The following is a 72,089-nucleotide window of genomic DNA, read 5'->3' on the forward strand; positions in this document are numbered from 1 at the left end:
ACAAATGTAACTCCCACTATTTTTTCGAATCCCTCACACTCCCCTGGTAGGGAAACGGAAATCCCACACGACTAGGGTTTCTAGTGGGTACTGCGGTCCCACCGATTTACATGCCACCTCACCTAACAGTTATTGGTGACACATAGATTGATGAATGTACAACTCTTGTACAATGCTTCTCAAGCATGTTGCAGTGTAACTTGGTCTCTAAGCCATGAAAACCTCACCTAACAGTTATTGGTCCCATTTCTTTGTTAAGTCAGACCCACCGTATAACCGTAGGAATAAAGTCGTCATTGAGTCCTCACCTAACAGTTATTGGTGCCCAACCCCACCTTTACCCTACAACATCTCATGTCTATAGAGAGGTCCAGCCCCCCGATGCAACTTGCCCACTGTGTCCAACCGAGACAAATCAACATCAGAAAGACCTTAGCAGCTCTACTACAGTGGAAGACCTATTGACTTAATATTGGTTAATCAGGTCTTAGTGTTTGCAACTTGAGCTCTTCATAAGAGGTAATCGAACAATTGGTCAGGTAAGCAGGTGGGAGGCTCCCCTTACTCAGAGAGTAAGGTCCTAATTAAGTAACCACCTTTCATGCTTTCCTAGACACCAATTAGATCAATTAATCTAATATGACTTGCTCATGTCGGTTCACTCTCGACTTGATTGAGGAGGTTTTAATTTAGGTCTCAATTGGGTTTGCTACATCACATGTAAACCAATCTACCCGACTCTCATTCACATCACATGCAAACGGCACATTGCAGGCAGTTATAATCGCAGCAATAATTAAAGCTAAACTTTAAATAGGTGATGATCATGGATTCTAGTTAGGTCGTATTACAAGCACATGCACGTCAATCGATCAACTGGTCTTCAACTCTTGAATTGGTTCCAAGCCTCCTTGATTCGATCCATGACCAACTCTTGATCCAATCGCCATCAACCGCTTAGACCCCTGCTCATCTCATGCATCATCTTCGACTTGATCGTTGACGTACATCACATCACAGAAATACAACCAGATATAAAATAAAAACAAAAATAAATTACATCTTCCTTTTAGGAGGCACGCAAGCCTCTCAAAACATTAAATAAGATGCATGCAAGCATCTGAAAAATTACATGACATTACAGATCACATCGCAGGTCATTACATTCGATACCAAAAGGGTTTGAATCCTATGATCATCACCATATGCAACAATTATAATTTTCAGATCTGAGAATTAATTGATTATGTTATGACATAGGTTGCTGATCATACTAATCATGATTCTAAACTTTATAATCTCATTAACAATGCAATTAGAATCATCATCTTATCACATAAAAATCAGCATGCAAAAATTCAGCAACCCTAAAAAATCTACATGCAGAAATTTTCAGCATGCATGATCATTCAATTTTCAGATCTAATAAGCCTTTAGATAATTAATTCTTACCTTAATCTACGAAGCCTAAGCTCTGATACCACTGTTAGAACCCGCCCATGCCGCTGATATTTCAAAACAAAATCAGATGGCAGCAGAAGGGGCATGTGCGGGATCGACGTTCATCGCATGAACGTCGTTTGATAACCGTTCGTAGATGGATAAGTCTTAAAAACTTTTAATAACTTTAGGAAGATCAGATCTTCACCTTGTGCGGGTAGATGATCACCGCAAACTGAAGTTCGTAGTTTAGGATGAAGGTTTGCTTGAAGCCGTTCAAGTGCCCGGCCTCTACAGGTATCCACACGAAGCAGAAACCGATCAAAGCTTCCTTGTCTCCCCGGGGTGCTAGCTCCCTTGCAGAGACAACTTTGGATGGCTGATTTCCTCTCTTTCAATCAACCTTTGATTGTGTTTGAGAGGAGGAAGAAGAAGGAGGGATCTTGAAGAAGAACCAAAGCCCTCACTGCAGCCTTTCTTTTCCCTGCGTTGGATGAAGGAAGGGAAAGGGAGGAGGCAGCCAAGGTTTCTTCTTACTTTCTTCTTGCTTGCGGCTGAACCAAGGGAAGAAGGAGGGGAGGGTGTACGGCAGCAAGGAGAGGAGTTTCTCATATGAAATTAGGTCAGCCCCAAAAGCCCCCTTTAAATAACAAGTGGAGCTCCTAACTTTTAGGAGCTCCCTTGAATTAATTCCAAGAGGGGCGCCGGCCCCTCTTGTTGCCGCACCCATGAAGCCAAGGAGGAGGGGCTTGAGCCCCTCCTTCTTGTGTTGCCCTAATCCTCATCTAATGAGGATTGGGTGGTCTTAATTTGGTTTAGCCCTAATCCAATTAGGGTTTAACCAAGGGTGAACCAATTTGGATCCAATCTAGGTAAGTCCTAATCCAATTAGAACTTAAATCAATTTTGACTCAATTGATCTCTTCAATCCTAATCCAATTAGGAGTCTTATTGATTCATTAGATTAATAATTAATTGTCACTTAAGAAACCCTAATCCAAATTAGGACATATTTAATTTTAGTCCTAATCCAATTAGGACTCTTATTTGAATTCGAAGTTCTAATCCAATTAGGTCTTCTAGGAATCCTATTCCAAGTAGGAATCCAATTTTAATTCAAAACTCCTAATCTAATTAGGATTGTAGGAATCCTATTTCAAGTAGGAATCCCAGTCTTACTCCAACTAGGATTCCCAGTCCTAATCCAATTAGGACTCTAGGAATCCTATTTCAAAGTAGGATTTGTGTTTAAGTCCAATTAATTAATTTTCTTTGTTCCTTCTTCAACTTATCATCAATCGAATTGATTACTCGTGATTCATAATCACTTTTCAACCATCGGATCGGTCAATACTTCTAGTGTGTGTGACCCCATAGGTTCTATTCTGACTGGTAGTAAGATATATTGCGATCTCTATCACAATATCATTGAAAACTTCTTTCAATAGGTTGGAACGATTCCAACTCAACTCATTAGGGTTTATCGATCATCAAGATAATCCCTATGAGTCCCACCATCCACCAGTGACACCTAGCAGCATGTAGTGGCTACCCAGCAGAATAGAATGGTGAACCTCTAGGTGCAGTTATCATGTGATACAGTCCTACTATCGTGGATCCCTACAGGACGGAGGTCATGGACAACTCGTCAAACCCCATCGTCTGTCATATGTGAAGATTTATTCGACTTAAGTTCGAGAGTGGAAAACTCTTTCTCCACTGTGCATACTGCCCCGGCCGAGATCTTACGAACTCAGTCTTATAAATCACATAGGATCTCTCCTTATCTATCAAGGTCGATAGATTCCTTATAGGTGCATACCCTACTCCTACAGTGAACTTACTGCAGCCAATCTACACTACATGGACCCATATGGCTAGAGACCATGTATGTGTGCAGTCAAACTACAATAACCTCACTGTGAGTAGCCGAAGCACCGCAGGTCAAAGGACTAGTCACACTACTGCAACATCAAGCAAGTCACTAACGAGTGGATAGACATCCAAGTGACTTCTTGTATTGGTCACGCTCAGTACCCTTGTTCTTAACAAGCACCTGCACTATTACTTCAGTGTCGCCACACTGTGGACTCGAGTCTTGTCCATCCATAAGGAAAGTAATCTGTGCACTGATCTCATCGGATCGATCACCGTCCTCGTGATGATCCATCGATCAGGAGCGTTCAGAAATTAATCACTAATGATACATGGCTCAAATTCTCAACTCTTGAGAATATGCATCATCATCTTTATTAATTCCTTGGACGATTCATAGACACAATAATAATATGAATGAAAAAGATGCCTTTCATTTATTCAATAGTAATAAAGTCAAGTACAAATTATGTCCTAGAATTAATAATGTGTCAGCCAAAATTGGCTTCTAGGGCATACATCTAACAATACCCTACTCCTATAGTGAACCTATTGCAGCCAATCTGCACCATAAGGACCCATATAGCTAGAGACCATGTATACGTGCAGTCAAACTACAACAACCTCACTGTGAATAGCCGAAGCACTGCAGGTCAAAGGACCAGTCACACTATTGCAACATCAAGTAAGTCACTGACGAATGGATAGACATTCAAGTGACTTTTTGCTTTGGTCATACTCAGTACCCTTGTTCTTTAACAAGCACCTACACTATCACTTCAGTGTCTCTACACTGTGGACTCGAGACTCGTCCATCCATAAGGAAAGTGATCTGTGCACTGATATCATCGGATCAGTCACCATCCTCGTGATGATCCATCAATCAGGAGCATTTAGAAATTAATCACCAATGATACATGGCTCAAATTCTCAACTCTTGAGAATATACATCATCTTATTAATTTCTTGGACGATTATAGACACATACATAATATGAATAAAAAATATGCCCATTTATTATTTAATAATAATAAAGTCAAGTATAAAACTATGTTCTAGAATTAATAATATGTCAGCCAGATTGGCTTCTAGGGCATACATCTAACAATCTCCCACTTGCACTAAAGTCAATCAGTCATGTATCTAAGTTCCATCTTCTCAAGGTAGGCTTCAGTCTTCTGCTGACTTAGCTGCTTAGTGAACGGGTCTGTCACATTGTCCACAGAGTCTACTCTTTGCACCTCGACATATTTCTTCTCGAGGTAGTCGCGTATGAGGTGAAAGCACCGCTCTATGTGCTTGAACTTCTGATGAGACTTTAGCTCCTTAGCAAGAGCTATGGCGCCATTATTATCGCAGTAGAGTGTTATGGCATCCGATGACATTATAGTTAACTCTGCAATGAATTTCTTGAACCAGAAGGCTTTCTTTGCAGCTTTAGAGGCGGCGATATACTCAGCTTTTATAGTAAAATCATCAATGATCAGTTGTTTGGAATTCTTCCAATTTATCGAACCACCATTGCACAAGAACACATGTTGACCCAAAGATTGATTTTGATGATCACAAAATCTTAAAGTATAATTACTAATGTTTGTGTTGCAAGAAGAAAGATAATTTGTTTTGCAAGGAATATAGCAAGTTGGAAGAATACAAAAAGGCCTCAAAAGTTTTCAAGAAAAGTTGGAAGAAAGCCACACTTCATTGGCCCAAGGGTCAAGTTCAAAGAATTCAAGTTGGAGGGACAATTCTAAAGAAAAGTTCGAAAGAACAATCCTCGAGTTGACTCCTGGAAGCTTAGAGTCGACTCCTGGCATTTTGGAGTGCCATGGCACAGAAAGCAGTTTTCAGCGCTACAGTGCTCGAGCCGACTCCTATTATTCACGAGCCGACTCTAGCTACAGTGTCGAGTCGACTCCTACTTCATTTGAGCCGATTCTTTCTCAGTCAGGACAGAAAGCAGTTTTCAGCGCTACAGTGCTCGAGTCGACTCCAGCTACAGTATCAAGCTGACTCCTATTCATGAGCTGACTCCAGCTTTAGCCGAGTCGACTCAAGATCTGCGCGAGTCGACTCGAGCACTGCTGGGAGGCATAACGGCTAGTTTTTCACGCTCCAACGGCTAGTTTTTCACGCTCCAACGACTCTATTTCATCTCCAACGGCTCTAAAATAGTTCTCAAGGACTTCTAAGCTATAAATATAAGGGAACTAAGTAGATTAAATGATAGCTCCACTACCCAAATATCCAAATCATAAAAAAGCCCCAAAAACTAGAGTATAGGAGTGAGCAACCAAGTAAAAGCCTTAAAAGTCTTATTGCAAGCATTCAACATCAAGTCCACAGCTCTAGAAGTTGGTGAAGGATCCACGATTGCAATCAATCGATCAACATCTTCTATTGCTCTCCACATTCGGTTATTCTTTTATTTGTATAGCAATAGTTTTTGTGCTTTAATTCTTTCAATTCTTGCACTTGTAAAGGTTCTTCCAAACCTAAATTTGAAATTGTTGAATTAGGAGGATTCAACAAGGAAAAAGGTTTTGGTTGGTATGCCTTTGGGAAAAACTAACTGAGTTGTTTGTGAGCCCGGAAAACAAACGTTGGAAAGGTTTTGGTTGGTGAGCCTTGAGAAAAACCAACTGGGTTGTTTGTGAGCCCGGAAAACAAACATTGTAAAGGTTTTGGTTGGTGAGCCTTTGGGAAAACCAACTGGGTTGATTGTGAATCCGGAAAATAATCGGGATAGGTTTTGGGTTGGTGAGCCTGGAAAAGCCAACTTGGGTTCGTTGTGATCCCAGAAAAATAACAAGTTAGGTTGTGAGCTTGTAAAACAATTGGGCTATAGTCTTAAGATTATAGTGGAATTTCCAAGAAAGGTTGGGGAGTGGATGTAGGTGCAGTTAGCACCGAACTACTATACTTTTGCTGTGTTTGTGATGCTTCTTTGTTGTTTAATTTTCTGACATACTTACTTATATAAATATCTAATTGAATTGCTTGCTTAACTCTTATCCACGCATCCTTTAGTTGTAAGTATATTCAAATTGCTTAATCAAATCTCATTTAATCAAACTGCATTAAGATTCATTGTATTGAATTGCAAGCTTGGAAAAACTTAGACTAATCGTTTATTGAGTCCGCTGCTTAATAGTTTTAATTTTGATCAGATTAGAATCAAACTGTTGCTAAGTTTAAATTCCACTGTGCATCCATACAACTTAGCTTAATTAACTGAAAAGTTTAGAAGTAGTTGAAAAACTTAAAAGACCCAATTCATCCCCCCCTCTTGGGTTGTATCTACTGGGCAACAAGTGGTATCAGAGCAGGTGCTCTCTTATTATTTGTAGTCTTAACCGACCAGAGCCTAAGATTATGGCAGCCCCGCATAATATATTATTCATTGAGGGACTTTCCACAAACAAACCCCCACTGTTTGATGGAACTAATTATATTCAATGGAAAGTCAGAATGAAAATCTTTATTCAACCACAAAACTATGACCTTTGGATCATCACAGAAAATGACCCTCACACACTCTCTCAAACTGTTGATAATGAAAAAGACTTAGCACAATTAAATGCTACTGCTATGAACATACTATATTGTGCTACTCATGGAATTGTATTTGTTACGGGGGAACTTAGCCACCATGCCCCACGTGACCGGCACGCGCGCCCAGGAAGACTACGGCTGCCCCTTGATCCAGCAATCCGACCTCGGGTCGGATATCTTCGGCTCCGCAGCCCGACCCCGAGTCGGCTGCCCCTTGGTCCAGCAATCCGACCCCGGGTCGGATATCTTCGGCTCCGCAGCCCGACCCCGGGTCGGCTGCCCCTTGATCCAGCAATCCGACCTCGGGTCGGATATCTTCGGCTCCGCAGCCCGACCCCGAGTCGGGTGCCCCTTGATCCAGCAATCCGACCTCGGGTCGGATATCTTCGGCTCCGCAGCCCGACCCCGAGTCGGGTGCCCCTTGATCCAGCAATCCGACCCCAAGTCGGCAATCTCTTGACAACAACAGACTGTTCCCCTGAGGCACGCCGCGGCCCCCTGCTCCACTACTCCCTGCAACGGCCGTATCCGGCGCTGCCCCACGATCCCCTGTAACAGCCGTACAAAGCGGAGCTCCACTACGCCCTGCCATGGCCGTACCCGGCGCTGCCCCACGACGCCCTGTAACGACCATGTCAGTGGCAACCCCATCGTGCCACACGATGACCAATCCCCAAAAAAACCCCCCAGCCTGATATATATGCGGCTGGGGGGGAAGGGGGGGTAAGCAAGATTTTCCAGAGTATTATCTTACCTGCTACCTCTTCTTCTCCTTCGATCTCCCCTAACTTGATCGTCGGAGGGCCCCCACTACCCCGGTGGTGGTGCGAGGCTTGCTTGCAGGTCTCCCGGCGGAAGGCGGAGCGCAACCGAAGTAATTCCAAGGGAACCCCATTCACACCGCTGTGCCAATCGTTCTCGGTTTGGACCCCCAGCAACAGTTGGCGCTAGAAGGAGGGCCCGGATCTCAGAGCGATCGTAATGGCACGGCGAGGTGGTCGTGGAGCTTCCAATGCTCCCGGTCGCGGGGCCTCTCGCGCCTCTGGCCGGGAGGCCGCTGCATCTCCAACACACTCTCAGCAACACTCCACCGCCCCACCGCCTATTCAGACGGTCGAAGCCGCCCAGTTCGACCAGCTAACCCAGCAGGTTCGCACCCTCGCGGAGGCGGTGCAGAATCTGCAGGGTGCGATGTCCCGGGCGCCGCAGCGGGCTCAGGAGCCGCCGCTGCCTGAGCGTTCGCCTGTCCTCCTCAACCCGCGCTCCTTCCTCTCCCATGGGGAGGAGCGCCGGCGCGAGGAGGATTCTCGAGCACGCTCCATTCTGCCGGGACCTTCCCACCGGAGCTGCGCGGGGTACGAGAGGCAGGCCCGGGCGCGTTCCCAGACCCCCCAGTCCTCGAGGAACCCGCGCTCCAGTCGGTCCCCCTCTCGCCGCTCCTTGTCTCCCACCCACCGGTCGCGCTCCCTGGACCGGCGGGTGGACGATCTCCACCGACAACTCCAGGTCCTGAAGGGCCATTCCAAAGATCCCTTCGCCGACTTAGAGATCTCCTCCCAGCCGGCGCTTGCCTCGAGGATCCTGCGGACCCCGAATCCGCCGGGGTTCAAAATGCCGGTGATCGAGCCCTATGACGGGGCGGCGGACCTGCGGGATCACGTCGAGAGTTTCAGGACCCTTATGCTCCTCCACGGAGCATCAGATCCCCTTCTCTGCAAGGCTTTCCCGGCAACCCTCCGTGGCCCGGCGAGGGCGTGGTTCGCCGGGCTGGAGGCTGACTCAATCCGGTCCTTCGACCAGTTCACCCGCCTCTTCATCACTCATTTCGCCGTCAGTAGCCGGCGGCGACTGGTCTCCGACTCCCTCTTTGATGTCCGGCAAAACGAGGGAGAAAGCCTGCGGGATTATCTTACCCGCTTCAACAGGGCTACGCTGGAGGTCCGGAACCTGAGTCAGGAGGTAGCTCTTTCAGCCCTGAAGCGTGGCTTCCGGAAGGGCAGACTCACCTTCTCCCTAGACAAACGCCTGCCGCGGACCATCCCAGAGCTGTTGTCCCGGGCGAACCAGTATGCGGACGCCGAGGAGGCGGCCGCCCACCGGAGCAAGGAGGCCGTCGAGATCCCTCCAAAGCTTGGGAAGAAAAGGCGGAAAGAGGCACGCCAGAGGAGGAGCCCGACGCCCCAGCGTCGGCGCAGAAGCCCGTCGCCGGCGAAGAACCACGGCGCCCCACGCCCTCGTTCTCCGCCCCGACGTTTCAATCGGTACACCCCTCTCCTGACTCCCCGGGCCCAGATCCTTATGGAGATCAAGGGGCGGGAGGACCTCCCGGCCCCGAGACAGATGCGGAGGATACCTGGGAAGAGGCCCTCCCGGGCGTACTGTGAGTACCACCGAGACCACGGCCACGACACAGAGGACTGCTTCCAGCTTCGGGACGAGATCGAGGTTCTCATCCGTCGGGGGCGTCTCGGTCGATATGTGAGCGACCGACGTCCCCCCGCAGACCCGCGTCCGGCCGACCCGGCTCCTCCGGAGCCTCGGGAGCAGAATCGACCCGTTGCGGGGGTGATCCACAGTATCACTGGGGGCTGCCCCCGGCCCGTGAGGAACGCAGGGGGCTCGACGGAGGCGTCAGGGGCGGCCGTCGCAAAGAGGCAGAGGGTCGGCAATGTAATCACCTTTTGTGATGAGGATGTAAAGGGGGTTCAGACCCCCCACGATGACGCCATGGTGATCTCCCTCACTATGGCAAACTATGATGTAAGGCGTGTTCTTGTGGATAGTGGAAGCTCAGCTGATATCTTGTTTTTACGAGGCCTTCCAAAAGATGGGCTTGTCCAGACAATTGTTGCACAAAATATCCACCCCCTCATAGGATTCACCGGTGACGCTGTCCCGGCGGAAGGTGTCGTTGAGCTGCCTGTGACTGCGGGCGTCGCACCCGCAGAAGCCACGGTGCGACTCGGGTTCTTGGTCGTCCGTGTTCCCTCGGCCTACAACGCTATCCTCGGACGACCCGGACTGAACGCCCTTCGCGCGGTGGTCTCTACGTACCACTTGCTCATGCGGTTCCCCACGGTGGTCGGGATCGGGGAGGTCCGAGGCGACCAACCGACCGCACGGCAATGTTTCCTAGCGACCCTCAAAGGGAAGAAGCCCGCAGAAGCCCTAAGCGTCGAGTCCCTTGATGCCAGAGACGAGGTGGCCTTGCGGCAGGGGGAGCCAGCCGAGGGTGTGGTCGAAGTTCCCCTCGAGGAAGGCCGCCGGGACCGGGTGGTCCGGGTCGGCGCCAATCTCGACCCGGGAGCTCGGGCCCGGTTGGTGGAATTCCTCCGAGCCAATGCCGATGTATTTGCCTGGTCGGCGGCCGATGTACCTGGGATCGACCCGGAGGTCATTTCTCACGCCCTCAACGTCGACCCGACCCACCGGCCAGTGAAGCAGAAGAAGAGACACTGTGCCCCGGATCGGAATCCGGGTGGTCGACCAGGAGGTAGACAAACTCTTGGAGGCAGGATTCATAAGGGAGGTGAGTTACCCCGAGTGGCTGGCAAATGTTGTACTTGTCCGGAAGGCGAGCGGAAAGTGGAGGATGTGCGTCGACTATACCGACCTGAACAAGGCGTGCCCTAAGGATAGCTTCCCGCTTCCGCGGATAGACCAACTGGTCGACGCGACTTCCGGATATCAGCTGCTGTCTTTCATGGACGCCTTCTCCGGTTACAACCAGATAATGATGGCCCCACAGGACGAGGAGAAAACTGCCTTTATAACGGACCGGGGGCTGTACTGCTACAAGGTAATGCCCTTCGGTCTGAAGAACGCTGGCGCCACTTACCAGCGCCTTGTCAACAAAATCTTCAAAGAGCAAATCGGCCGGAACATGGAGGTGTACGTGGACGATATGCTGGTGAAGAGCCGCCAGGCAGACCAGCACATCGTGGATCTGGAGGAGACTTTCACCACCTTGCGGAAGTTTCGCATGAAGCTGAAACCCAGCGAAGTGCGCCTTTGGCGCTTCGGCCGGGAGGTTCCTCGGTTTCATTGTCAACCAGCGGGGTATCGAAGCCAACCCGGACAAAATCAAGGCTATCCAAGGTATGTCCCCTCCGACCAAAGTGAAGGAGGTTCAGGAGCTCGCTGGAAGGGTCGCCGCGCTCGGACGATTTGTGGCAAAATCGGCCGAACGCTGCCAACCATTCTTCAAGGTGTTAAAACGCCCGAAAGACTTCCTCTGGACGGCCGAATGTCAAGCAGCGTTCGACCAGCTCAAGGAATACCTGGCGTCTCCTCCCCTGCTATCCAAGCCGCAGGAAGGGGAGATGCTCTACCTCTATCTGGCGGTCTCCCCAACCGCGGTCAGTGCGGTGCTGGTTCGGGAAGAGGCAAAGCTCCAGAAGCCTGTGTACTACATCAGCCGGGTCCTACGGGACGCCGAGACGCGGTATACGAAGGCTGAAAAGATCGCCTTCGCGCTGCTGACCGCGACCAGGAGGCTCCGCCCTATTTCCAGGCCCATTCTGTCACCCTCTTAACTGATCAACCGTTACGACAGATCCTCAGCAACCCCGAGAATGCGGGACGGCTGGTGAAGTGGGCAGTAGAACTCGGTGAGTTCGACATCCGCTACCAGCCTCGACCCGCCATCAAGGCCCAGGTGCTCGCGGACTTCCTCGCTGAGTGCACGGTGCAGGAGGCGGAACCTAGACCGCCGGAAACGCCCAGCCTCGACCTCCCGACCTGGACGCTTCACATCGATGGGTCGTCGAACCCCGAGGGTGGAGGGGCCGGGCTGGTCCTTACCAGTCCTGATGGAGTGATAGCCGAGTATGCCTTGAGGTTTGGATTTCCAGTTACCAACAACGAGGCGGAATACGAGGCCCTAGTCGCGGGACTCAAACTCACCGGGGAGCTCGGCATCCGGCGTTTGAAGGTCTTCACCGACTCCCAGCTGGTGGTCGGGCAGGTCCGTGGGGAGTTCGAGGCCCGGAGCCCGACCATGCAGAACTACGTCCGGAAGGTGCAAGCACTCATTCCCGACCTCGGCAGTGTCGACATCCAGCAGGTCCCCAGAAGCGAAAATGCCAGGGCCGACAGGTTGTCCCGCTTGGTGGGCGCAGAGGCGCACAACTTGTCGAGGGCAATCTACCTGGAGACCCTGGATGCCCCGAGCATCGGCGAGGCTGGAGCGGTGATGGCGATTGATCCGGAGCCGTCTTGGATGGACCCGCTCGTCGCCTACCTCGCCGAAGGGATCCTCCCTGAAGACGAAGATCAAGCTCGGCGACTTGTCAAGAAGTCCGCCCACTACGTACTCTATGAAGGGAGGCTGTATCGGACCTCGTTTACCGCCCCCCTCTTAAGGTGCCTCCGCCCCTCGGAGGCGGCCTACGTCCTCGGCGAAGTCCACGAGGGCGTCTGCGGATCCCACTCGGGGGCTAGGTCCTTGGCGCACAAGATCATGAGGCAAGGCTATTATTGGCCTACCTTGTTGGAGGACTCAAAGGATTATGTACGGAAATGCGACGCCTGCCAGCGCCACGCCAACGTCCAGAGAGTCCCTTCTGTCCCCTTGGCACCAATCACCGCACCCTGGCCCTTCGCACAGTGGGGAATGGATATCCTCGGACCATTCCCCGTCGCTTCAGCCCAGCGGAAATTCTTGATTGTTGCAATCGACTACTTCACCAAGTGGGTGGAGGCAGAGCCGCTGGCCACTATCACGGAGGCGCAAGTCCGGAAGTTCGTGAAGAAAAACATCATTGTCCGATTTGGGGTACCCCGGGTCCTCATCTCGGATAATGGTCGACAGTTCGACAACAAGCATTTCCGTGACTTCTGCGAGGAGTTCGGGATCGAGCATCGGTTCACATCTGTGTCGCATCCCCAAACCAACGGTGAGGCCGAGGTGACAAACCGGACAATCCTCCAAGGAATTAAGGCGCGAATCGGTCGGACGGGGCAAGCTTGGGTCGAAGAACTCGAGAACGTCCTTTGGGCGTATCGGACCACGCATCGGACCCCTACCGGGGAGACGCCTTTCAGCCTAACCTATGGCACGGAAGCGGTTGTCCCCGTGGAGCTCGGACTCCCCTCGCCCCGGGTGGCTGCGCACCGACCCGAGGCCAATTCGGAGCAACTCCGAGGGAACCTGGACCTCTTGGAAGAAGCGAGGGAAATGGCGCAGGTCCGGATGGCGATGTATCAGCGGAGGGTGGCCCGATATTATAACTCCAAGGTCCGACCAAAACTTTTCAGAATCGGAGATCTGGTGCTAAGGCGAGCCAAAGCATCTCAACCCGCGGAAGGTGGGAAGCTGGCGCCAAATTGGGAAGGCCCGTATAGGGTTCGCTGGGTAAACCGACCTGGCTCCTACCAGTTGGAGGCCCTAGATGGTCGAGAAATTCCAAGGAGCTGGAATTCCGCTAACCTGCGGGTATATTGCCAGTAGAAAGACAAAGCCAGAAAGACAGTTCAAAAATGTATAGTCCTTTTCATCTCAATAATTCCTGGTTACAATGGCGTGTTCGTGTGATTACAAAGAATTCCGGAGGGGAATTGGGGAGTAAAGAAAGTAAGGAAGAGGTGGGGACTCCGTGGAGCTGAAGATCCGGGATCCCGAACCCTCCATCCGAAGCAGCTGCAATCCCACCGGACGTGGGTGCTTCCCCCGGAGGCGCCATCGACGCCTCACGCAAAAGACGAAGAGCCGGCGCGGACGAAGAAGTTCGCACTGCTTCTAGAGGAACGCCACATCCAAGGGATATTCCGGTCCTCCCAGGAGAAGGGGAGGAAAGGAATACAAGGGAGAAGAGCGCGAGGAGGCGCGATCCCGGATGAAGCGTCTAGCGCAGAGCTCAATCGGGAGGTGGGACTGAAAAGAGGGGGGATGTGATCCCGGATGAAACGCCTAGAGCGGAGTTCCACCGGAGAGAATCTCCCTGTTGATCCCAGATGAAACGACTAGTTGGCGGAAGTTGCGAGGGGCGCGCCCTCCCGTTTCCTCCGGCGGGGGTTTCCCAGCCACGCGCCGGAGAGGAGGTCCACGATCCATGGCAACCTGAACAGCTCCGGCTTGGCAGGCTCCACCGCACCTGCGCTTATATTTATAGCCAAACTGTGGCCCCCTGGTCGTTCCGATGCGGGTGGCTCCAATAAATGCGGGCACATCGAATCAGGAGCCGTTCCGGCTCTCGAGGTTTATCCCCCCACGATCTCTAAGCGTCGTTCTCCTTAATTGCATTCTTCGTGCAGGACACTCCGGGCGGCGTGTATCCCGCGGCCCACATATCTCCGCACGCGTCCAGGCCGCATCCGCCTCGAAGAACGCGCGTATCGCGGCCGCTTAACTGGCACTCCTCGCAAGCCAGCAACTGGCCGGTCCGATTTTCCAGGTAACGCCTCAATTAGCATTTAATGGCCTTCTGGTGTTCCCCAGGCGACGCCTTCGAGAGGAGGAGAAACACGATCGCAGCTGGCCCACGGAGAAACCCCGTCGAGCGGCAAGTGATAGGGGCGCGACCAACGAGCGGAATTCCCCGAGGCTTGGCCCTCGGATGCCAGGCTAACCCGATGATCATCCGGGAGCAGACTAGCCCTGAAGCCCCCGACCGGTCGCCCTCGGCTTGCGCCAGCCTTGGCGACCAACGAGCGGAATTCCCCGAGGCTTCGGTCCTCGGATGCCAGGCTAACCGCTGATCATCCCGGAGCAGACTAGCCTGAAGCCCCGACCGGCGTCGCCTCGGCTTGCGCCAGCCTTGGCCGAACCAACGAGCGGAATTCCCCGAGGCTCGGTCCTCGATGCCAGGCTAACCCGATGATCATCCCGGGAGAGACTAGCCTGAAGCCGCCGACCGGTCGCCTCGCTTGCGCCAGCCTTGGCCGACCAACGAGCGGAATTCCCCGAGGCTCGGCCCTCGGATGCCAGGCTAACCCGATGATCATCCCGGAAGCAGACTAGCCTGAAGCCCCGCCGGTCGCCTCGGCTTGCGCAGCCTTGGCCGACCAACGAGCGGAATTCTCCGAGGCTCGGTCCTCGGATGCCAGGCTAACGCCGATGATCATTCCCCGGAGCAGACTAGCCTGAAGCCCCGACCGGTCGCCTCGGCTTTGCGCCAGCCTTGGGCCGACCAACGAGCGGAATTCCCCGAGGCTCGGCCCTCGGATGCCAGGCTAACCCGATGATCATACCGGGAGCAGACTAGCCCTGAAAGCCCCGACCGGTCGCCTCGGCTTGCGCCAGCCTTGGCCGACCAACGAGCGGAATTCCCCGAGGCTCGGCCCTCGGATGCCAGGCTAACCCGATGATCATCCGGGAGCAACTAGCCTGAAGCCCCGACCGGTCGCCTCGGCTTGCGCCAGCCTTGGCCGACCAACGAGCGGAATTCTCCGAGGCTCGGCCCTCGGATGCCAGGCTAACCCGATGATCATCCCGGGAGCAACTAGCCTGAAGCCCCGACCGGTCGCCTCGGCTTGCGCCCAGCCTTGGCCGACCAACGAGCGGAATTCCCGGAGGCTCGGTCCTCGCGATGCCAGGCTAACCCGATGATCATCCGGGAGCAGACTAGCCTGAAGCCCCGACCGGTCGCCTCGGCTTGCGCCAGCCTTGGCCGACCAACGAGCGGAATTTCCTGAGGCCTAACCCTCGGACGCCTGGCCTAGTGCCGGAAGAATTTTCTGAGGCCTAACCCTCGGATGCCTGGCCTAGCGCCGGAAGAATTTCCTGAGGCCTAACCCTCGGATGCCTGGCCTAGCGCCGGAAGAATTTCCTGAGGCCTAACCCTCGGATGCCCGGCCTAGCGCCGGAAGAATTTCCTGAGGTCTAACCCTCGGATGCCCGGCCTAGCGCCGGAAGAATTTCCTGAGGCCTAACCCTCGGATGCCCGGCCTAGCGCCGGAAGAATTTCCTGAGGCCTAACCCTCGGATGCCTGGCCTAGCGCCGGAAGAATTTTCTGAGGCCTAACCCTCGGATGCCTGGCCTAGCGCCGGAAGAACTTCAAGAGTCAGGAGTCGGCGAGGCGCTACCAGGAGTTAAAAAGAGGAAGGACGAAAGTGAAATGAGAAAACACTTTGTTTGCATTAACTTTCGTTGCATCAGGGTCGAGACCCATACAACGTGGCAAAACGCCAACATACAAGAAAAGAACAAAGAAAAGTACAGAGAGTCAGCTTGGAGGAACCCCTGGGTCGGGAACGGCGAGCGCGTCCGCGAAGGGTAGGGAGACGGTTGGAGAATCGGCAGGCAATGGCATCGGAGGGGAGTCGAGGAGGGAGACCCCACTCAGGTCAATTTCGGGGTATTTAGCGGACACCCTTGCCAGGCCTTCATCGAAGCCTAAGGCAAAGGAGTCGGACCCCGCGTCCGACATGTCACGGATGAACTCGGCGGACTGACGATAGGCCTGTACCGCCTGACGCCCGATTTCGCGCTCTTCTCGGCCAGCGCCCGCTCCGCTCGCTCCGTAATCTGAGCTTTCGCTTCCATGACCTTCGCCACAATCCGGTCGTCCACCTCGGAGGAGACCCTCAGCAGATCGGCCCGAGCCTCCATGTGCTTCGCCTCGGCAGCGACGCGAGCAGCCTCAGCCTCCTCCAGGCACGAATGAAGCTCCTGGTTGCTCGCACGAGTCCCTCAAAGGCCGACTCCAATTCGGCCAGCTTGGCTTCAAGAGATCGGGTTCGGTTGCGGGCGTTGTCGGCCGACTGCTGGGCCTTCTCCCACCTCTCCCGGAAGTCGCAGCCTTCCGGGACTGCTTTTTGGCCCGCTCCTCCACCTTCCTGATCTCGCTTTCGAGACCCGAGGCAACCTTGAGTTGCTTCTGAGCCTCCAACCAGTTGCCTCTCGAGGGCGGCGAAGCCGAGTGCCCGCTCTTCGGCCACCTGGAGCCTCGTCTCGAGGTCCCTGGTCGTCCTCCCGCCGCAGCCCGGCCTCCCTCCTCTACAGCTTTCAATCGGCTCTCGGCCCTCGCCAGAAGCCTCGCCTGTTCCTCGTGGCTCTCCTCCAGGCGGATCATGTATTGGGCGAGCTAAGAGGTAGGAAAAATGAGAGCGTCAGACGGGGATCAATAGAGCCTAATAAATGACGAAAGCGACCAAAAGAACACTCACCGACATGAGACAGACGCAGCTGGCAGCTCAACTTCAGGGATACCCATCTGCGGACCTGCCTACGGTCCCCCCTCCAGCAGCACCGTCTCGACGAGGTTTCGGGCGCCGGCGAAAGTGAAGGCCGACCCCGACTTCGCCCCGGAGCCGGATGGTGGTTCTGCAGCCTTACCCTTACCCATCGCTTGGGGGAGAGTCATGCCGACCGTGCTCGGGGCGGGGGCCGCGCCAGAAATCGACAGGGTCCCGCTCGGCGGGGCCTCGGCGCGCCCCTCCTTCCCGTATCATCCGAAGCCGACCGAGTCGAAGGCCGGGCTGGGGACCGACCGCGTCCGACCCGGCCGTCTCGGGCCGCGCCCGATGACACCTCCAGAAAAACGGTCAGTCTCATCACCGGAGGGCTGATGCGGCGTCAACTGTCGGTCCGAAGCCCGCGGCGTCCCCTGATCGGTGGGCCCGGACCCGTCTGTCGGCGTCGCGAGTCGCCTGCTGGCGGGGCTTCTTCGCCGGTGGGACCCCGCTCGGAGGAGTCCGTTTCTTCCTCCGGACCGCTTCCAGTAGGGACGCCCTACTAACAGCCATTGCCTTGTCCGACTGCATGACGTCGTCGATTTCTGCAAAAAGGACGAGATGGTTAGGAAACCGAGAAACTGATGGAAAAGAAGAAATGAAAGAGGAGAAAAGAGCTAAAAAGAAGAAGTAGTGGCGGGCTCACGGTCGCGGGGACCGAGCTCAGACCGACGTTCACCAAGGCATCCTCGGAAATAAGGCGAGCCACCGGGGGGAGCCGGCCCTCGGCAACCAACCCCTCAAGACGGCGACGCCATCGGGACTCCTCCCTCGACAACCTCGATAGGCCGATCGGGGACTTCATCGGCGTCTCCCCAGATTGTCCGATTCCCCAAGAGGGATCTACGTCGATGAAAAAGAAACGCTCCTTCCAGCCATGAATGGAGGAAGGAGCCTCCTTGACGAGGCCGCACCCTCGCCGCGCCGCAAAGCACCACCACCCTCTGTCCCGGGGGTGGCCGTTCAGGCCGTAGCATTCCCAAAGACGTTCAGGGTGGCGGGAACCTCGTGCATGCGGCAGAGAACCTGGAAGGCCGTCAGGGTACGCCATGAGTTCGGCACCAGTTGCGTCGGCGCCACTCTTAAACCTCGAAGCACCTGCACGACTAAGTCCGAGAGGGAAAAGCGGAACCCAGCCCGAAGGATGTCCTCATTGATGGCGACCTTCCCTGGAGGAGGATGGGACATCCTCTCCTCAGGCCCCGGAAGCGTACATTGCAGGCTTCGGGAAGGTAGTACCGGGCCACGAACCTATCTAGGTCTTCGGGGACCAGCTCCGACTGAATGCGGTCCGCTCTTTACTTGTCCATCCCTAACGGCCAGTGAATCTACGGTCAGGACGGGGTCAAGAGGGAGAAGGGACCGGAACGACTGGGGTACACTAATACGAAAGGAGAAAGTACGGAGAGCCCTAAATTGAAGAGTGGGGCAACTCACCGGAAGGAAAGGAAGAACGGCTCCGAGAGCGTCAAAGGAGGAAGCGAACGAACAGTCGACGGCAACGGCAGCAGCACAAGGGAGAAACTCGAGGATGTCTGTGAAGGAAAGGCGGACGGGGAGGGCCCCCGGTTTAGTAGGCAAAAAGGCGGGTGACGCCTCGGTGACGCCAGAGGACGCCTGGGCTACGAAGGATCGTTCGCGCCCCAAAGGCGAATCACGCCATTAAGGAGGATGTCGCCGAAACCGCAGAACCGCCAGATCAAGCAACAACCGCCATATGCCATAAAGAAGGCGGGGGAGCTCGGAGGCGCGCGCGCCTTCGAGGTGATGGCGGGCAATCTCGAAGCATCACTCCCTTCACCCGTTCCCCCTCCTGGTTTCCAGGCTCGGAATGGGGGCTACTGTTACGGGGAACTAAGCCACCATGCCCCACGTAACCGGCACGCGCGCCCAGGAAGACTACGGGCTGCCCCTTGATCCAGCAATCCGACCTCGGGTCGGATATCTTCGGCTCCGCAGCCCGACCCTGAGTCGGCTGCCCCTTGGTCCAGCAATCCGACCCCGGGTCGGATATCTTCGGCTCCGCAGCCGACCCCCGGGTCGGCTGCCCTTGATCCAGCAATCCGACCTCGGGTCGGATATCTTCGGCTCCTGCAGCCCGACCCCGAGTCGGGTGCCCCCTTGATCCAGCAATCCGACCTCGGGTCGGATATCTTCGGCTCCGCAGCCCGACCCGAGTCGGGTGCCCCTTGATCCAGCAATCCGACCCAAGTCGGCAATCTCTGACAAACAACAGACTGTTCCTCTGAGGCACGCCGCGGCCCCCTGCTCCACTACTCCCTGCAACGGCCGTATCCGGCGCTGCCCCCACGATCCCCCTGTAACAGCCGTACAAAGCGGAGCTCCACTACGCCCTGCCATGGCCGTACCCGGCGCTGCCCCACGACGCCCCTGTAACGACCATGTCAGTGGCAACCCTATCGTGCCACACCGATGACCAATCCCCAAAAAAACCCCCCCAGCCTGATATATATGCGGTTGGGGGGGAAGGGGGGGTAAGCCAAGATCTTCCAGAGTATTATCTTACCTGCTACCTCTTCTTCTCCTTCGATCTCCCCTAACTTGATCGTCGGAGGGCCTCCACTACCCCCGTGGTGGTGCGAGGCTTGCTTGCAGGTCTCCCGGCGGAAGGCGGAGCGCAACCCGAAAGTAATTCCAAGGGAACCCCATTCACACCGCTGTGCCAATCGTTCTCGGTTTGGACCCCCAGCAACAGTATTTAATGAAATCTTTTGCATGCTTATCTGCCAAAGAGATCTGGGATGCTTTAGAAAATATTTATGATAAATCCCAGATTAGCTCACATGTGCTTCAATTACATACTAACAGTGAGCCTACAGAAATTTTTTTGAATATTCCAGTCAGGAAGAAAGAACAACAAATGAAGAATTCAGTGATGAAAATAAGGATCCATCCTCAAACACCGAAAAATTCAAAACTTTCTGAAGATAAAGAAGAAGAGGAAGCAAGAAGAAAGGAAGAAAGAGATAAAAAGCAAGAAAGCCTTGGACCAAGAGAGAGTCAAGCAAGAAAATAAAAATCTAGGAGCAATAATGATGACATCAGCTCCAAAGAACTACAAGCGGTAACTAACTGTACTTAATGGCACAAAGAAGATAAGGTAAAATCTAAATCTGATTGTACATTAAATGAATTTCAAGAAGAATTCTTTTATGATGAACTATTAAATGCTTCTCATGATTTTGTATGGTGAATGTAGAAAATTATCTATGAAAAACAAAAATCTTAAAAAGCTAAATCTGAAAATGTCAGAAGAAAGAAATTCTACCGTGTAAAATACAAGATAAATTAAATTATGAAAATAAAATCTTAAGATTAAATTTAGAAGACTTGATTCAGAAAAATCAGAATTTAATTAAAGAAAACCAAAACTTAAGTAAAAAAGTTAACCAATTGAGATCTCTTATTAACAAATTCATTGTAAGTTCAAAGAGATTAAAAATGATGTTTGAAAGCCAACATACTATTTTTGATAAATCAAAACTTGGCTTGACTCCCTTGCTTAACAATGAATCTCTAAAGAAAAAAGGTTATAAATTCGTCAATCAAACCATCAAATAAGATAACTTATTTCAAACATGACAAGAATGGGCATAATAACTTTACTTATCGTTCTAATATAATTAAATCAAGTGGTAAAGTTATTACAATTAAAACAGATTTGGGGTTCCAAAAAGAACCATATGCCCTAACCCCCAAAACCCAAGCAAGCTTGAGTACCTAGAATGAATAAGTAAGATTATCTTGTAAATGTGTCAAAGCAGCCCTTGAAACTCATGTGAAACTCTTAACTAGGTGCCATGACACGTGACTTATAAATGAATTTTATTTCATCATTTGTGAATGTAATTTAAATTATCATTTCATATCTTGATATGCTTGACTTTGTAAATTCAATTATGCTATTGTATATTTACTAAATGCTTTATATGTATGATAAATTTTATCTTAACAATTTTAGCATGAAATCTTCTAGTGCTTGCATGATGATAAGAAAATAGTGAATGAATATGCATAACTTTCTTCTTTGAGTTTTCAAAATCTAAATTCTCTTTTGAGTATAAATGTTTGATGATGATTTCATGCCTTCATGCTAAAACTTTATTGAACATAATCATTATAAAATTTTATCTCATCTTTTGTTGAGGTATGAATGCAATTTATCATGATATCATTGTCTCATTCATTCCTTAAGTAATTATTTGAAATATGATTTGCCCTATAAGACTCATGTGTGCAACATATGTTAAATCATAATCATCTCAGATTGGTTCAATCATAAATGATTAATGTGTTACGATCATAATGAGAAACTCACTTAAAAAATTTTACAATAACGAATTGGTTTTTTCCCTTAGAACTAATTTTCAAGACTATTCTAAAATCCAAAAACAATAAATCCGATCTTTAAAATATTTCATTGAGCATAATCATTGCATCCATGATTAATATATGTCTCTAAAATTATCTCAAATTCCACATATTAATTTTAACTCATCATGTTTAATCTGAGCATCAAAATCTTTTAAAGCGGGAATATTAATTCTTTTGAACTATCTCCCATAAGTCAACAACAAAATTTTTTATTTGCTCTAAAAGAAGATTGCCTATCTTCCAAAACATGATTATATGTGTTGAAAGCTAAATCATAATCAGAATTTTGATAGAGACAACTGTTTAAGATAATTTGATTAGCACTTAACTTGTATACCTAGTTAATAATTATCTTAAGCAAATAGAATCTAAGCTAAATTGATTCTGAAGAAAGAAATTGATTTGACCTTGATGAATCTTCCTATTGCTTCACATGCTTGGCCTTGAAACATCTTACTTAATGAAACTATCTCTTTAGTTCAAGTGACTTGTGCTTGCTTATATTTAGGTAGTCTCTTGGGTAGAGTGACTCAATATTCAATTATTGTCATGTCTTATATTGAGTCATCTAGTTAAGTAATATGTTGTATGAATGTTTTGTATTTTAAAAAAACTAATTATTTTCCTTCAAGAAAGAAAAAGATTTTGCTAATAATGCAATATCTATGAGCAAGAAATGAGAGATTTCAACTTGAAAAACACCTCCACGTAAGGTACAATAAATATTCACATGCAAACAAGAGAGAGGACTTTCTTCAGCCAAAAATTTATACATAAGAAATCTAGTAGTATTTGACTTGAAAAATGCAGAATGAATTGGTAATTTCAGTTCCTTTCTAAGTGGATATATCCAAAAACAATTGATAAATGATATAAATAACTTTGGGAATCCATATGCATGTCAGCTAAAGAGCATTCTCTTTTTCTTTTCCATGTTACATGCTCGAAGAAAATGTCACTGCAAAATAAGGAGACGAATCTAGGCTTGTAAATGGGCAATTTTGGAACGTATGATTTGTCACATACATGTTTTCCTCAATATATGAACCAAAACTTTACCATGAAAACTTTTATGCTGCTTTAACGTGCAGAAACTCAGAATACCATGGATGTCCTCTTCATACCATTTAAAGATTAAATGGCAATGAGTCCTTGAAAACATCAAAGCAACTGCACTTTAATACTAGATGCACTTAAACCTCAGGCATATAGCAGGGAAATTAGACAAAAAATTAGCGTCCAATCTGATCTGTCAAAGTTAAATAGAAATTACCACACTCAGCGCCATGACAACCTTATAGTCCTGTCAACACTAACATAAACTGCGGTATCTCCATCAGTTGCTTTTCGTAGTTCTTTTGACATCAAAATGAATCCCCTGATGACTACGGCAGCTCAAAAACCTAATAACATTATCACATCTCCCATTTGGTCCCCAGTATGCACGGGACTAGAAGTATGATCACATCCACCATCTCCATCAGACATCAGAAACGTGATCTGATGGACCTAAGGGTTAGATAGAAATTGCATGTCCATTAATTAATTCCACTGCACTTATGGCCATTTATGTCTGAATGACTACTAAACCTGTCATAAACAGAATTCTTTAACCTTTCTACATCTTCAATCAATATGCGTTCTTCCATTTCACCAGAAATCATTGCAAGAACAGGATCCACCTCTGAAATGATGAAATCGATTTGCACCCCGTACAACAATTTCTCGTTCAAACAACATTGATACAAACTTAGTAAATTCATGACAATCACCACAAACTCGAAGGTTCTTGGTAATGCGGATGGGTGTTCCCTCAGATGTTTGAATCAAACCAAATGCGATGGCAGCCTCTCACTATGTCCACACAACAATCTTTTCTTCTCCTCTTCTCTTACATCATGCAAAACAGACCTAGTATCCTCAACATAATCACATTCCACTTCCAATCGCTGCATGATCTCAGCCAACATTGTATAGATTGCAACTGTATCTGCATGAGAAGTGTCTCTTGCAACAAATGCACGCACCTTATTTCCCACATCAATCCAGCTGCAAGCAGCGTCCTTCCTCAATCCCCTCTCCTGCATCCTTGTTCTCACCATTTCCACATTTTTCCATTTCCCCTTCAAAGCAAAAATATTTGATACAAGCACATAATTTCCTGGGTTTTCAGGCTCCCACTCAAGAAGCATCTCAGCTGCAACTTCCCCGAGCTTAATGATTCGAGTAGACCCTACAAGCCCCAAGCAGTGCACACCACACAGCTGCTGTTGGTTAAACAGGCATAGACTTTATAAATTTGTATGCTTCTTCCACTCTACCAGAACCACCAGGAAGATCAACAACACAGTGTTCTGGCCACGGCTCTAATCCATGCTCGCTTGTCATAGTTTCCAAATAGCGTTTCCCCTCACTGACTAGTCCAGAATGACTACATGCATAGAGAAGAGCTAAGAAGGTGATATGATCAGGTATTAAACCCATCTCTTGCATTTCCCTAAAAAGCTCTATGGAATCCTTGCCTCGACCATGCATTCCACAAGCACTAACCATGGTCGTCCATAGAACCAAATCTTTGCATCTGGCCCTATCACATATTTTGAATGGGTTCTCTATGTTTCCACACTGGGCATACATGTCCACCAGGGAGCTGCTTGACTGATCCATCTGTAATGAGGCTTCTTCTTATCAGATAACCATGAATTTCTTTTCCTTTCACCAAGGAGGATAAACCAGTAGTAGCAGCAAGGATGCTTACTAGTGCAACAGAATCAGGCTCAACATTGGCCTCTTTCATGTCTATGAATAAACTAACAGCTTTATTTGGGAGTCCATTGCGAACATAAGAAGTTATCATACTGGTCCAAGACACGACATCTTTGTTTTCAATCCTTCCAAAAACATGAAAAGCATGATTGACCTCCCCACATTCGCCCCAGACATGGATGATTGGGTTCTGGAGTATCAGATCTAGCAAACCATGTCTGATAGTATAACCATGAATTTGTTTTAACAGGGAAAGACATTCCAGAGCACTACAAGCTTGTAATACACTTCAATCATCATTGAGTCCACTTCCAGTCACCCTTTCTGCACCTTCCCAAACATTTCCAGTGCCTTCATGTAACAAGAGTTTTGAGCATAACCAGCAATAACTGTTTTCCAAGATATATAGTCTTTAGCAGGCATTTTATGGAAGTCACGTTCAGCATAATAAACATGGGAACACTTTGCGTACATGTCCATCACTGGGTTCCCTACCTGCAAATCAGAATCAAATCCTTGTTTTATTGCATAAGCATGAACCTCCTTACCAGTCATCAAGTTTCTCAATCGACCCAAAGCTGAAGCTATGCTTATAACAGAAACCTGGTCAGGTTTGAAGCCACACTCAAGCATTTCATAGAAAACCCAATAGCTTCCTCATATAAACCATTCTGAACATAACCAGAGAGCACTGAGTTCCATGATACGTTGTCTTTCTCTCCCATCTCACCAAAAATCCGGACCGCTTCACCCATCCATCCATATTTGGCGTACATAACAGCCAATGCATTACCTTCATAAATTTCAAATTCTCTATTATATTTTAAAAGTGAAGCATGGACCTCCATGCCCAATTGCAGAAACGACAGTTCTGCACAAGCTTGAAGAACACCCACGGCAGTGTATGAGTTCATTAAGATTCCACCATTGTGCATTTCTCCAAACAAAGTGAAAGCCTCAAAGAACTTCCAATTTTGCAGACTTGCTGAAATCATTGAATTCCATGAAACAACATCTCTCCTACCATGCAACCTTTCAAACAACAACACTGCAGAATCAAGCTGCCCGGACTTTGCGTACATGGAAACCAGTGCATTGGCCACAAAAGTGGTGGAGTCAAAACCACACTTAATCGTCGCACCATGAATCTCAGTCCCACAATGGATATCTTCAAGCCCACTGCAGGCTTTAAGGACAGAAGCAAAAGTGCACCCATCGGGCATTAACCCCGATATCCGCATTTCATGATAAAGTTCAACGGCCTTAAAAGGCAGCCCATGGGAGGCATATGCTCCGATGAGGGCATTCCATGCAAAGATTGTCCTGTGTGGCATTTCTTCGAACAATCGTTGAGCAGCAGACAGATCCTCGCATTTCCCATACATGAACATGAGCTTTGTGCTAAGAAACCCATCTTCCAATAGAGAATTGGTTGTTACGATGTGAGAATGTATCAGCTGGCCTTGGAATATGGCCTTTCGGGAAGCACAGGGCTCGAGAATGGATGAATAGGCTTCTTGAGAGGGGGAGCGTGGTGGGCTTTGGAGGGTTAGGTTAGTGAGTGAGAGGAAGGTGTTGGCGACCCGGGGGTTGCGGTCCCGATCCCCGGCCCAAGCGACTAAGGTTGATGTTTGATGTTGGCGGTTTGCCTTGGGACCGACTTGCTGTGGGTATCTTCCTCCTTCTTGTTGCCGTGGAATCCACGCCGTATGCTTGCCTTCGGGCTGCCGGCGTTGGGAAGAAATCAAGGTGGGGCTCAATGTTGGAAGAAAGGTGATTTCATTCCACTAAACAACGGATTACAAAAAGGACTTGGCAAAGGTCGGGAAGGGACCTTGCACTACCTAAGAACAATCTAGGGGAGGCTGATGTTCCCCACCCTAGTCCCAAGCCTTTCGGCCGACAAAAAAAAGGGATACAACCCTTGACACAATGGTGGAAAAACAATGTTCTCAGAGATGATTGCCTAAGGGCCCTAATGGCTCCTTTTAATGGCCGACGGCCTTGGCTTATTTTGGACTAAAACCCTAATGAAAGGACTCCTAATTCGGCCGCAATGGCCTGGTCAATCTTGGCCCTTGGTTCGGCCATGTGCTGCAGGTGGTTGGGCGCTCGGGATTTGCTGCTGGCGTGGCTTCTGTGCGTGGCACTTGCTGTGGCTGCCATCTGCCCGTGCGCAGCCAGATTTGGTTGCTGCGCCGGGCGGCTGGGCTGGGTTTCCTGTTGTGCCGAGCTTGCTTCCTGGTTTGCCATGCCTTGCTGCCTTTGGCTCGAGCTTCCTTTGGATTGCTGGCGTGTCCTCTTGACGCGCGCTCATCTGGCGGCCTGATGCATCCTGGCCGCCCGTGTCAGCCTTGGTCGTTTGGCCATGGAAGAGCCTAGAAGCTCCTCCACGGATTCTTTGCGTGCGGTTTCCTGGTTTGCCTCGGCGCTGATGCTTGGCAGCCTGCCAAGTGTTTCTGGCGGTTGGCCTTGGCTGGGCACAAACTGCTGATGGTTTTCCTTGTTTGCGCTTGGGTGTTGATGGCTGCCACTTGGCCTTTGGTGCGCGCGATGCGGGGCTGACCGTTTCCTTCCTTCCTTGGCCGGGCGCCTGGCCGGCTGATGGCTGCCATGTGTCCTTGGCCGCGCGCGGGCTCGGGCTGACCGTGGCTTTCCTCTTTTGGCTGGGCGCTTGGTCGGCCGATGCTTGCCATGTGTCTGTTGGTGCGCGCGGGGTCGGGTTGGCTGCTGCCTTCCTTCTTTGGTTGGGCGCATGGTCGGCGGATGGCTGCCAAGTGTCTTCTGGTGTGCGCGGTTCCTGGTTGACCGTGGCTTTCCATCCTTGGCACTCGGGCGCTCGTGCGCTGGCTGGTCCGGACCCAATGCTGGCGGGCTCGGCTGCTTGGCTGTGTCTTTGATCGAGCTGAACCCGTGCGCTGCCCTTGGGCTGATTTGGCTGTGGTGCGCTCGGCCGAATGTCGGTCTGGCCGTGCCTTGGGCTGGTTGCTTCTCCTGATGCGTGCACGCCCATGGCCGCACGCACGGGCTGGTGCCCTTGGCTGCTGCTCGTGATCATGCCCATGTCTGGCGTGCGCGCAACCCACTGTTGCGCGGGCGCCAGCTGCTGGCGAGAGGCGGGGAGGCGGCCTTGCTGAGTACTGGCCGTCTCCTGGTCTGGCGAGGTTCGGGCGCGCCAGATGGGCGCGGGTGCAGGCTGCTGGGCGCGCCAGGCGGGCGCGGGCGCGGGGCGCTGGGCGCGCCGGGCGGGCGCGGGCGCGGGGCGCGGGGCGCGCCGGGCGGGCGCGGGCGCAGGGCGCGGGCCGGGTGCGCGGCCTGGGGGCCGTGCGCAGTCTGGTGCGCGGGCGGGCGCGCAGCGGTGCGCGCGGGCTGGCGGCCGTGTGCAGGTGGCCGGCTGGACGAGCGCGCGGGTGCGCGCGCTGGCTGGCGCTGGTGCTGCTGGCTGCGCCTGGGCGCGCGGTTGGCCGTGCGCTGCTGCTGGGGGCGCAGAACCTCGCGCGGGCGCTGGGAATGGCCTGCGCGGGGCTGCGCCGAAGGCTGAAGGTGCTGTCCACTGCTTGGGCAGACTTCCAAGCAGTGGATTTGGCCCGGGCGTTGCTCTTGGCCGAGGTTGGCCTCGACCAAACTTGCAGAAATTTGGCTTGGCGGGCTGAGGTGGCTAACATTCCCCCCCCTTGGAGAGTACCCTTGTCCTCAAGGGTGTCTTCGAGCATTGGACTTCCATCCTTTCGTGAGAGAGCGTCGGCCACCTTGTTTTCCTTCCCTGGTTGATAGATTATATCATATTCAAAGCCAAGTAACTTTACCAGGAACTTTTGTTGATCCGGGGTCACGATTTTCTGTTGAAGGAGATGTCGGAGAGCTTGTTGGTCGGTGATGATGGTGAAGCGCCGCCCCGAGTAGGTAAGGCCTCCAAATCTTGACCGCATGTACCACTGCGAGAAGCTCCCGTGCATAAGTGCTCCAAGCCTTCTTTTGTGGCCCGAGTGCTTTGGAGATGAAGGCTATGGGCCGCTTGTCTTGAGCTAACACCGCTCCGATTCCTTCATTGCTCGCGTCGGTGAAGACTTGGAATGGTGTGCTGAAGTCCGGCAATGCAAGCACTGGTGTCTGTGTCATGGCTCTTTTGAGGTCTTCGAATGCTTGGCGTGCGGCTGGTGTCCATGCAAATCCATCCTTCTTCAACATGGCCGTGAGGGGTTTGGCGATGAGGCCATATCCTTTGACGAAGCGCCGGTAGTAGCCTGTGAGCCCTAAGAATCCCCTCAAGGCTGAAATGTCCTTGGGCAATGGCCAATCTGTCATGGCCTCCACTTTTCGGGTGTCAACCCGTACACCGTCCCCGGATACCACGTGCCCAAGGTAATCTAGCTCAGTTTGTACAAAGGCACATTTGGAGGGTTTGATAAAGAAATGATGTTCCTCCAAAGTGTGCAAAACTAAGTCTAGATGCCGCATATGCTCTTCTAGGATTTTGGAGTAGATCAAAATGTCATCGAAGAAGACAATTACAAATTTTCTGAGATGCGGCTTGAATACCTGGTTCATGGCTGCTTGGAATGTTGATGGAGCATTGCAAAGTCCGAAGGGCATGACCAAGTACTCGTAGTGTCCGGAATGAGTGCGGAATGCGGTCTTGTGGACATCCTCGTCGCGCATCCGAATTTGATGGTAGCCGGACCGAAGATCAAGTTTGGTGAAGTACTTCGCACCGTGGAGCTCATCAAGCATCTCGTCCACGGTTTGGAATGGGGAATCTATCTTTGATGGTGGCCTCGTTCAAGGCCCTGTAATCGGTGCAGAACCTCCAAGACCCATCTTTCTTTTTCACTAGCAAAACCGGCGAGGAGAATGGGCTAGTGCTCGGTTGGATGATTCCCTGTTTCAACATCTCTTCAACCTGCCTTTCAATCTCTCCCTTTTGGAAGTGCGCGTATCTATAAGGAGGTACGTTGATTTGCTTGCCTTCTTCCTTGAGCCGGATGGAATGGTCGAAGGCGCGCTTGGGAGGGAGTGCGGTCGGCATGGCTAGGACCCCCTGATGTGCTGCAAGCAACTCTTGTACTTGCGGTGGGAGGCCCTTGAGTTCATCCTTTGGCTGCGGTTGAGGTCCCTCCGCAGCCACTCCATGGTTGGTCATCATAACAGCGAAGCAAAGTGCACCTCCCCGGCATAGGCGCTCGATCATGGTGGCTTCGCATGGTAGGGCTTCTTTGTGGTTAAGTGCTGTCCACATCTTCTTCCTCCCATTGATCCGGAACTCCATAGTCATGGTATTGTAGTCGGTGACTACTTTACCAATGCCTCGGAGCCATGCGTTGCCAAGGACGACGTCCAAACCTACAAGTTGTAGTACATATAAGTCTGCAGAAATCCTTACCCCTTGGATGTTGAGTCGCACGTCCTTGACAATTTGCTGACATTTGAGCCGCTCGCCGCTTGCTACCTTGACCTCGAACGGCTCGGTTGCTGCTCCCTTGAGTCCCACTCACTGCAAAGCTCCCGGGTTGATGAAATTGTGGGACGAACCGTTGTCAACGAGCAAAGAGACTTCATGCTTGCCGATCCATGCCGTCATCCTCATGGTTGATGGTCTTTGAATGCCGGTGAGTGCATGGAGGGAGAGCTCAGCATCTTTTGGCAAGGGGCTGGTGGGCTGATCCTCGGTGGAGTCCTCCTCATCCGAAGTGCTGTAGGTTGAGGCATCATCAACTTCCTCCTCGCTGCCGCTGTCGATTTTCAGCACATAGGACTGTCCCGGGTTGCAGCGATGGCCCTTCTCCCACTTGGCGCCGCACTTGAAGCACAAGCCCTTCTTGATGTACTCTTGAACCTCCTCTCGGTTGAGCTTCTTCGCATGGGATGGTTGCTGTTTGGAGGTTGATGCAGCGGCTGAATGGGGCTTGGAAGAGCTCGCTGCCGGCTGCACTTTGGTTGGCAGCATATTGCGGTTGGAGCCTTCCTTGGTCTGCCGTTCTTGAATGTTGGCTTGGTCGAGGATCTCCGCCATCCGCATCGCCTCTTGAAGACGGGTAGGTTGCTTCAATTTGATCTCCTTGGATAACCAAGGTTTGAGCCCGTCCACGAAAGTGCCAAGTAGTGCCTCTTCCGACCATCCTTCAACCATAGTTTGAAGTTGTCGGAACTCGTCGATGTAGACTTGGACTTTGCCCTCTTGCTTGAGTTTGGCCAATTGGCCATGGTGATTGATGGTAGGTGAAGGCCCCCATTGGTTCATGAATTCTTGCACGAAGGCCGTCCACCCCAAATAATTTCCCTCCTTCTCATATATGTTCCTTAGCCACCGCTACCATCTATTGGCCCTTCCTTCAAGATGATAGCTTGCCAAGGTCACCTTCTCTTCTCTAGGGGTCCCGTAGACATGGAAGTATTGCTCGACTTTGTCGAGCCATTCATAAGGGTCCCCTCCACCGAAGGTTGGAAATTCTATCTTGGGCTTTCTAATCCCTCTTTCATGTGGTCCGAACCCCCTTTCAAACCCTTCATGGTTCACCCGTTCATCCCTTCTCCTTCCTTCATGCACATGTCGGCCATAAGGCCTACAAGAATGGGGACTACCTAAGGGTTCACTCATGGGTCTTTCCATGCTCCTTGGCCGATCCTCCATGTGGATGCCGCCGGCCCATCTATCATCTAGGGATTCTCCACATGCATCCCTATTTCCTCTTCTTCTTTCCTCTCGGTTTTTTCTTTCTCTTTCACCCTCTTGATTTTTTTCTGCAAACCTCCTCTCAAGCCTCTCTATGTTTGCATTACTCTCTCTTCTTATGGTGGCTAAGGAGGTCACTAGATGTTCTAACACCCGACTCATCTCGGTGTTGTGGTTCTCTATGGTCTCAAAGAGCCTTTGGGGGCTAAAGGACTCCCTATCCGACTCCATGAAACAACCCCTCACAATCAGATTTTTTAATGCTATTACAAGGTATTTAAAATCTGATTTTCAGATCTCAAGATGTAAACAAGAAGGTATGTAGATCTGAAAAGTTAGAAGACACCCTTGAGATCGTCCTTCCGTGGATTTGGACTGAAGCCGATTACCCGACGATCTCCGATGTAGAACCTCTCAATGAAAGCACCAGTTGTTGGCGACCCGGGGGTTGCGGTCCCGATCCCCGGCCCAAGCGACTAAGGTTGATGTTTGATGTTGGCGGTTTGCCTTGGGACCGACTTGCTGTGGGTATCTTCCTCCTTCTTGTTGCCGTGGAATCCACGCCGTATGCTTGCCTTCGGGCTGCCGGCGTTGGGAAGAAATCAAGGTGGGGCTCAATGTTGGAAGAAAGGTGATTTCATTCCACTAAACAACGGATTACAAAAAGGACTTGGCAAAGGTCGGGAAGGGACCTTGCACTACCTAAGAACAATCTAGGGGGGCTGATGTTCCCCACCCTAGTCCCAAGCCTTTCGGCCGACAAAAGAAAGGGATACAACCCTTGACACAATGGTGGAAAAACAATGTTCTCAGAGATGATTGCCTAAGGGCCCTAATGGCTCCTTTTAATGGCCGACGGCCTTGGCTTATTTTGGACTAAAACCCTAATGAAAGGACTCCTAATTCGGCCGCAATGGCCTGGTCAATCTTGGCCCTTGGTTCGGCCATGTGCTGCAGGTGGTTGGGCGCTCGGGATTTGCTGCTGGCGTGGCTTCTGTGCGTGGCACTTGCTGTGGCTGCCATCTGCCCGTGCGCAGCCAGATTTGGTTGCTGCGCCGGGCGGCTGGGCTGGGTTTCCTGTTGTGCCGAGCTTGCTTCCTGGTTTGCCATGCCTTGCTGCCTTTGGCTCGAGCTTCCTTTGGATTGCTGGCGTGTCCTCTTGACGCGCGCTCATCTGGCGGCCTGATGCATCCTGGCCGCTTGTGTCAGCCTTGGTCGTTTGGCCATGGAAGAGCCTAGAAGCTCCTCCACGGATTCTTTGCGTGCGGTTTCCTGGTTTGCCTCGGCGCTGATGCTTGGCAGCCTGCCAAGTGTTTCTGGCGGTTGGCCTTAGCTGGGCGCAAACTGCTGATGGTTTTCCTTGTTTGCGCTTGGGTGTTGATGGCTGCCACTTGGCCTTTGGTGCGCGCGATGCGGGGCTGACCGTTTCCTTCCTTCCTTGGCCGGGCGCCTGGCCGGCTGATGGCTGCCATGTGTCCTTGGCCGCGCGCGGGCTCGGGCTGACCGTGGCTTTCCTCTTTTGGCTGGGCGCTTGGTCGGCCGATGCTTGCCATGTGTCTGTTGGTGCGCGCGGGGTCGGGTTGGCTGCTGCCTTCCTTCTTTGGCTGGGCGCATGGTCGGCGGATGGCTGCCAAGTGTCTTCTGGTGTGCGCGGTTCCTGGTTGACCGTGGCTTTCCATCCTTGGCACTCGGGCGCTCGTGCGCTGGCTGGTCCGGACCCAATGCTGGCGGGCTCGGCTGCTTGGCTGTGTCTTTGGTCGAGCTGAACCCGTGCGCTGCCCTTGGGCTGATTTGGCTGTGGTGCGCTCGGCCGAATGTCGGTCTGGCCGTGCCTTGGGCTGGTTGCTTCTCCTGATGCGTGCGCGCCCATGGCCGCACGCACGGGCTGGTGCCCTTGGCTGCTGCTCGTGATCATGCCCATGTCTGGCGTGCGCGCAACCCACTGTTGCGCGGGCGCCAGCTGCTGGCGAGAGGCGGGGAGGCGGCCTTGCTGAGTACTGGCCGTCTCCTGGTCTGGCGAGGTTCGGGCGCGCCAGATGGGCGCGGGTGCAGGCTGCTGGGCGCGCCGGGCGGGCGCGGGCGCGGGGCGCTGGGCGCGCCGGGCGGGCGCGGGCGCGGGGCGCGGGGCGCGCCGGGCGGGCGCGGGCGCAGGGCGCGGGGCCGGGTGCGCGGCCTGGGGGCCGTGCGCAGTCTGGTGCGCGGGCGGGCGCGCAAGGGCGCGCGCGGGCTGGCGGCCGTGTGCAGGTGGCCGGCTGGACGTGCACGTGGGTGCGCGCGCTGGCTGGCGCTGGTGCTGCTGGCTGCGCCTGGGCGCGCGGTTGGCCGTGCGCTGCTGCTGGGGGCGCAGAACCTCGCGCGGGCGCTGGGAATGGCCTGCGCGGGGCTGCGCCGAAGGCTGAAGGTGCTGTCCACTGCTTGGGCAGACTTCCAAGCAGTGGATTTGGCCCGGGCGTTGCTCTTGGCCGAGGTTGGCCTCGACCAAACTTGCAGAAATTTGGCTTGGCGGGCTGAGGTGGCTAACAGAAGGCCTCTCTGAGGCTCCCATGCAAAGATTAGGGCTTTGGAGGGTAAGTGCTTTCAATAGGACTAGCAATATGATATTTTAGCAACTTTTTCTATTAATCACGATTTAAAATATTGGTCAGTATAACAGTTTTAAACCCATCTCCATTATCTAATATTTATTACAAGAAAAAAAAAGATAATAGCTATTACATTAGGTTTTCAATATCATAGCAATTGTAATGACTTATGACATAAATAACTGCACTTGCACAATTTTCATAATAAAATATATTTAAAAATTAAGTTTTTCTGAAAGCATTATGCCTTCTAAAAGATAAATTTTATTAAATAAATGATAATCTGGCAAAATTCATAGTTACAATCCGTATCTTCTCTTTTAATGGCCGTTACGACAATTATTCATTTATGATTTTGGTAAAGGAGTAGCTCTATTATTCAAGCCTTGATTAGTCCTTGCCATTTTTTATTTTAATGAAAAATAAAAATCAACAAAATGTAATTGTAAAAGTTGTGCCAAATAAATTTCTGGCACGGTTCTAAATTTTTTAGAACTGTAGGGAGAAACTATCGCCTACGCTTCCTGCATCAGCGTGGCCGGGCATAATGCATCGAGATACGCGCATGATGAACGCAGTCTTGGCTGCGCGCGCAGCCACGTGGTGGAGGCAGCGTAGGCAACAATTTCTCGAGCACATGCGGTATCCACTGGAACTTTATGCGACGTGGCGTTTACGCAGGTTTGTGCCTCGACCTGGACAACTTGAACGCTACCACGTGTACATGACCCTCTTTACGTTCTAAACCTTTCGTCGTCGCCCTCATCTCCCCGGTCTCGATTTATTTCGTCGCTTGGCTGCTGCTTCTCCGATGGACCTCGCCATGCCTCCGAACTCGAACTCCACTCCCGTCACCACCACCGGTGACGACGACAACACCACCACCGACTTCTCCCTCCCCCCGGTAACCCTCCATAAGCTCCCCCACCTCTCCGACTACGTTCCCAACCTCACCGCCCTCACCAACCCCATCGACCGCAGCCCCTTCTACCACCCCTCACCTGGCTTCTACCTCTCCACCTCCGACCTCATCCTCCGCCATATCCTCTTCGACCTCTCCTCCGCCGCCGCCACCGGCGGTGGCCTCCTGGCTTACCACCGCGCGGGGCCCCGCCGGACCATCCGCTTCGACCCGGCCGCCGTCCGAGCGGCGATCGTCACCTGCGGCGGTCTCTGCCCCGGGCTCAACACCGTGATCCGGGAGCTGGTGGTGGGTCTCTGGGACCTCTACGGCGTGCGCCAGATCTTTGGCGTGCCCTCGGGATACCGCGGGTTCTACTCGATGGAGCCGATGAAGTTGGACCCCAAGATGGTGCACAACTGGCACAAGAGGGGCGGGACGGCCCTCGCGACGTCGAGGGGTGGGTTTGATCTTGACAAGATTGTGAATGCGATCGAGCAGCGGGGGTTTAATCAGGTCAGGGTTTCTTGATTGGTGATTCCATAATTGTTTTATTATCGTGTTTTTTTTTTTTGATTTATCAGTTATGTTTGTTTTTGGGAGAATTGTTATTTTAATCGATTGATCCATATGCTAACTTTTAGATGCAAATTTAGGATTTTGTAGGGGAATCTTTTGTTCAATTCATGGCCATTTGGTTGATTAAAGGAAGAGCAACGCCTTTATATTTTTGAAGAATTTTAATAAAAGAACCATTGGTTGGTTAGTGTAAGTGGAGGGAGGTGTGATTCCTTCAAAGGTTGTTTGTCTTTGCAAATGTTTTCATTTGGAGAATCTTTTTAAACTCAAATATGCTTAGGAGTAAGGGTAATGTATTCTAAAACTAGGTATTCCTATATTCTATCTTGTATTCTGTGGACATGTGATTGTCCACAGAATAGTAGAATGTTAGTTTAGGCATCTCCTTTTCTTTGGACATGTGATTGTCTATGATTTGGATAGCAAATCAAACGCATCGCACTCACAAATATGATTCTGAAGCATAAGCTTTATTGGGTAATCCAAACCTCAAAACCTAACCGAACACTCTGTTGGCGATGTCCTCTCGACTTTTATTTTGTTGGCTTTTGCCACAAATCAACAATCTTATCTTGAAGAGTTTAAGCCTTCATGCTATACTTTGCCATCCTCATGTAAAGTTGTTCTTTTCTGAGCAACCCAATTAATCTACCAATTTAATAGTTATGAGCGAAGGAGACATTTCACTTTATTACGTTTGATCAGAAAGTGCTTTCAGAGTCTCTAGGAGGATCTTATAAGGCTATTGTATTTATCCATATATAAGGTCCGCATAATTCTCATCAACGGCCTGAGGTCTGTGCATAAGCAGGACAGCATGAAGACCTGTTGATGAGTTCGAATTTACATGAATCATCCCCTTGGAGAAAAACATTATTGACATAATCACAACTAAATTCCAATTTCTGGTAGTGTAAATTTGCAATAGCTTCCTTGTAAAGGAATCATCGAACTTTGAATGATTTGATTACTGAGGGAATATGATTTCAAAATTGACAAAGCTGCAGCAGAGCTCTCCTCGATTTTTAAAATGGTTTCTGTTGATAAACAATATACTTAGATAATTAAACAAAAATGGATGTGCTTTTCGCATGCAACAACAGCAATAGCAGGAACATAATCAACAACTCTAGCTGGACTCTGAACATTTATATTTATCACATCTACATAAAATAGGACTATCTCATTCTCAAACGTTAAATTACCCATTACTGCTATGCTCGCACAATTCGTAAACATACTCTTGAATTACACATTGATGATATGTATTGTTCCTTTCTTCATCTTTAGATTCATGTCTCATTTTGAACTGGGAGCTGGCACAGCATAATCATAACTAAGAATTTGAGGATTGTATTCTCAATTTTGAGCCTTTTAGTGCATGAGTACATAATTCCTCAAAGTAAGTTTTTGAAGCAACGTGCTGATTGTTAAATTTCTCTGTTCAATTGAAACAAGTTTGACATTGCTCAAGTCTCTGAATTGTTCAGCTGCTTCTTAGAGAGCTAAAATAAATTCTTCAAATATGCAGTTATATGTCATTGGTGGTGATGGAACTATGCGAGGTGCTGTAAAAATTTTTAGAGAGATTCAACAACGCAAACTAAATATCTCCATAACCGGGATCCCCAAAACAGTTGACAATGACATTGGCATCATAGACAGGTCATTTGGGTTCCAAACTGCAGTGGAGATGGCGCAGGAAGCTATCAATGCAGCTCATGTGGAGGCCGAAAGCGCAGTGAATGGCATTGGACTTGTCAAACTCATGGGCAGAAGCACAGGGCACATTGCACTCCATGCGACATTAAGCAGTCGTGATGTGGATTGCTGCTTGATCCCAGAGAATGATTTCTACTTGGAAGGCAAAGGTGGGCTATTCGAGTTCCTTGATCAGAGGCTAAAACAGAACGGGCATGCTGTGATTGTGGTAGCTGAGGGAGCGGGGCAAGATATGATACTGAGAACAGGTAAACAGAAAGAAGAAAAGGATGAGTCCGGCAATCCTGTGTTTTTGGATGTGGGACCATGGCTGAAGTCCGAGCTGAAGAAGTGGTGGGAACGGGACCATCCTGGAGAGCTGTTCACGGTGAAATATATTGATCCTACCTACATGATCCGAGCAGTTCCAGCAAATGCCACTGACAACTTATACTGTACCTTATTGGCACATTCTGCAATCCATGGAGTCATGGCCGGTCACACAGGGTTCGTATCAGGTCCAATAAATGGCAATTATGGCTACATTCCAATGGAGGAGGTGGCGGTGGCACGAAATGTGGTGGATACAAAGGATCATAAATGGGCATGGGTCAGATCGGTGACAAATCAACCAGATTTTCTGAAATGCTAGAACAAGGGTGCCTATAAAACCAGTGAGAGCTTTTTTAAGCCCTTATGTCTAAATATTTTTGAGAAAATTCAGTATCGATATTTGACGGGAGTCTGATATATTTTCAAAGCATGATTGTTACTCTTTTGAGACTGTCATTCCTGAAAATGTTTTCTGTTTATTGTCAATTTGCGACATACTCTTTTACCAGTTTGCATAGATAGGGCAAAGGTCTTAAGCTACTACAGAGTATCTGATGGCTAATGCTGCCTGGTAAAGATCTCCATGGGCTGCTTACCTAGCAAGTAAATAAAACGATTGTTGTGTTCTTAGCATGAGACTTTATGTTGTGGATCAGGCTTGTTGAGTTTAGAAGCAGCAGTTAGTCCATATTTGCTTAACAATGAACAAGTCATTGAGTCCTGCTTGGCCCTGGTCTGGAATCAAAGCATCTGTGGCCGAAGACGAGCATGAGTGCAATTAAAACCAAGTTCGATATTTTCAACTGAATTGTCCAATGAATCGGTCAAGCTATAGACCATGATACAGGTAATAGCGAGTTTCTGGCAACTGCTGCATTCTGACCATGATACAGGTACGGTTGTTTGCACAGTTTATCTCTATACGGATTTTCTTCTGCATAAAATATTTATGCGCTCATCGAGCCCCAGGAACATAAGTCCGCATACATTATACTATGCGGATTAAATACTTCCGCATATAAGTTTTATGAACCTGTCCGCACATCTCCAAGTTTCATGCAAAGTTATGTGCAAGTCCCTATTCGAGCCGTCAATTATCCACCGGTTCCGTGCCACCAATCTTTTGCAATCTACACTAGATTTCAGTTACTGAAAGAGGAAATAAACAAACCTATCAATTTTTACCCATAAGTTGAAAAAATTGAGCTATCATTCGAATAGCATTCAATAATTTATGGTTATAATAAATTTATCAAAAGGCATAAGTATGAAAGCAGAGTCTTGTTATTTAAGCTCTTGGCTATCCATCAAACAGAAAAAAATAATTACTATTTGATTCAACTATCATTATCATTGTTATTAATGTACAACGTATTAATCTAAAATAATACTATAAGTTCTGAGCTTTTCTTTTGGTTGAAATAATCATGTTGTGATGCTATTTGAACGGATAGTTTTCTGACTTGTAGATCTTCATGAGCACAGTTCTAACAACTGCAAGCAGTGGTTGACAGTGAACATCACCAACATGTACTTTGAAAGCATTCCAGGTGCACATCAACTACCGCTAAGCAATTAGAAATTCCAAGTTTCTCATCCACAGGGATTGGCACCATCCATTAGCATGTCTAGACCTCGCAGGTGTACAAGCAGCTCAGGACAGCTGCTGCCTGGCTTTCTAGTTTCAGGATTTGGAAAACCTAAGAAGCTTTGCAATGATCTCTAAACACTTACAGATGGATAGGAGACTTACAATTTATATTTCTGGTAGTTACTTCCCACCTAAAATGTTTCTCAAAGCTCTGTTAGGAGTGAACTTACTCCAGTAATACCATAAGGTATAGATATCATTTTGCTAGTCAAGAAAGAAACCGGCAGTCTCAGATGAAATTATTTGATCCTTCTTTCTAATCTGCTTCTCGAGGAAATAGGATGCAACTGACTCTATGCTATCTGATGTTTCACCTATATGATTTTAAGGAAACCTGAATAAACAACAATGATGATGATGATTATCTTGATATGATTACAGCAGTAGTATGACATCCAGGGCCGGCCCGAGCCCTAGGCCACCGAGGCGGTTGCCTAAGGCCCCGGGCCAATGGAAGGCCCCGGGAGGCTGACCAAAAGGAAGCAAAGGCCCCATATAAAACGAGATCTGGAGCTGGCTACGAGTCTTCCCCCTTGATGGAAGGGAGGTGGAGAGTTTTTTGGCCTGCAGAGGGGCAATTTGGGAAGTTGGGACAGTAGTTTTGTTTTGGGTGGGAAGAGAGAGAGAGAGAGAGGAGGGATTTGGTTGGCTTGATAGACGCCTGAAGCCACTCTTATCTTTCATCCCTTCTCTTTTTTGGTTTTGGTCTTGGTTTTCCTTCCCTCGCATTACTCCTGATCCAGCTGGGCCATCTGGAAGAAAGATAGGGGGATTGGAGATGGACTTCTTGGAGGGTGGAGATTCTTTTAGTTTTCTCCTCTTGGTTTCTTCTCCCCTCTTGGGTGGTAGAGAGAGAAAAGGAGGGAGGGGGTTGAATTGAAGGGGAGATGGTGGGATGGGGTGAATTTCCCATAATGACCCTACTTTCTCATATAGAGAGGTTCCTTTATGGACAAATTCTTTTCTTTACCTTGACCATAAAGTGCCATGGGATGACCTTTTCATGGTAAACAGTATTGCCAAACATTATCTCAGTTATTTAATCAGTTTCATGGCCCTTCATTTAGAGTAATTATTTTTATGTGCTTCCATTCAAGAATTATATTAAATTGAAAAGGCTTCTTGTCTATCTTTGTTAGATTCATGTATCTTTATTGAAATAATGTACTTGATAGCTATCTATTTTTATATATTTTTTTAAGTATTTTATATTTATTAAAAATTTTATTATTAAAAAAAAGAGGCCCCGTTCATTGGATTCGCCTTAGGCCCCAGAATGTATTGAGCCGCCCCTGATGACATCATACCAAGTTTAGACCTTTTCTATTCAATTATACACTTCGCTTCATAGAGTAGTTACATATATTTGATTGGATCTCATACAAAGCAAAATAAGGAACATTATGTGAATTAAGGTAGTAACCTAGCACTTGCTAGTTAAGCAGGACAACACCACTAGAGGACATAAGGATAGGGATGGATTGTATAGGTTAGAAAGCCTGCATCTTTAATCAACTTTGATTCACTAACAATTCTGTATTAAGGAAAGTAGGGGCGGTGGACTAATGCTACAGTGCCATATGATCTGTCACAAATATTTGTAAGTTCTAAAAATGCAGGTTGTAATTTCAAGGCAAAACCTTTGGGTTGCCTATAGCTAAAAGTAAATGCCAGAAACTTTGGGCTCAAAAGGTGGATCCTGTTGGTCTTTCTCTCCAACCTCTGAAAATGAAAAGATAATTAAAGATTTACAAGTCATAAAATAAAGACCATGCAATGAAATAAAATGAAAGTCCACAAAACTTTATGCAATGAACTGGACATACTTCAAAGGTGGAGCTTCTCTGTCGCATACACAGTTAACTGTAAAAATAAGAGGGTCAAATATACACAACCTTACCCTTGTATTCAATAAGACTATTACTATATTTTGAATATGTGACACCCAAATTAGGATGGAGCAACCTTACCATTGCTCCAATGCTCACCCGCATTTGGTGGATAAAATATACAAACAAAAAGAAAATCCTCCAATTAAAAATTAACTGTTCATTTATTCTATTCAAAGCCTTCAAGTAGCATCATACAAGGAGATGCCTAAGCAAATATGCTACAAAAGGATAGCAATAAAAGCGTCAATTCTCCAATTGACAAATAGTTGACTGGATGTGCGAACTGGTCAATTACGATAGCTGTAATTGATCGGTTCTTTCAATTTTGAAAATAAACCACGCAATAGCACGTATCTTGTAGGATAGTGATTACGGGTGTCGGTCCACAGGGATTGGAGACGAGTTATTTTTCTTTTAAAAATAAATCAAAAAGAAGGATTTGCTAACTTGATTTAACTAAATTAATCTATGAGTACGAATTGAAATTTTATCAAAGTAAATAGATCTAGGGTTTGGAATCCACCACATAGCATTGCATCAAGGATTGTGTTCTTAGTTTTTTTATCTTTTGGAGAGGCATGCAATTTTGGCTACAAGCCTTTTAAAATAAAAGCATAAAGAGTGTTAGGAAGATCCATCTTCGGTGTAGCATGAAGTGTCTACCTAAGTATGCTAATCTAGGATGCAGCACACTTCATCTTCCTAGGCATGGATCATCTTAGACTACTTTAGCAAACATGATTAGTAACTAGCATGCTCAAAATTTAAATATCATGAAGAAATATTTCATTGGAAATAAGAATTTAAACAGACTCCAAAATAATTAAAAAAAAACTACAATTGCCCTGATACATTGCTAGGGCTTCATCCAGCCCTAGACTAGATGTTTAGCCGAGCATGGCTTCCGGACGACCTCCCATCTTCAAATGAAATTGAGCACCTCTCATTCTTCCCAAAATATCACAAATATTCTCTTTCCCCCTCTCTCTCTTCTTTTTTTTTATTTCTTTCTCTCGGCTGGTGGCTTCTTTTCTTCTTCACCGAAACAGAGTATCCTCTGTTTCTTTTCCCCGAACTCCCCTCTCTTGGACTCCACCCCCAACCGAGCTGCCCTCTCTCTTGCTGATGGCTCCCTTATATAGATCCCCAGCAAGCACGTGGATGGCTAGAATCACGGACTCGCCGGGAGGAGCGTGCGTTGCTGCATCACGGAAGAGGGACGCTGATCACGGAAGGATGCCATTCACGGACGCGGTGTTGGGAGCTGAAGCGGAAGGAAGAAGGTGGATGCTGAAATCATCGGAAATCTGGGACGCTGGCAGCGATCGCGTTGATGGCTTGGAGGATTTGGAAGGCATGCGTTGCTGGCACGGGATCTTCAAATGGAGAAGGAAGATGGCAGACGAGCGCAGGATCCGTGGAAGGCGCCGTGGGACCGCTGCTGGAAATGGATGATGGCGTGATCCGTGGGATGCTAGAGCGGCTGTGAGGCGCGATGCAGGGGCTCGGAAGATGGGGACGTGGTGCGGGATCGCCGGGAGGAAACAGATCGATTTGCTTTGGTATGCTGGGAAGGAAAGAAATCATATCGGCTGGTTGATTGGGAAGAGGTCTCCCCTGTTTCAATGCTGGGAAGGAGAATGGAAAGAAAGGAATTTTCTTGCTCTGTTTTGACGTGAAATAGGCAGCTGTGAGGAGGCGGGGACGCGGGCCGATGCGGAAGGCTTGCTGGGCAGATCGCGGGATGAGATTCGGACGCTGGGAAGGAATGCAAGATCGGGTTGGATGATCTGCCGATTTTGGGAAGAAATATCCCCTGCTTCGGGCGCTGGATTGGAGGGGAAAATCATTCTTTTTCCTTGCTCTGTTTTGCTGGGAAAGTAGACAGCCGTGGATTTGAAAGAGATCTCCCTGTTTCGCTTGGTTTGGAAGCGTGATGCAGAGATGGGAATTTCTGAACCGTTGGATTACTTGAGGAGCCACGGACAGTGGACAATGTTTGATCTCAATCTGGATGGGTGAAGTTGGATGCATGCATGGCAGCTGGGCATTGGGCTCAAACCCAATGTTATTGAACTGAGACGTGATGGCTGGTATGCTCGGAAGGTGGGGACATATGATTTATTTACTTCTTACCATATTTTAAATTTATTTCAAAGATTGTTCAATTTTATGGTAAAATAAGTAGTTATCCGTTTAAGAACATTGATAAGTGCTGGAAAAAGAATATTAAATTATAGATTAATCAGCACTTATCACACCCCCAAACTTATGTTTTGCTAGTCCTCGAGCAAAATGAAATTAAAGAAAAGCTCTAACTCACTTTCGCAGGCATCGCGATTGCATTTACCATATGCAACAAGGCTTTAAACCCCTAGGTTACCCTAGTGGACGAGTTATAGTCTCGTGAGGGTTTCCAGTGAAGATACCCACAAACTTCAATATCATTTATTGTTATGATTAATTTGTTGTTGTTGTTTTTTTTTTTTTTTTCGATTGATGAAACTTCAAATTCCAAGTGCATACTAGCTAAAAAAAAAAAATTTTTTTTTTTAAATTAAAATCTAATTTAAGATACATAAATGATAAGAATTTCAAAGCACACACGGTTTTATTTACTAAGTCAGCCCAAATTCTAGATTAGTATGCAATCTAAGTTAAAGTCATTAAGTTTCCGTTTAGGGAGTTGTAAGACTTATTTATACTGGAGTGCTCGGTGAAATCTGGACCGTACACAAGCTAAGGGTTCGGATCTCCAAAATATTGTTAATACTAGTAGTTTCCAAGGATTGGTCGAAAAGACCTACTCACTGATTCAAAATCATCTTATCTGCAGGATTTCGAGAGTTGTGGATGTTTACTTTAGTACCTCACGGGCTTTATCTGTAATATTCCAGTTTACTCGAATTTTTACAACGACGGCTTTCACACTATTGTCTTTTCGGTCAATACAACATTTTTTTTTCTTTTTTAAAGAAAGATATATAAATTGTGCACTTTTACTCTTGTGGTGATTTCTCCATGTAACGAGCAATCAGTCGACAACTCTCACACCAGTTGGCATAAGGTGTCGGGCATCAAGACTCCCCTACGGACTTATGCTCGGAGTCCTCATCACAAGCCCACTTGACCTTTGACAATAGGTAGCCCTTGTCGATGTTCCTGACTAAATCCATTTTTATTGATGTTTTTTTTTTTTTTTGGATTAGATAAGTATGATTCATCAGGGTCCAAGGTTGCTACCATACTCTCAACATAATGTCGAGCCTAGACCTTAGAAGAGTCGGCCAGTGTGTAGTGAAATTCCAAAGTATTAATTAGCTTACAACTCCCTAAGAGAGACTTAACAAAAAGAACTTAAATTTGTATTACTTCCCACTAGTCATTGGGCTTTTTAGATTTTATATACCTTGTGTGTTTATCATTCTCGCATAAATGTATATAAATTAGGGTTTTTTTTTTAACAAAAACTTTTTTTTTAAAAAATAACTTTTTTTTATTATTTTATAAAAGAATGAAAATAAACACATTTTTTTAAAAAAAATAATATTTTTATTTTTTTATTTTTTTAAAAAAAATGATTTTTTTTAATTATTAATTTTTTATTATTTTTTTTTTGGATGAAAATCAAGATGAATACCCCCAAACCTAAACCTAACATTGTCCTCAATGTTAAGAAATAATCTAAGAGAATTGGGTTGCCTCCCAACAAGCGCTAAGTTTATTGTCTTCAGCCAGACACAGTGGGTCCTTAATTATTTTGATAAACAGGGTTCGTTAAATTAAGGGATTCGATCAATTGCCCGTCGGCAACACAGTCTACATAAGGTTTTAACCTTTGACCATTGACTTTTAAAACATGTCCACCATTGAGGTGTTGGATCTCTACTGCACCATAAGGAGAAACTTTTTTCACTACGAATGGTCCATCCCACCTAGAGCGAAGTTTACCCGGGAAGAGTCGCAACTTGGAATTGAACAGCCAAACCTTTTGACCAGGTTCGAAGGACTTACGGTTAATATTTTTATCATGAAAAGCCTTAGTCCTTGCTTTATAAATTTTAGCATTTTCATAAGCCTCATTACGCAATTCTTCAAGTTCACTTAGTTGGAGTTTTCGGTGAGGACCAGCTACTGCCATGTCTAAGTTAAATTTTTTTATAGCCCAGAAAGCTCTATGTTCAAGTTCTACCGGTAAGTGACAAGCTTTACCAAAAACTAATCGGTAGGGGGACATGCCAATAGAAGTTTTGTAGGCAGTACGGTAAGCCCAGAGTGCATCATTTATCCTTTGAGACCAATCTTTCCTATCGGGACGTACCGTTTTCTCTAAGATGTGTTTTAACTCTCTATTGGACACCTCGACTTGTCCACTCGTTTGGGGATGGTATGGGGTAGCAACTTTGTGGGTGATGTTATATTTGCGAACCAAAGCCTCGAAAGATCGGTTGCAAAAATGAGATCCCCCATCACTGATAATGGCTCGGGGTGTACCAAAACGACAAAAGATGTTTTCATGTAAAAATTTAATCACAACTTTGTGGTCATTAGTTTTAGTGGCGACAGCTTCTACCCATTTTGAAACATAATCAACCCCTACAAGAATATATTCGAAACCAAAAGATGGTGGGAAAGGGCCCATAAAGTCAATACCCCAGACATCAAATATTTCTACAATTAAAATAGGATTGAGAGGCATCATATCTCTACGGGAGATGGTACCCATCCGTTGGCACCGTTCACAAGTTTGGCAAAAGTTATGGGCATCTTTGAAAAGTGTGGGCCAATAAAATCCACTTTGTAAAACTTTTGCTGCAGTTTTTCTACCCCCAAAATATCCCCCACAAGCTTGTGAATGGCAGAATGAAAGAATACTTTGAAATTCACATTCAGGGACACATCGACGGATGACTTGATCGGGACAATACTTGAATAAATCAGGATCATCCCAATAATAGAACTTTACTTGTGAAAAGAATCGGTTCTTATCTTGAGTTGACCAATCATCAGGAATTCGTCCTATGGCAAGGTAATTCACTATGTTTGCAAACCATGGCGTTTTTATTCTTTGTACCTCAAATAATTGTTCATCTGGAAAAGAATCGTGTAAGGGTGAGGTATTTTTAGAAGTGGGCTCAAGAAGGATCCTAGATAAGTGGTCTGCTACGACATTGGCAGTTCCTTTCTTGTCACGAATTTCTAGGTCAAATTCTTGTAGTAAAAGAATCCATCGAATCAGACGGGGTTTGGTATCCTTCTTTGCAAGAAGGTGTCGAAGGGCAGCATGATCAGTGAATACGGTAACCTTGGATCCTAATAAGTAAGATCGAAACTTGTCTATTGCGAATACTACCGCTAGCAATTCTTTCTCAGTGGTGGTGTAGTTTAATTGTGCATCTGAGAGTGCTTTACTAGCGTAGTAGATGACATGAGGTACCTTATCTAGCCGTTGCCCTAAGACTGCCCCAATAGCATAGTCGGATGCATCACACATTAGTTCAAATGGAAGTGTCCAATTAGGGGGCCGTATGATAGGTGCAGTGGTCAATTTCGAGCGAAGATTTTCAAATGCCTCCTCGCATGTTTTATCAAAGACAAAGGGAGTGTCCTTGGCAAGAAGATTGCACAAGGGTTTGGAAATCTTACTGAAATCCTGAATAAAGCGACGGTAGAAACCAGCATGGCCAAGGAATGATCGGATTTGTTTCACAGTTTTGGGTGGAGGGAGATTGGAAATAAGATCGACTTTGGCTTTATCTACTTCAATGCCCCTCTTGGACACGACGTGTCCTAAAACTATGCCTTCTTGAACCATGAAATGGCTCTTTTCCCAACTTAATACTAGGTTGGTCTCCTTACATCTTTTCAAAACTAAGGTCAAATTGTTCAGACAATCATCAAAAGATAGGCCAAAAACTGAGAAATCATCAATGAACACTTCTAGAAAGTTTTCCACCATATCTGAAAAGATGGCCATCATGCATCGTTGAAAAGTTGCGGGTGCATTACATAGTCCAAAAGGCATCCTCCTATATGCAAATGTCCCAAATGGGCAAGTAAAGGTGGTCTTTTCTTGATCGTCCGGGTAGACAGGTACTTGGTTATATCCAGAATAACCATCTAAGAAGCAGTAGAAACCTTGACCAGCCAGCCGTTCCAGAATTTGATCTATGAAAGGTAGAGGAAAATGGTCCTTCCTAGTCATTGAATTAAGTTTTCTATAGTCAATGCACACGCGCCAACCCGTGGTTGTGCGTGTTTGTATCAATTCTCCTTCTGTATTTTCAACCACAGTGATACCTGATTTCTTGGGTACCACTTGTGTCGGACTCACCCACTTACTATCAGAAATTGGATAAATGATTCCGGCATCTAATAACTTCACCACTTCTTTCTTGACTACCTCCTTCATGTTAGGATTGAGTCTTCTTTGCATTTCTCGAGTAGGCTTTGCATCATCTTCGAGATGAATTCGATGCATGCAAACAGAGGGGTCAACCCCTTTCAAATCGGCTACAGACCATCCTATGGCATGTTTATATTCTTCTAGCACCCTCAAAAGTTTACCCTCCTGTTCAGTAGATAAGTTGGCTGTGATGATTACAGGGAGGCTATCTTCTGGTCCTAGAAAGGCATACTTAAGATTTGTTGGAAGTGGCTTTAACTCAAGTTTAGGTGGTGAATCAATGGAAGGACAAAGTGGCGCGCTAGCAATGGGAGGAAGAGGTTCAGGTCGGCTCTTCCAAGGAAGGGAACTCACAGGAGATTGATTGTCAAGTAAGATGTTAACTTCTTCTATGGCCTTGTCTATATCAAAGTTGTCAATGTCAAAATGGGCTAGACATGCCTCTAAGGGGTCATTGGCAAAGATATAGGGAAGGGCTTCCTCTACAAGATCATCCATTTCGTCAATTAGGCAACACTCGTCTTCCCTCACATGTTGGTCAGCGGCATGAAACACATTCAATTTAATTTTCATGTTCCCAAATGATATATCCATTGCCCCAGTTCTACAGTTGATGCATGCATTGGCTGTCGCTAAAAAGGGACGACCAAGAATCACAGGGATTTGTTTTTTTAGGTTGGGCACATGTTCCATGTCAAGGACGATAAAATCTACTGGAAAATAGAATTTGTCTACCTTGACCAGAACATCTTCAATCATCCCCCGTGGTATCTTCACAGATCGATCAGCCAATTGTAAGGACACCGAGGTAGGTTTTAATTCACCTAACCCAAATTTCTCATAGACTGAATAGGGTAGAAGATTCACACTTGCCCCTAGATCTAAGAGCGCTCGGTCAATGGAGTTATCTCCTATGACACAGGAAATAGTGGGAGCGCCAGGATCTTTGAATTTTGGAGGGGTGTTGTATTGGAGAATGGAACTTACCTGTTCAGTAAGTAAGACCTTTTTAGGCACATGTGTCCTAGATTTCCGCTTTTGGGTGCAAAGGTCTTTGAGAAATTTGGCATAGGAGGGAACTTGTTTGATGGCATCAAGGAGTGGGAGGTTGATTTTAACTTGTTTGAACACCTCCATCATCTCTTCTAGTGAAGTTCCCTTCTTGCCAAAGGGAGTGGTGCATTAAGTGCTTCAGGAAATGGAGCCTTTGGAGTATGGGTTGTGACAGATGGTGGACTAGCTGAAGAAGGTTTTGGGTTTTCATGTGAAACATTCCTCTCCTCTTCTTCATCTTCCTTATTGTTACCCTCCCCAACCTTATTATCTATTATACGTCCACTCCTTAGGGTAGTCAAAGCATTAGCTTGCTCATGATTTAGGCGAGTTTCTTGAGCCACATATTGTCTCCTAGGATTACTCATTGGTTGACTTGGAAGCTTATCTTCCTCTCGCTTGTTTAATGCATTAGCTAGTTGACCCATTTGGGATTCTAACTTAGCAATTGATTGCGTGTGAGAGTGCAATAGTTGTGTGTTTGCCTCCAAACCTTGAAGGGCAGTCAACACCTTCTCCTCAAAGGCTGTATTTCTTTGGGTTGGAGGAGGAGGATGCTGAAATTGGGTTGAGGGACGGTAGGGATGAAAATTCTGAGGGTTTTGAAAATTTTGGGAGAAGGGTTGGGAGGTATTAGAAGCTTGCTGCCTCCAAGAGAAATTTGGATGATTCCGCCATCCCGGATTATATGTATTGGAAAATGGATCATTACCCGGTCTGGGCTGTGTTTGGGCAGCATTGATGTGTTCTTGCACGAGTTCGGGAAATTGGGATGCTGAGGGGCACTCATGAATAGAATGTGATGGGCTAGAACAGATAGCACACACTTGTGCTTGGGAAGAGCTAATGACATGTCCCCCTACCATCAGTTGGTCAATCTTATGGGACAATGCATCTACCTTGCTAGACAGGTCCATAGAATTACTTATTTCACAAATGGTTCCTCTTCTTTGAGAATTCGGGGGTGCTTGACGAGAACATGAAGCATGGTGGAGGGAGTTTTCATTAAGATTTTCAAATAATTGCCATGCTTCATGCTCATTTCGAAGCATGAAAGTCCCCCCGCATGCAGCATCAATCATATGACGGTTTCGTTCAGTCAATCCATCATAGAAGCATTGCACTAGCTGCCACTTAGGTATTTGATGGTGTGGGCATTTACGGATTAGGTCACGAAATCTCTCCCAAGTTTCATGAAATTCTTCTCCCTCGGTTTGGGAGAAGCTTGTAATGGCACGTCTAAACTGGTTCGTTCTTCCTATGGGAAAGTATTTTTTAAGAAATTCTTGTTGCATTTGACCCCAGGAATTAATCGAATTGGCCTCTAAAGAATTCAGCCATTGCTTAGCTCTATCTTTAAGGGAGAAGGGGAATAATCTAAGTTTTAAAGCATCATCAGTGAAATTCTGAATCTTGACAGTGGTGCAAATCTCAAGGAATTCATCTAGGTGTTTATATGGGTCTTCATTGGTGAGCCCATAAAAAGATGGAAGCATTTGGATCACACTAGGCTTTATTTCATATTGTACAGCTGCTACTTCAGGTATTCGGATGCAAGATGGGGAAGTGTAAATAGTGGGAGTAAAGTACTCCCTCAGGAGTTTGGGTTGTTCTTCAGCCATCTTAAGAGGTGGGGATGATCCTAATGTTTTGATCTTAGCTCGAATGTTCCTAAGGGTTCGTTCTATTTCAGGGTCAAAAGGTAATAGGTTTTGTACTCTAGAACGACTACCGTGCATACACTAGTACTCGATCAATCAAGCATGCAATAAAAGAGAAAAGCATATCAATCCTAGTCTTTGTCCTAAAATCACTAGACAGCTCCTAACTGGTTTGAAGAGAGCACCTAAGCCTCCAATCCGGTCTAATGAACCGAGTTGACCAGGTAAGCTCCCAGGTAAGTGGAGGGGTCACGATGCGTTCGCAAAGGTCCCACTTAAAACCCACTTGCCTCGAACAGATGAACTGTCTCCCTTATAGGGACAAAGCTTGCCTAGACATCAACTAAGCCACAGAGCGAAATTGGTGCAACCTTCGGTGATCTTCGTCCTATTGAGCTCGAATGTCCCTAGGGGCCAACGTCTAATTGATTTTAATTAAAGATGACACTATGTGAGATTGAGTTCACCTAAGTTGGGCAAGAGTCCGGTGATGAAATCCGGCTCTTATCTTGTTGGGGTGATTGCCCTTACTATGTGCAAATTGATTTGTGTATGTGTATCAAGCATGCATTCACAATTTTGCTATAATTAAAATCAAACAATCACCACAAAATTTCAAACCAATAATTAATTTAAATAAGAAAAGTTTAGAGGTTACCAAAGGGAATTTTCCCAGCAATTTATTTTTTTTTTTTTTTTGCAAACCTCTACAGCATTTCTTTTCCGGCAGTTCTCCTTTTGATCATCCCAGATTTTTTTTCCTCAATTCCTGATAAAAAAAATAAATAAAAATTAGTAAGGGAGAAAAAGAAGATAAGAAAAGTAATAATAATAGAAATTTTTTTTTAAAGAAATTTTTTTTAATTTTTAAATAATTTTTTTTTTAATAAGAAAAATAACTATGCTAGCAATCCCCGGCAACGGCGCCAAAAATTGATCGGTTCTTTCAATTTTGAAAATAAACCACGCAATAGCACGTATCTTGTAGGATAGTGATTACGGGTGTCGGTCCACAGGGATTGGAGACGAGTTATTTTTCTTTTAAAAATAAATCAAAAAGAAGGATTTGCTAACTTGATTTAACTAAATTAATCTATGAGTACGAATTGAAATTTTATCAAAGTAAATAGATCTAGGGTTTGGAATCCACCACATAGCATTGCATCAAGGATTGTGTTCTTAGTTTTTTATCTTTTGGAGAGGCATGCAATTTTGGCTACAAGCCTTTTAAAATAAAAGCATAAAGAGTGTTAGGAAGATCCATCTTCGGTGTAGCATGAAGTGTCTACCTAAGTATGCTAATCTAGGATGCAGCACACTTCATCTTCCTAGGCATGGATCATCTTAGACTACTTTAGCAAACATGATTAGTAACTAGCATGCTCAAAATTTAAATATCATGAAGAAATATTTCATTGGAAATAAGAATTTAAACAGACTCCAAAATAATAAAAAAAAAACTACAATTGCCCTGATACATTGCTAGGGCTTCATCCAGCCCTAGACTAGATGTTTAGCCGAGCATGGCTTCCGGACGACCTCCCATCTTCAAATGAAATTGAGCACCTCTCATTCTTCCCAAAATATCACAAATATTCTCTTTCCCCCTCTCTCTCTTCTTTTTTTTTATTTCTTTCTCTCGGCTGGTGGCTTCTTTTCTTCTTCACCGAAACAGAGTATCCTCTGTTTCTTTTCCCCGAACTCCCCTCTCTTGGACTCCACCCCCAACCGAGCTGCCCTCTCTCTTGCTGATGGCTCCCTTATATAGATCCCCAGCAAGCACGTGGATGGCTAGAATCACGAACTCGCCGGGAGGAGCGTGCGTTGCTGCATCACGGAAGAGGGACGCTGATCACGGAAGGATGCCATTCACGGACGCGGTGCTGGGAGCTGAAGCGGAAGGAAGAAGGTGGATGCTGAAATCATCGGAAATCTGGGACGCTGGCAGCGATCGCGTTGATGGCTTGGAGGATTTGGAAGGCATGCGTTGCTGGCACGGGATCTTCAAATGGAGAAGGAAGATGGCAGACGAGCGCAGGATCCGTGGAGGGCGCCGTGGGACCGCTGCTGGAAATGGATGATGGCGTGATCCGTGGGATGCTAGAGCGGCTGTGAGGCGCGATGCAGGGGCTCGGAAGATGGGGACGTGGTGCGGGATCGCCGGGAGGAAACAGATCGATTTGCTTTGGTATGCTGGGAAGGAAAGAAATCATATCGGCTGGTTGATTGGGAAGAGGTCTCCCCTGTTTCAATGCTGTGAAGGAGAATGGAAAGAAAGGAATTTTCTTGCTCTGTTTTGACGTGAAATAGGCAACTGTGAGGAGGCGGGGACGCGGGCCGATGCGGAAGGCTTGCTGGGCAGATCGCGGGATGAGATTCGGACGCTGGGAAGGAATGCAAGATCGGGTTGGATGATCTGCCGATTTTGGGAAGAAATATCCCCTGCTTCGGGCGCTGGATTGGAGGGGAAAATCATTCTTTTTCCTTGCTCTGTTTTGCTGGGAAAGTAGACAGCCGTGGATTTGAAAGAGATCTCCCTGTTTCGCTTGGTTTGGAAGCGTGATGCAGAGATGGGAATTTCTGAACCGTTGGATTACTTGAGGAGCCACGGACAGTGGACAATGTTTGATCTCAATCTGGATGGGTGAAGTTGGATGCATGCATGGCAGCTGGGCATTGGGCTCAAACCCAATGTTATTGAACTGAGACGTGATGGCTGGTATGCTCGGAAGGTGGGGACATATGATTTATTTACTTCTTACCATATTTTAAATTTATTTCAAAGATTGTTCAATTTTATGGTAAAATAAGTAGTTATCCGTTTAAGAACATTGATAAGTGCTGGAAAAAGAATATTAAATTATAGATTAATCAGCACTTATCAGTAATCCCAACCATTCAGCATTCAGAAAATAATACCGTGAGCTCCACAAGGTGGCATAAGAATGTTGACAACTAGCTTCGAATGAGAAATATCTGTGATCCCGAGGAAGAGAATTTGATCCAAATCCTTTCTACTCTACATTCATGCCACTACAAATACAATAGTTAGGCCCTATTTGGAGGAGCTTTTGGAGGGCCAAAAAATACTTTCTGGCCCTCCAAAAGTACTTTTAGTGACGCAATCGGGGTGGGCTGCAGATTTTTTTTTCTTCTTTGAGGATGGCTGAATCTTTCTTCTTCTTTTCTTTTTCCAAGCAATGGCAATGGAGGCTAGGATTCTTTGTGGTGGAAGGAAGGAGGAAGAAGATGGGTTGCTGGATGGTGAGATTGGGTTCAAGGAGGGTCAGCCAATGGACCAAATTGGACACCAATTTTAGTGGGGGCTGAAATTGGCTAGACCAATTGATTAGGCTGAATTGGGTTTTGTGGAGTCCTAATGTCAATAGGACTTAGAGGAGGACGTGGGAAAGGAGTCTTGGGCGTGAGGGAGGCGCTGAAATGCTGATGTGGCACTCAAGGAGGGTGCACACAAGGGGTGGAGGCGTGAGAACAAAGGAAGGGATAAGGATAAACTTGAGTTGGTTAGGAAAATCTCATCCAAAACCAACCCAATTTCAAATGGCGTGAAGGGGAGGCGTCCCACCTTCCCTCAGCCCCTTTGGCATCGCACCAGCAAGAGGAGTAGCCTCTCTTCACACAAACAAATCATAATTTCGAAATCCAAAAAAAAACTAACTTCATTCATCATACCCTCCTTTATATAGAAGGAAAGGTTGGCAAAGGATAAGGATAAGGACTACACAGAATTTTAAATTGGACTTCTAATTACATGTGGACTCAATTCAAAATTTAAATTTTCTAATTGACCAATCAAAGGCCTTGACACCTAAGCCTAGACACCTAAGATCCATATCTATGGCGTGTGGATTGAAACCCATCAAAAGGAATTCAGCCGCATGCCATGAATATTTATCTAGGTGGAACTCCTTCTCGGGTACCAACATCAGCATGAAGTTCGGGAGACTCCTAAAATGTCATATGATCTCTAAATTTCATGTTCTTATAGTCATTGGAAAGCTACGGATGTCTACTTTCCAACAAAATTTGAATCAACTTAATCAGACTTCTGTAGCTCCCGAAATCGTCAAAATACCATATGGTGTTCAATATGTCACGGATTTCAACTGGATCTGAACTCTGAATTTCTTCCACATGTGAGAGGTCTTCATGGTTGAACTTCTCTTTATTTTGACATGTGACCACTTCTAATTAGCCATGGACCCATTCACGCCTTGGACTCAATCTAATTGACACTGAGGAGGCTAACCCATTGTGAATCAAATCACTTATTGCAGGGACTCAATCTAATTTCAGCTTGGACTCAACTGTTCTTGGACTCAAATTCTCTTCACCCCTCACCCAATGTCCCACGCCGTTAGAATGAGGGTGGTGCTCCTGCATCAACTCTCCCTGGCTGGAAAAAGACTCGACTCTATCGAGTTCTGTGACTGATAGATTTCGTAGAGATCCGGGTTCAGTCGTTGGACTTCTTCCGTCTTCAACCAAGAGCAATCTGAAATTGGTCTGCCCTTCCATTTAACCAAAAATTTCTGATATCCCCCTCGACGTGTGGACACAATCTGATCATCCAAGATGTCTTCAATGGTGTCTTTAGGGGCTGATCGACGTGGTAATGATGGGGGTACGGCTGGAGGGTCTTCATCTTCAGCAAAGTGACCTTCGTAGAGCTGCAGGTCTTCAACATTGAAAATTGGGCTAACCTGCAAGTCTTCAGGCAAATCAAGTACATATGCATTAGGTCCCATTCATTTCAGTACCTTGAAGGGGCCGGCGCGACAAGGACGTAGCTTCTGAAAATTTCTGCGAGGGAAGCGTTCAGCACTCAACCGTGTCATCACAAGGTCTCCTTCTTTGAATTCCAGGGGACGTCGCTTCAAGTCTGCTTGTTGCTTGTAAATCTCGGTGTTGGTAACCAAACGACGTCGAACTTCAGCATGGATGTCTTTTATGTGCCTAGCGAAGTCTTCACCACCTTCGCTGGTCCTTGTGTTGATGGGAAGTGGTACAAGATCAATAGGCCGCTGCGGCTTCAACCCGAGAACAATCTCGAAAGGTGACAATCCTGTGGTATGGTTGACACTGCTGTTGTAGGCAAACTCGGCATGGGGTAAAATCAGATCCCATGACTTCACATGATCCCGGACTAAGCATCGAAGAAGGTTCCCAAGACTGCGGTTGACCACCTCGGTCTGCCCATCGGTTTGGGGGTGATAGGCGCTGGAGAAGGAAAGACGGGTGCCAAGCTTTGCCCAAAGTGTCTTCCAAAAATAGCTAACGAACTTGACATCACGATCAGATACAATAGTCTTCGGGAGCCCATGTAGACGAACCACTTCTTTCAAGAACAAATCAGCAACTCGTGATGCATCATAAGTCTTCGCACAGGGCACAAAGTGCGACATCTTTGAAAACCTGTCAACAATGACAAAAATAGAATCATGTCCTCATACCGTCTTGGGCAACCCAAGCACGAAGTCCATGCTGAGGTCCTCCCATGGTGAGCTTGGCAATGGCAGTGGAGAGTAGAGGCCGGCATTGGATTTTGTTCCCTTGGCTAGTTGACAAGTTCGGCAATGTTTGATGATTCGGTGGACATCCTTGCGCAAGGTCGGCCAATAGAACCTGTCCTCCATCATAACGACGGTCTTGTCACGCCCGAAGTGACCAGCAAGACCTCCCCCATGAACCTCCTGGATGATGTGGTCACGAAGAGAGGTTTCTGGAATACATAGGCGTGTGCCACGGAAGAGAAAGCCGTCATGGATCGAAAAATCAGAATGCTGCCGGTGACTCCCTGCTAAAATTTCGGTGTAGATAAGCTGAAAATATGCATCAGTAGAATATAGAATTTTCAGATCATTGAAGCCCGTTACTTCTGCATTCAAGAGGGTGAGAACATGTGTCTTCCGGCTAAGGGCATCAGCGACTCGATTTTCTGCACCCGGCCTATGCTTCAATACAAAAGTAAATTGCTGCAGCACATCCACCCATCTCGCATGTCGCGCACTTAGCTTCTTTTGTGAATTGATGTACTTTAAAGAGTCATGGTCGGTGTACATGACAAACTCTCGATGTAGAAGATAATGCTTCCAATGTTTAAGAGTTTGAACCACAGCATAAAACTCAATATCATAAGTGGAATACCTTCGCTTGGCGTCGTTGAGCTTTTCGCTGTAGAAGGCGACGGGATGACCTTCTTGGCTCAGAACTCCACCAATCCCAATGTGAGAAGAATCACAAGCGACTTCGAAGAGCTGATCAAAGTCTGGAAGTCGAAGAATTGGGGCTTGGGTTAGACGTTCCTTGATGTCTTCAAAGGCTCTAGTGGCGGCCGGCGTCCAACAGAAATTTTCAGCCTTCATACAATTGGTGATTGGTGCTACTATGCTGCTGAAATTTCTTATAAACCGGTGGTAGAAGGAAGCCAAGCCATGGAAGCTCCTCACCTCATGAATGTTACTTGGCGTCGGCCACTCCCGAATGGCACGAACTTTCTCCGGATCCGCTGCAACACCTTGATCTGAAATTATGAAACCAAGGAATGGTACTTGTGATTCAACAAAGAAGCACTTCTTCAGGTTAACATAAAGTTTTTCTGATCGAAGTGTAAGAAGCACTCGGCGAAGATGTTGCTGGTGCTCCACACGGCTACGACTGAAAATCAAAATGTCATCAAAATAAACAACCACAAAGCACCCAATGTACGGTTTCAGCACTTGATTCATAATCCGCATGAAAGTACTTGGTGCATTGGAGAGACCAAACGGCATAACCATCCATTCATAGAGGCCATCCTTGGTCTTAAATGCCGTCTTCCACTCATCCCCTAGTCTGATTCTGATCTGGTGGTAGCCACTTCGAAGGTCCAACTTGGAGAAGATGGTGGCTCCATGCAACAAATCCAGCATGTCGTCAAGCCACGGGATCGAAAAACGGTACTTCACTGTAATCTTGTTGATTGCTCTGCTGTCCATGCACATTTTCCATGAACCATCCTTCTTGGGAGTAAGCAGAGCCAGGACGGCACATGGACTGAGGCTCTCTCGGATGAATCCCTTGTCCAAAAGTTCTTGGACTTGGCGATGAAGCTCCTCATGTTCTCTCGGATTCAGCCGGTATGCGGGAAGATTCGGTAAGCTTGAACCGGGCACCAAATCTATGGCATGTTGGATGTCCCTCATCGGTGGAAGCTCCTTGGGAAGGTCCTCAGGGGTTACATCAGAAAAATCATCCAATATAGACTTGAAATCAAGAGGAACAACTTCTGAAATTTCAGCCCCAACTTTCCTAGACACTAGTGCATACATGACTCCAATCTCTCGGCTACAAGCTTCAAACTTTCTCATGGTTAAAACCCATTGGATTATCAGATTTTCAGAGGTAAAATCAGTGATCCGAAGGGGCTTTAACACAACTCTTTTGTTGGCACAATATAGAGAATAACAATTGGATCGACCATCATACTCGACACTACGATCATACAACCAAGATCTTCCTAGAAGAAGATGGCACGCTTTCATGGGCAGAACATCGCACCATACTTCATCTCGGAAGTCCTTACCAAGTGAAAAACTAATCAAGCATCTTTGTTTAACAGGGATGGAGGAGTCTTCGATCCAACTTACCCGATACGGCTTTGGATGCGGTACCGATTTCAGATTCAGCTTTTTCAGCACTTCTTCAAAAATGATGTTCATGCAGCTTCCATTGTCAATGATGAGGTTTAGAGACTTGTTGGCATGCTCGACGCAAGTGTGGAAGATATTGGTGCACCTCCAATCTTCCTCTACGTTCTCCACCTGCTTGCAACCTGTAAGAACCCGCCGCACGACGCACACAGGTAGATCTGAAGCTTCTAGCTCCACCGCAGGGACTTCTTCATCATGTTCTTCGTTCCCTTCATTTCCCTCTTCATCAGCGGGCTGAGAGGGAGGAGTGACTTCAGAGGGTCCTATGATCTCATCCTCTTCACATACCAATGCAAATCGTTGGTCTCGGGTAGGACAAACAACGGCGAAATGGCCTCGCCCACCGCACTTGTAGCATTCAACAGGATTCTTCCCTTGCGGTGTGGATTGTGGCATAGGACCTTTACCCTTTTCATTAGCCCTTGGAGCACCCCTTTGCTGATATGTGCTTCTATTTACAGAGGTTTCAGATCTGAAAGCAGGGGCGTTACCTCGAGAAAATGGAACTCCTCGGTTGGTGCTGCGCTCGGGAAATCTTCGTGCAACCGGTGCTTGCGCAGGGCGTCTTTGTCGTAGCTGCGATTCAACTCGAATGGCGAGTTGGTATGCCTCTTCTAGGCTGAAGATGCGCGTCGCCATTAGCTCCCTCTTGATGTCATCCCTCAGCCCGGATCCGTACCGAGTTAGGGACTGTCGATCCGTCTCCGTGAGATTGCTGCGGATCATCAACTCATGGAATCGGGCCGTATACTCCTCTACGGAAGAGCTCCCTTGACGAAGTTTCAGAAGTTCTTCGAAGAGTGTCTCCTCATAATCAAGGGGAAGAAACTTTTCCTTCAAACGAAGTTTCATCTCTTCCCAATCATTGATAGGGGGCTGTCGGAGTCGATGAAGCTTCTCTTCAACGCTATGCCACCATATGCGCGCTTGGCCCTTGAGCTTCATCTTCACGAATCGCACCTTGGTTTCATTGGGCATGCTGAACCATTCGAAGTAGTCTTTGAGAGACATCAGCCAATCCTGGAAGTGGGTTGGGTCCATGCTTCCGCTGTAATCAGCAACTTCTACACGAACCCGCTTCATGACATCGTCGAGATCATTGCGCTCCTACTGATTTTGATGAACATAGGTGTTCCTGAAATTATTCCCCATACGAGGAATGTTTGGAGGGGGCATCCGCTGACCCCTAGGTGGCCTTTGGGGTGATAGACCCCCGGGGGAGAATGCTTCAACGTCAGGGTCTTCTAGATTTTCAGGATGTGCAGGAACGCCATGATCATCTTCAAGATTGTTTTGCTCGGGGAAGAGACGATCCCAAACAACTTCCATCTTCTGATTCAGAGCCGCCATTTGCTGGATGAGCTCGGCCATCATCTCAGCACGTTGTCGTTCATTGTTGTATGGGCGACCACTTCTGGTACTCATGGCGACAAGAATTCGCTCTCATACCAATTGACGCAATCGGGGTGGGCTGCAGATTTTTTTTCTTCTTTGAGGATGGCTGAATCTTTCTTCTTCTTCTTTTTTTTCCAAGCAATGGCAATGGAGGCTAGGGTTCTTTGTGGTGGAAGGAAGGAGGAAGAAGATGGGTTGCTGGATGGTGAGATTGGGTTCAAGGAGGGTCAGCCAATGGACCAAATTGGACACCAATTTTAGTGGGGGCTGAAATTGGCTAGACCAATTGATTAGGCTGAATTGGGTTGTGGAGTCCTAATGTCAATAGACTTAGAGGAGGACGTGGGAAAGGAGTCTTGGGCGTGAGGGAGGTGCTGAAATGCTGATGTGGCACTCAAGGAGGGTGCACACAAGGGGTGGAGGCGTGAGAACAAAGGAAGGGATAAGGATAAACTTGAGTTGGTTAGGAAAATCTCATCCAAAACCAACCCAATTTCAAATGGCGTGAAGGGGAGGCGTCCCACCTTCCCTCAGCCCCTTTGGCATCGCACCAGCAAGAGGAGTAGCCTCTCTTCACACAAACAAATCATAATTTCGAAATCCAAAAAAAAACTAACTTCATTCATCATACCCTCCTTTATATAGAAGGAAAGGTTGACAAAGGATAAGGATAAGGACTACACAGAATTTTAAATTGGACTCCTAATTACATGTGGACTCAATTCAAAATTTAAATTTTCTAATTGATCAATCAAAGGCCTTGACACCTAAGCCTAGACACCTAAGATCCATATCTATGGCGTGTGGATTGAAACCCATCAAAAGGAATTCAGCCGCATGCCATGAATATTTATCTAGGTGGAACTCCTTCTCGGGTACCAACATCAGCATGAAGTTCGGGAGACTCCTAAAATGTCATATGATCTCCAAATTTCATGTTCTTATAGTCATTGGAAATCTACGGATGTCTACTTTCCAAGAAAATTTGAATCAACTTAATCAGACTTCTGTAGCTCCCAAAATCTTCAAAATACCATATAGTATTCAATCTGTCACGGATTTCAACTGGATCTGAACTCTGAATTTCTTCCACATGTGAGAGGTCTTCATGGTTGAACTTCTCTTTATTTTGACATGTGACCACTTCTAATTAGCCATGGACCCATTCACGCCTTGGACTCAATCTAATTGACACTGAAGAGGCTAACTCATTGTGAATCAAATCACTTATTGCAGGGACTCAATCTAATTTCAGCTTGGACTCAACTGTTCTTGGACTCAAATTCTCTTCACCCCTCACCCAATGTCCCACGCCATTAGGATGAGGGTGGTGCTCCTGCATCATTTAGATAAAAAATAATGTTTGGTAAAATTTTCGGATAGTTATTTCAGCCTTTACGGGAAGCTGAAAACAGCTTTTGGGGAGAAGCTCCAATTTGGAGCTTTCCGAAAACGTTGTTTTCAGCTTTGTCGGAAAACTGTTTTTTGGACCAAAATAGCCCCATTTCAATCACACTTTTTTTTCCAAAACCCTCATCCCGCCTCTTCCTCTCTCACCCATCCTCTCCCTCTCCCTCTCTATCTTCTTCTTCCTCTCAACACCACCGCCTCTGTTCCTTCTTCCTCTACTTTTTTTTTCTTTTTTTTTTTTGTTTTGGAAGCTCGTGGCTGCCCACGGTGGCAGCCACCATGCCGGCCACCACCCATGGCCGGCCACCCCTCTGTATTTCAATGTAATAAAATAATAAATAAAAAGAAAAATATAGAGGGGTGGCAAATAATCTGATCTAAATAAATATTAGTAATTATTTAACCAATTTTATCACCTAGCTAGAAAATTTGTTAGAGAGATAAATGGTCATTAGAAGGATAAAAAATTAATTTACACTAATAATTATAATATTTTATATATTTATTATTGTATTATACTATAAATATAATATTACATTACATTATATCATAATACATTGATATGTTGTGTTAAATAATTTAATATTATATTAAATTATTATTCTATAATACATAATGTTATAGTACTATATTATAATAATATCATATTACATTACACTAATATTATACTATATCATATATTTATGTATTAATATATATTATATTTTATTATGCTCTGCTATATAATACTGGTAATATCCTTTATGGTCATTTTGTTACACAAATTTCTCAATTTGTTTACCAAACACATGTTAAAATACCACAGCACTTTAAAAATGTAGTTACGAAACAGCAAACAGCTTTTTATAAATACTCTGCTTCAGACAGCTCTACTTCCAAAAGCTCTACTACTAACAACTCCCCCAAACAGGGCCTTAGAGGACTGGCCCATAGCTTAAAAGCATGCAGTGAAGCTTATTTAACTTTTAGTAATGTCCAATAACATCCCTTATTGTAGACAATTTAATATCATGAAAATTGTTGCAAATGGGTTAGGAATTCATTCCTACAATCTCTTGCTTAACCCTTGCAGTACAAAGATTCCATCAGCTCTTTTTCATTTGGAGAATAATTGCATTAATCTTCTTCTAATATGGCATGCTGGATGTTTCATAACAACCCATGATGGTCAAGCAAAGAGTCTGCACTCCACAAACGTTTAGAAATTCCATGGAAGTACATTCAGTATATTTTCAAAAATTATTTTAAGAAAAAAGTCCAAATAGAAGTTTGAAATTTTATGAATCTGACATTTTTGCTATTTGCAAATGTGTTTAGCATCCATACACTATTTTCAGAGATATATAGTTTATGTTATATTTACTTGATGGACTAGAATTACATACAAATGGTAAAGGACAAACAGAATATTTAGTTTGTTTGGGATTTATTGAAATTGTAAACAACGCTAAGGTTGAAGTAGTCTCTTCACCCCATGCTACTTCAAACTTAATAGTTAATATGATAGTGTTTTTCAAATAGAGCTCTATGGAGTAAAAATATTACATCTACAAGTATCCATAATGGGATTTTTTTTTTTTGGTAGAAATCTTTAATGGAGTTCAAACTAGTCTTGGTTGGCAACATGCCAAGAATAGTCTTGTGATGATGCTATTAAAGGATAACACTCTATCGAAATAGAGATAAATCTCCTTATGTTTTGAACTAGTCCCAACAATTTAATCACAGATAAACTGAAGCTAGTACAAACCTTGAGTTATAGTTCTTTGGGTGGTTCTCAACATATAGATAAATAATTTGAAAAATCTCCATGTTTTGTGTATCCAATAATTACTTTGTTTTAGGAAATTAAGAGAGTTTTCCTCCTCTCACTCAGATCCAGGAAAGTAAAATAAAGGAATAGATAAATAAATAAATAGCAGTGATATAGAAGTTAGCTTATCGGACAGATCTCAATAAATTGGTACAAACCAACAAACTATATAATAATTCCAAAAGGAATAATTGTAAAAATATTGAACCAACCACAAAATATATATTATGAAGAAAGTTTACAAAATTTGAACTTGGATAATTTTTTTGTAAGGCCACCAACAACTAATAATCATATACATGAGCAATTTCTATACTTATCAAAGAAAGAAGCCATATTACTAAACTTACCTATACTTTTCTATTTTAGATAACCTCATCTGTTCTCTCTTTCTTGTCGCTAGACTAAGAAAGCCAATCCATTTTTAGCATTCTCCTTCTCCATATAATAATTATGGCACCACAATAAGCTATAATTATACACATGAGCAACTCCTATACTAAACCAAGAAGCCATGTTATAAGAATTATGTCTACTTTTCTATTTTAGATGACCTCAATATTTCTCTCTTTTACTACCATAAGGAAGCAAATGTATTCTTAGCTTTCTCCTTCTCCATACAAAGACTCAATTTAATTTTTTTTTCTATAAATCTCCACAAAGACAAAATGTTAAGCTGGTATAAATCACTAAAGGACCATATCCCATTGTTTTAGATTTTAAAAAGATATAGTCTTCAAAATGATTGAATTGACAATCAAATTGAGGAGATTACGGATTTACATATTATAGTAAACTGCAACGCCCTTAATTTATTTTTTAAAGATAGTCATTTCAATGAATTGAACTTTAGACTCATAATAACTTAATTAATTGGATTACATTGAGCATGCTCGAGTCTCTAAAATCAAAATCAGTCTAATGACTTAGTTTAGTTGATCCAATTATGATCTAAAACTAAATATATCGAACCAAACCCATTAACCAAAAGTAAACTCAATTTTAGCTTTCTTTCTTAGATATAGATGGACTATAAATGATATACAGACATTTGTCATTTTAAAAAATGTATCTCAATAAATATTAATAGATTGACTAAGATTTTCTAATAAATCTTTTATAAATTTATTTTTGAATTATTAAATAGTAGAATCAATTTCTTAAAATTACAACTTATCCGGAGTTTATCATATTTGCAGAATTTTCAATATCTTGGTTTCTATAGTATTGACAAAAATCTTGAAGAATATCTATATATATGGAAAGTTCTGAAATTTTCTACTTTCCTTCCACTCTTGGGAGCATTTGCATTCCAAAAAATGTTGGATAGCCATGTGAAGCTATACAATAGCCCTGCATCTTTGGTGCATCACTCTGCTGAATTTTGGTTTTGTTGCTATTTATATTTTGCTTCTCTATTCTCTCTTATAGATAACTTATTATACTAATAAATAGGGGGAAGCTTCTTGCTTCCTCCATCCTTCCTAAAAAAAAAAAACTACTTCCATCTTAATCAAGGTAAAACTCTCATCTCTTATTATTTTGTCCTATCTTGACCTACAGATATCAAGATATATCAGATATGATATCAGTATATGAATCAGAGATTTTCTAATAAAATTGTGATAATGAACAAAATGATTGTAAGATCAACACATATTTCATTGCAATAATAAAACAAGGAAATAATTTAGATTAAGTTTTTTTTTAATCTATTAGACATTCAAATCAATCTCTTAAAATAGTAGCGGATTTTAAATTAACATATTATCTGAGATTTTAATATTTTAATTTCTAGAATATTGGCAGAATATTTCCTTTTTTTTCCAAACTTTCTATACCTATATCAACTGTCACAACATTAAATCAGTATCATATTTATCATAAAACTAGAACTCCAATCGACTCTTCCCATTCTTTGCATTCAAACCAATTGTTGCTGGAAATTGGACCCGGGGGCGACCATCGGCTGAGGAAGCAGGACTCTGGCGAAGGTCTTCAGGCGGTGTCCCATCGGTAGGCGGCGTCTCCCTGGTAGCCTGCAAAAAGAAGCCGGTGGCCGGTGGTTCCGGCGCCGGCCCTCCGATGCTTAAGTCAGAGAGGAAATACAAGCAGGAGCAATCTGTCCAGAGTTTTGTTTCTTTTTTTTGGTCCCCCCTTTCATGGCGGAGGGATTTCTCTTTTATAGTGGGGTGCTGGGTTACCTGTGATGTGATGGGAGCAGGTTGCCGTATAACTGAGCACGTCGCAGAAACTGGTCCGCAATCATGCAGATTAATGCCTTGCCGTAGAGGATGAGGTCGGTGTCAGGGAGTGGTCGCGGCTGACCAAACGCGGCCGAGCTGACTTGCCGTGGAAGACTGAGGATCCGTAGACAGCAGGGGTTAGGTGCATTAATTGTTGAGTAAGCTGAAGGTTCACAGGGGCCATGCGCATTTAATGGTTGAGTGGCGGTGGCAGGGCATGGTATCTGGCCGAGCTTCAGAAGGATACGACCACAGCAAGCGGTCGGGGAAATCTAGTCTTCGAGGTAAAGGACCTTCCAAGGTCAGGCGCCTTCCGAGGTCGGGCGCCTTCGATCATGTGCCGGTGGTATGCTCACGTGCTTTGGAACAACCTATTTTTCCCAACACCACCCTCCGACTTCCGAGTTCGAGCCGTTTGCGAGCTCGGACGCGGGAAGTAATTGCTTTAGTTGCGCCGGTGGGGGTTAGGAAGCCTAAAATTATTCCGGCGTTTCGCGCGTTTCGATGGTGTTTTTAATGAGGGGGGATGGGGCGACGTCCTTGCGTCCTTCGAGGCTGCCTCGCGCGGTGAGCTCATGATGGGGTTTCGGGATCCGATAAGGGGCCTTTTCTTTTTCGTATTCGAAGCGTCGGTTCAGGTTAGATGTGTCGCTTCGGGTTTTGGGGCCGACACGTGGCGAGATCTAGGCGGGAGTCGGGTTTTAGCTTCACCGATCTGGGCCGTCGGGAGGGTCTATATAAACCTCCCGACTTAGCCCTAAGGAGGTCTTGCTTCCTTGTTGTTGCTATCGTTTTCTTCTCTTTCTTCTTGGGTTGCGACTGAGTCTTCCCGGCGGCGTCCAAAGATGATTTCCGGTGATCCCACAGTAGGTCGTTCTCCCCATTGGCTCGGAAGTCTTTTTTCTTTTCTTTGGGTATCTGTTCCCTTCCCATTCTCCGCCACTGTTTCTTATTTTCTTCTCTGTTTTTTCTCTTTTCTTTTAAAATGGATCTCGGTTCCGGTGAGGTTGGGTCCACTGTGACTGAGGAGGAGCAAGACTTGATCCATCTCCGGTTTTTCTTCCGGCCCGGGTTTTGTCTCGAAGTTGCCGGGTTGGAAGGTCGGGTGTCTAGGCCTCCGCCAGGTCGGGTCGGGGTGTATATTGATACGCTCTGGGCCGGCCTGCGGTTCCCGCTCCATGAGTTTGTGAATGACCTGCTGGTGGAGTACCAGCTCGTCCCGGCGCAGCTGACTCCAAACTCATGGAGGACTATCATCGGGTTTGTATCCCTCTGCCTGGCGCACGGGATCCCGACCTCGGTGAACGTCTTCTGCCGGTGTTTCATGTTAAAAACGAACCCGGCGGACGTAGAATGGTTGTATTTTGCCTGGAGGAGCGGTATGTCGCTCTTCCGAGGTGCCCCTTTCTCAATTCATGAGTAGAAGGGGAGATTTTTCTTTCTTTCTTCCGAGCTCTCGTGGGGGTTCGATCCGAGATGGGGGCATCCCGGGCTAAAGGCCCTAAATAGGCTCAACAGTCTTTCGGTGAGGGAGCAGAGGGCTTTTGATGCCCTGCGAAGCCTCGGGAAGGACATCCTCCTGACCGAGCTTCTGACTGAGGAAGCTCTGGCAGAGGTCAGCTTCTGACCTGCTGGCAGACTCTTCAAGACATTAAAAGAAAATTCAGAGAATCTAAACAAAATTGAATGCATATGTTGAAGGGGAGAATCTGAAATCTTAAGAAAGTAAATTCATTAAACACATATAAGCCAAACAATTGATTGCATGACATGAAGGCTTATATAATTCCAAATGAAAGGGGGAGCTTTAACTTCAGGATTTACTGTTTCACACCTTTCAATTTTGGATAAATTAAATGACTAGATACTTGAATTCATTTCAAAACTTTATTATAAATCTCCTTTTGGTTGAGCAATTCACTTTATAAATACTCAATATTTTGTCATCATCAAAAAGGGGGAGATTGTGGAGTGATTGATTATAACCCTATTTGATTTTGATGAGCTCAAAGCATTTGAGTATATCTTATACTAATGAATTCAATCTAGTGTTTCAGCCAAATATTTGTGAATTTATGTTTAAGTATCTCTAGCTTTGGTTCAATACATTTTGGCTAAGTATGGAACTCAGTTTGAACCAAAGTCTGAAGCTCGAGTCGACTCCAAGTGTTTCAGAAGCTCTGGCACATGCGCGAGTCGACTCCAGAAGGTTACGAGTCGACTCCGACTGAGAACTGACAGAAAGACAGAAAGTTAATTTTCAGACCCTGTCAGCGAGTCAACTCCAGAAGGGTTCGAGCTGGCTCCGATGGTTGCCGAGTCGACTCCCGACGTTTCCGAGTCGACTCCAAAGAGGTAACAGAAGAAAGACAGAACAATGTATTTCAGACCCTGCAACCGAGTCGACTCTAGAAGGTTACGAGTCGACTCCGAAGTTTGGCGAGTCGACTCCTAGTTAAGTATGAGTCGACTCTCAGAGGAAAGCAAGACTAGAAGGCAGTTCAAGCCAAAACACAGAAGATCAGTTTTTGGATTCTGAGAGCCGAGTCGACTCCAATAAAGTGCGAGTCGACTCCGAGGCAGTTCAAGCCAAAACACAGAGGATCAGTTTTCGGATTCTGAGAGCCGAGTCGACTCCAACAAAGTGCGAGTCGACTCCGAGGCAGTTCAACTCCAAACACAGAGAAACAGTTTTTGGATCCTGAGAGCCGAGCCGACTCCAAGTACTCCCGAGTCGACCCCCAAGTCAGCCGAGTCAACCCCAACAAAATCCGAGTCAACTCCGAGGCAGTTCAACTCCAAACACAGAGGATCAGTTTTCGGGCTCTGAGAGCCGAGTCGACTCCAAGATGATACGAGTCGACTCGAGAAAGAAATACAGAAAAACAGATCTCTGGAACCCTGAGAACGAGTCGTCTCCGGAGGGCCGAGTCATCTCCAGACATTGGCGAGTCGACCCAGGGTTGGCCGAGTCAACTCCAGAACGGGACAGCACTTTAATTCAAATCCAATAGTGGGCGAGTCGTCTCCAGTAAAGTGTGAGTCGACTCCAGCAACAGCCGAGTCGACTCCAGATCGAGCGAGTCGACTCCGACCCCAACGGATACACTGTCAGGAGTTGCAGAGTGTGCAGAACGGCCACAAAAAGGTGTCTAACGGCTAGTTTTCAAAGTGGACTGCTTAAATAGCCAGAGTGAACAGTAGTAGACATTAAGAGAGCTATTCCATTCAAACAAAAAAGGATTTCCACCTACCAAAGGCTCTCAAGAGTAAATACAAGAGAAAGAAGGAAAAAGCGCATTGAACTCCATCCAACAAACGTTTCCTTCGCATTCAAGGCTCTCCTCTGACATCAGATCATTAGTGCATTCAAAGAGGAGACTCAGAGTTCGAGAAGCCCCTTCTTCCTCTTCCAAAATCTGTTTGAGGGCTTCTAACTCTGCATTATTTATATTGTTCATATTTGCCTTTTAAGAAGCTTTTTCTGTACTCTTTACAAACTGTTTTCTTGTTACTTGATTCAATCAGGGGATTGAATCAAGGTTGTTGAGGTTTGTTGGTGAGCCGAAGTTAAAACCAACGGTGTAAGGGTTCGATTGTGATCCCGGAAAAACAATCGGGTGGTTCTAGTCGGTGAGCCTGTGAAAACCGACCGAGTTCGTTGTGATCTCGTGAAAACAACAAGTTGGGTTGTGAACTTGTAAAACAACTGGCTGTAATCCTAGAGATTATAGTGAACTCCCAAGTGAAGCTTGGGGAGTGGACGTAGGAGCAAGGGTTAGCTCCGAACCACTATAAAACCTCTTGTGTTTGTAATTGGTTCATTGTCTCTTCTATCCTCTCCACTCACTACAACTAGTAATCTAATTAATCAGCCTGCAATAATATTAATTAGTTACTCATTAAGTTTTAATTTGCAATTATTACTTAAAACCCAATTCACCCCCCCTCTTGGGTTGTCTTCTTGGGCAACAGTGATGAAGGCCGTCTTCTCCTCGTCTTCTGGCGCCATTCGGATCTGATTGTATCCTGAGAAAGCATCCATGAAGGTTAGCAGCTGATGTCCCGAGGTGGAGTCGACGAGCTGGTCGATGCTGGGGAGGGAAAAACTATCCTTTGGGCAGGCCTTGTTCAGGTCGGTGTAGTCCACACACATGCGCCATTTTCGTTGGCCTTCTTTACGAGGACCACATTGGCAAGCCAATCTGGGTAGGAGACCTCCCGGATGAAGCCGGCCTTAAGGAGCTTATCCACTTCTTCGGCTGCCGCTCGCTGCCGTTTCGGGGCAGAGCCCCGTTTATTTTGTTTTACAGGCCTGCAGATCGGCTTCACCTGGAGTCGGTGGACCATGACCTCAGGGTCGATTTCCGGCATGTCGGCGGGCGACCAGGCGAAGACGTCAATGTTGGCCCGAAGGAATTCGGTCAGGCGCTTCCTTTCGCAGGGGCTTAGGCCGGAGCCGATCTGCACAGTTAGCTCTGGGCAATTTTCTTGTAAAGGGATTTGATTAAGAAGCTCATCGGGCTCTACTTGCTTCTTCCAGGGGTCGTCCCGCACGTCCAAGGTTTCTATGGGCAGTGTGCGGCCCATTGCCTGAGTTGGCGCCTCGGCTGGTAGCTCTTACCGACTCGACGCTTCAGTTGGTTGCTTCGCTTTGCAGGTCGCCATGTAGCACTGCTTGGCTATCAGTTGATTCTCGCGGATCTCGCCTACTCCTTGGTTGGTGGGGAATTGCACGAGTAGGTGGTAGGTCGAGACCACGGCTCGGAGGGCATTTAGCCCTGGTCGTCCGAGGATAGCGTTGTAGGCTGAGGGTAGACGGACCACAAGAAAGTCCGTCCTCACAGTACTTTCTCGGGGGGCGAGGCCGACCGTAACAAGAAAGCTGACCTCGCCCTCGACCGAGACCGAGTCTCCGGTGAATCCGACTAGCGGGGTATTCATTTTTCGAAGTTGGCTTTCCGTTGACCCCATTTTTGGGTAGGCGTGGTAGGACAAAACATTAGCCGAGCTTCCATTATTAACTAAGACCCGCTTTACATCGAACTTATTTACAATCATGGAGATGACCACAGCGTCATCGTGAGGAGTCTCAACTCCTTTTAAGTCTTCCTCCGAAAACGAGATAGCTTCGGAGGTGCGCGGGCATTTGAGATGGGTCCTTTCCTCGATTGACTCTTCGGAGGGGCTTCCTCCGATCATGTTGATGGTGCCGACAATGGGCCTGTTGTCGTTTGGATTCTCGGGCGGCACGGCATTTTCCACTAGCCTCCTTTCCTCACGTCGGTTCTTCACAAACCGATTGAGTACCCCGCGGTGGATAAGCGCCTCAATTTCATCTCGGAGCTGGAAACAATCCTCCGTGTCGTGGCCGTGGTCCCGGTGGAAGCGGCAGTACTTCCTGGGGTTGCGCGGGACTCCTGTTTTCCGCATCGGGGGCGGGGGTCGGAAAAAGTCCCGACCCTCGATCTCCATTAGGATTTCGGTCCGGGGTGCGTTGATAGGAGTGTAATTCTCGTACTTCCCCGGGTACACTCGAGTCCGTAGTGGGGATTTCAGCCGAGGTGGAGACCTTGGTCGAGGTTGTCTCTGCTGCCGGGGTGGACTCCTTAGCCGAGGTAGGTTCTTACCTCGGCGAGGAGATTGGCTCCTCTGGCGGCTGCGCTCCTCGCGGCGCTTTTGCCTTTTCGAAGCCTGCTCGGTCGCGCCCTTCCTGGAAGTGATAACTTCTTCGGCTTTCGCATACTTCCGAGCTCGGGCCAGCATTTCTGTAAAGTCGGCAGGGAAGCTCTTCTCGATAGAGAAGAGAAATCTGTAGGAGCGAGCCCCAGTCTTCAACGCCGACATGGCCATTGACTGATCAAGCTCACGAACCTCCCAGGTCGCAGCGTTGAAGCGGTCGAGGTAGTCTTTAAAGGACTCTCCCTCCTTTTGTTTGACGTCGAGGAGGGAGTCTGACGTCTGCCGCTGGCGTCGGCTGGCAGCAAAGTTGGTGGCAAATTGCCTGCCGAGCTGCTCGAAGGACGACATCGTGTCTGGTTTCAGCCCGGAGAACCAGAGCCGAGCCGTCCCCCGAAGGGTCGCCGGGAAGGCCTTGCAGAGCACAGCCTCCGAAGATCCTTGCAGCGCCATGAGGGCTCGGTAACTTTCCAAATGGTCGAGGGGGTCGATTGTACCATTGTAAGGCTCCACCTGGGGCATTTTAAACCTTAGTGGGACCGGCTCCTCCTCGATCTAGCGGAAAAAAGGGAACTTGGTGGTGGACTCAAAGTCACCCTCGCGCTTCGCCTGTGGAGCGCTTCAATCTGGCGCTCGAGCTTTTCCACCTTTCTGTCGAGCTCCCCAGTCTGGGGGATTGCCACCGTAGTCTGCTCCGAGTCATGTCGGTCCGGGGCGGACTCAGCCTCCGAGGGCTGCAGTCTTCTATCTACGTCTTCCCCCGGTAGCTCTCTCTTGGGGGATGCTTGCTCTTCATTATTGGCCCTCGAAGAGCCATGACGGCTTCGGGTCTGGGGCGCCGGTCCGTTAGGGGGAAGGACCGGCCGGACCGGGGCCTGGGGAGGCGGCATGGGTGGCGCCTCGGCCCGCTGCAGGTTTTGGACGGCAGCGGCCAGGGTTTGGACTTGTCAGACCAAGATGTCAAACTGTTCCGGCTGCACCTGAGGAACTGGAGTTGCTGGAGGTCTTGGCGGTGAATTCTGGACAGAGTGTCCGGGACGCGGCGCAGGGCGCCGGGAGGTATTGGAGGCTCCCTTACTTCTCAACTTCATGACCGCAACTCGTGCCCTTCCTCTAGCGCCAACTGTTGCTGGAAATTGGACCCGGGGGCGGCCATCGGCTGAGGAAGCAGGGCTCCGGCGAAGGTCTTCAGGCGGCGTCCCATCGGTAGGCGGCGTCTCCCTGGTAGCCTGCAAAAAGAAGCTGGTGGCCGGTGGTTCCGGCGCCGGCCCTCCGATGTTTAAGTCGGAGAGGAAATACAAGCAGGAGCAATCTGTCCAGAGTTTTGTTTCTTTTTTTTAGTCCCCCCTTTCATGGTGGAGGGATTTTCCTTTTATAGTGGGGTGCTGGGTTACCTGTGATGTGATGGGAGCAGGTTGCCGTATAACTGAGCACGTCACAGAAACTAGTCCGTAATCATGCAGATTAATGCCTTGCCGTAGAGGATGAGGTCGATGTCAGGGAGTGGTCGCGGCTAACCAAACGCGGCCGAGCTGACTTGCCGTGGAAGACTGAGGATCCGTAGACAGCAGGGGTTAGGTGCATTAATTGTTGAGTAAGCTGGAGGTTCACAGGGGCCATGTGCATTTAATGGTTGAGTGGCGGTGGCAGGGCATGGTATCTGGCCGGGCTTCAGAAGGATACGACCACAGCAAGCGGTCGGGGAAATCTGGTCTTCGAGGTAAAGGACCTTCCGAGGTCAGGCGCCTTCCGAGGTCGGGCTCCTTCGATCATGTGCCGGTGGTATGCTCACGTGCTTTGGAACAACCTATTTTCCCCAACACCAATAACTCAATATCTTAAGAAAGTAGTTGATTAAAATTACTATATTTTCCGAGATATTAATATTTCAGTTTCTATAATACTGGCTGAATACTTTTTTTTCCTTCCTCTTTCCTTTTTTTTTCTTAACTTTCTATACATATATCAACCAGCTACCAAGACGGCTGAGATCTCTCCAATTTTAAAAACGTTGCCTATTAGAAGTCATACCAACAGTTACCATATTAAATCGGTATTAAATTTTCGCTAAAATAGAACTCCAATTTATTATCTTCTCAATGCTTACCTTTTTTTTCCCTACCATTGCTAAATATTATCTCTGTCAAAATTTCCTTTCTTTCTCAAAAAAAAGCGGCCTTTTGATTTGAAACAGAAAGTT

The 72,089-nt window shown here is 47.0% G+C and overlaps 1 protein-coding gene and 1 pseudogene across 1 annotated transcript; one reads left to right on the forward strand and one right to left on the reverse strand.

The window, feature by feature from the left end:
• Positions 1–22,366: 22,366 nt before the first annotated feature.
• LOC113463723 lies at positions 22,367–28,864 on the reverse strand (annotated as a pseudogene).
• A 5,336-nt stretch (positions 28,865–34,200) lies between these two features.
• LOC103698768 (ATP-dependent 6-phosphofructokinase 2-like) lies at positions 34,201–37,601 on the forward strand. Its single transcript, XM_008780812.4, has 2 exons — positions 34,201–34,874; positions 36,469–37,601. Exons 1-2 carry the CDS (start codon positions 34,269–34,271, stop codon positions 37,288–37,290), a joined length of 1,428 nt encoding a protein of 475 aa, XP_008779034.4. The 5' UTR covers positions 34,201–34,268; the 3' UTR covers positions 37,291–37,601.
• The last annotated feature ends 34,488 nt before the right edge of the window (positions 37,602–72,089 follow it).

This window comes from Phoenix dactylifera, chromosome 1, assembly GCF_009389715.1.
Source record: "Phoenix dactylifera cultivar Barhee BC4 chromosome 1, palm_55x_up_171113_PBpolish2nd_filt_p, whole genome shotgun sequence".
Classification (NCBI taxonomy): domain Eukaryota; kingdom Viridiplantae; phylum Streptophyta; class Magnoliopsida; order Arecales; family Arecaceae; genus Phoenix; species Phoenix dactylifera.

What these genes read in the sequence shown, in the direction of transcription:
- LOC103698768 (XM_008780812.4), top strand. Translation starts at nt 34,269, where the DNA reads ATGGACCTCGCCATGCCTCCGAACTCGAACTCCACTCCCGTCACCACC. An exon ending in AGCAGCGGGGGTTTAATCAG is followed by an intron (nt 34,875 to 36,468) that starts GTCAGGGTTTCT and finishes TCAAATATGCAG; the next exon opens with TTATATGTCATTGGTGGTGA.